This window comes from Pipra filicauda, unplaced genomic scaffold (assembly GCF_003945595.2).
Source record: "Pipra filicauda isolate LSUMZ 115617 unplaced genomic scaffold, ASM394559v2 scaffold202_size1376763_pilon, whole genome shotgun sequence".
Lineage (NCBI taxonomy): Eukaryota > Metazoa > Chordata > Aves > Passeriformes > Pipridae > Pipra > Pipra filicauda.
This window is the reverse complement of record NW_024104313.1, coordinates 1193771-1265859: the sequence shown is the minus strand read 5'-3', so window position 1 is coordinate 1265859 and position 72089 is coordinate 1193771. Positions and strand designations below refer to the sequence as shown.

The 72089-nt window shown below is 40.9% G+C and overlaps 2 protein-coding genes across 4 annotated transcripts; both read right to left on the bottom strand.

The window, feature by feature from the left end:
* Positions 1-28429: 28429 nt before the first annotated feature.
* Positions 28430-36622, bottom strand: SOD2 (superoxide dismutase 2). Its single transcript, XM_027724730.1, has 6 exons — positions 36619-36622; positions 36095-36308; positions 34730-34932; positions 31062-31178; positions 30281-30460; positions 28430-28943 (listed from the first exon to the last, which is right to left on the bottom strand). Exons 1-6 carry the CDS (start codon positions 36620-36622, stop codon positions 28798-28800), a joined length of 864 nt encoding a protein of 287 aa, XP_027580531.1. The 3' UTR covers positions 28430-28797.
* A 2668-nt stretch (positions 36623-39290) lies between these two features.
* On the bottom strand, positions 39291-64792 carry LOC113989839 (WT1 associated protein). Of its 3 annotated transcripts, none has more exons than XM_027724737.2 (8): positions 64572-64791; positions 60439-60476; positions 60299-60354; positions 54958-55016; positions 53134-53261; positions 47270-47448; positions 42390-42544; positions 39291-40515 (listed from the first exon to the last, which is right to left on the bottom strand). In XM_027724737.2, the coding sequence occupies exons 2-8, from the start codon at positions 60466-60468 to the stop codon at positions 39932-39934; spliced, it is 1191 nt and encodes a 396-aa protein (XP_027580538.1). In that variant the 5' UTR covers positions 60469-60476; positions 64572-64791; the 3' UTR covers positions 39291-39931. The 3 variants fall into 3 exon arrangements, 2 of the variants coding, with proteins under 2 accessions (XP_027580538.1, XP_027580537.1); XM_027724736.2 differs by having other exon boundaries at positions 64525-64790; XR_005563365.1 differs by having other exon boundaries at positions 40016-40515; positions 46714-47448; positions 64525-64792.
* Positions 64793-72089: the final 7297 nt, after the last annotated feature.

Here is a 72089-nt window from a genome sequence, read left to right as displayed (position 1 = left end):
GTGGACAAGATGCAGGGCATGATCTGCCCAGTCACCTCAGCCTGCCAGCAGAATAGACTCCACTACCATAAGCAGGAGAAATCACGCCAGCAGCGTCCTCCTGGCAACCCTATTCTGCATTCCCATTAGCTTGTGGTTGGCTCTGCCCAGGCACAGGTGCCCTGGTGTGGGGAGAAGGGAGCGTAACTTCCCCCCAAGGGGAAGTTTCCTCTCTTGTGCTGCACATCTGAAAGCACCACTACAACTACTTCAGCCAGTAGTACAATCTCCTCCAGGCTGCTTAGGAGCAACACAGCCCTGTAGCCTGTGCTTAAGTGCAGGCAGCTCATAAAGGGTAAAATCAATGTCCATGGCAGTAACCAGTCTTCTCTCTCTATAGGAAATCTCTGTGAAAAGCTTGGGTTGGGGTCTGAGTGTTTGAGGGTTTGCTAGAGGATGTGTAATTGATACCAAAGAGCAACGGTCAGTGAATTGAATGCTTGTGGCTAGAGGGGCAAATGGTTTGGCTGAGACAATCCCCAATGATTACAGAGGTCTCTGTAATTAGGAGGTTAATGCTGTCCCAAGAGCCCAGAAAAGGAGCTGGTTTCCTGCAGGGGTCAGCAAGGGATTTCCCCTGCCATCCCTTGCTATGCAGCACTGTGTTGTCCGAGGGATGTCCTGACAGACAGGCATCTACCCCCAGCCTCTAGCCTTGTGATCTGGTGGTTGGCAGGCAAGCACAGCAAATGACCAGCGCTGAGCTCCAGCCCTCAAGGGGAACATCACAAACTCAAGACCCCCATGGACGTGAGCCACTGCAAACCTTTGTCTTACACCAAAAACCATGGCCATGCCACTACAGAGCATTATCTGGGCTGTTCTGGCAGTAATCACCCCAGCACTCTGCTGTGGCTGCCCACACGGGTCAGCATTGCTTGGCTTATGGTACATCAGTGCTCCAGTCCTCTTTGCAAAGTCACTCTGGTTTACCCAAACAGCAATTCCAACAACCTCCTCTCCTCTTCCCCTGGCCCTGCGACAAGGCAGCATTTGGGGAAACTGTAGCTAAGAAAGCAAACGCAGAGGCAAGCGACAGGCTCAGGCAACAGAGCTAGACCTGAAGCCAAAGGTCTTGTTCGTGACTCTCCACCTTATTCTAGTCCTTACCAAGACCTGTTTTTGGGGAGGGAAATGACAGTGAGCAGGATGGTAGGAGTTATCTTTAGGACTTACTAGTCAGGTATAGAGCTATAAGTATGGCAGATACAGTTGATTATATAGAAATCATATATGTATATAGAGATATACATGTATACAAATATATGTGCATAACTATATACTATATACTATGTGTATATAGAAAAGTTCTCTATATATGGCAAACCCATCAGTGAGCAATCCTAATGTTTAAGGATGAGCATGCTAAGACCTTGGCTCAGATCACATTATCTATGAAAAAGCTGAACATTATTTTTCCAACCTGCAAGCTGAGGTGATGGGCTGGGTTTTCCTCTTCAGTGGAAGAATGCTGAAATATTCATAGCTCCCATATGAAGTATAAATATGCCAATTCCATTAACTTCCTTAATCATTACCACAGCATCATCATGAAAACACATTTGTCCAGAGGTGAATTTTTCCTTAATGGGATAAACAGAACTACCTTTAATAAGTGTTGTGCCCCTGCCTCCTCCCACAGAAAAGCTCCTTGAGAGCCCAGCAAGGGCAGGACACATCCAAAAGAACCCACTGACAGAAGCAAAGGGCTCTCTGCAGTGGCCAAGAGCTTGGACCCAGCCAACACCTTCCAGTTCTTTGGTTTACTTTCAGCAAGTGCAAACCCAACAAAGGTAAAAATGGAGAAACACCTTGGGAGTTGTTGCTTCAAGTTCAGGTCTTCCCCTCCCCATGCCCCCTATTCCTTGGGATCACACCAATAGAGCTTTCGCCTTTTCCTGCAAGCTGCCATCAGGCTCCATGGTTAGGAGATGATGGCAGCTCTCTGAATTAAAATGATAGACAGAGGCTTCTAACCATGCTCCTAAATGCCCTGGTTTTAGAGCAATGACTTCAATTTTTCTTATTAAATTATCTGTGCATTGCAGCTAATCAACCAGGAGAATTCATCTCATTTCATGTTTTCTCCATGCATCAGGGAAGGGTTTGGTTTTGGTAACAGTGAAAAATAACAAACCCACATTTTGCTTCAGATAATTCAAGATGGTACAGCCCAGTGTGTAAGTGAAATTTTTAACCTGCTTGACAGCTACAGTCCAAACCTTCAACTGTGACTCTCTTAAAAAGAGGTGGGAGGAAAATTCCCCTCAGAAAACATCATCAATGGAATTGATGATCACCAATCCCATACCATGGAATCACTACAGTATAAATCTCTAGACATGGGCACACTGTGAGATTTTACCAGAAAAGACCTGAGGGGTAAATGCAGAGGGATACAGAGAACCTGCTTCAGCTGTAGCAGACGTACAACAAAGGCACATGTTAAATAAAAATAAATTGCAGAATGAGCAGTGGTTGAAAAGACAACCCATGGTCTCCAAGGGGAGGCAGGTGGAACAGGCTAATAACAGAATTTCAAAGTATCCATATCATGATTTCTTGGTGTTCATGCCGATGTTTCTGAATTCCTATTTCAGCCACTGAGGACAGATGTAAAATATCAGTCAGTAGATGCTCTAAGTCAAAAATATGTCTCATTCCAAGAATTTGGCAGCAAGTTACAAACAAGTTTGTTTCGTCAATGACATGCACATTCATGTTTAAATGTTTTATTTCATGATCTAAAGATCTAAAGATCATTTTTTACCCTTAAACAGGGATTAGAGTGTGAGCCCTTTTAAACTTCTATAATGAAGTCTTTTCCTAGAAACACATTCATAAGTCCATTGCCTGACTTAACTTTCAGCCAACCCAATAAAAGAAGTTTTTGGCCAGTTGTTAATGATGAATAGCAAGCTGTTGATAGCGAATGTTTCAGGCAAAGCAGGTCCTGTTCATGACATGGCAAAGAGAGATCCCTAGAAGTTCCAGTTGTTTGCTGAAGTGTTCACACCCCTAAGCCTCTGTGCCTCTGGAGAGGATGTCATCTGTGCAGAAGTGCCACGTTTTCAGCACTAGAGCTAAGAAACCTCTTATGCTTTTTCAAGACTCTTATGTTTTGAAGCAACAGGAATAATTGTTTTTGGCAAGCATTCTCTCTAAAATGTGCAGATAATTCCTATACAGTAAAAACGAAAGATAAAAATGTACTGTACCAAGAGGAAAACTTATAAAACAGACCTTCCTGAGAGGAGCCAAACGAAACGTGTCTAGCACTCTTCAGGAACTTGCTCTGCTTCAGCTCCTGTTGCCCAAACCACAGGGAGGTGCTGGGCTTGGCAAAACTCTGAATGCTTATGCTGACAACCTGATGATCCCAGGAGGCTGCAGCGCTCCAGATGTACTTGGAAGCCAGCACCATCACCTTTTCTGTGAGAGGGTCAGAGCCTGCCCCATCACACAGCTTTGCTTGTAAAGTACCGCTTCTATACATCTACAGGTTTTTACTATTCGTTTATTTCTAAAATCTCTAGTGTACTCTGAAAAACTTCTTCCCTTGCCTATCATCCTTAGAGGTCTTCATATCCCTTCAGATAAAAAAAAATCTTCGAGCTTATCCTCCTTCCTACTCCTCCAATGAGTCTACACCTTCCCTCTTTCCTTCCTTCACAGGCTTTCTGTCCATTATCCTAGTAAGTGTATGAGCTCAAACACTGTCCAATTCTTAGATGCTCCATCAAAAAACTTTATTATCCATGATCCCTGTGGCAACTTTATGTCTTCCCATTCTTCCTACTCGATGGCAATGTCAAACCTACCAAGGTGCATCTGCTCTCATGAACCAGCTGAAACTGCAAGCTTCTTATCACTCACATGCAGTCAGAACCAATTTCTCTCAGAACCAGGTTTGAGTTTATCCTAAGCATTCAAAGCAGAGTATTTTTTGGACTTTAACGCATAAGGTGAAGAGTGTGAGGTCTGGCTGCATTAAAAGAAGTGTGACCAGCTGGTCCGGGGAGGTGATTCTCCACATCTACTCTGCTCTTATGAGACCCCACCTGGAGTACTGTGTCCAGCTCTGGAGTCCCCAGCACAGGAAGAACATTGACCTGTTGGAGTGAGTCCAGGGGAAGTCCATGAAGATGATGAAAGGACTGGATCACTTGTCCTATGAAGACAGGCTGAAAGAAGAGGGGGGTTGGGATGTCCTTAGGGCAGCCTTTCAGTACCTAAATGGGGCCAGCAAGAGAGCTGGAGAGAGATTTTTTTACAAGGGCACGTACTGACACAGGGGAATGGCTTTAAACCAAAGTGGGCAGGTTACATGAGATATTGGGAAGAAATTCTTTACTTTACTCAGTGACCTCCCATTTCATAGCAAGGCACTTGAGCAGGGACATTAATTTCTTTTCTTCACATCATGCAATACTCTGTGTCATGTTTTGATCCATGGGTTTGTTTGGTGTATAGCAGAGAAATGCCCCTACTATAGCAAATGCCTCTTCTCTTGGCTCTTGGAGGTTCTTCTGCTTGGCATTTGTGCAGTGTCAGAAAGCAGACCTCCATCCTGTGTCCCCTGGAACCAGCCCAACTCCAGGCAGAAAGTCTTTTGGTTCCTGCATTCTAACAAGCCATTTATTCCACTGTCCCAAAACCCATCCGCACCATACACCAGACACAACCACTCTGGAGTCTTCACTAGTTGCTTTTACCCTTTGTCACCTTGTTTCTCCTCTGCTGCATATATACACTCTTCTTCTGCTACCTCTGGCAGCCCACTACATGCTGTCTCCATTTACTTCACCTCTTTTCAGCCACATTTTTCTCAATCAGTCAAAGCCAAAATGCACGACATGCCATGTCCTTTGGACATCACAGAGTGGCTGATTCTTTGTATACCCCTGGGTATTTCAATTCCCCATACTGAAGAGAAAAAAATATGAAAATTGATTGTGAGGGCCCAAAAGCTGTTTCTTCATGTATGTAACTGTTATGTTACAGCCAGTTCCTGGTAAGAACAATTATTACCTGCCTTAAGATGAAGAAAAATTATCCTCATGTCTCCTCCACAGCTCAGCTTTGAGTTGGGATTTTCTCATGTCTCACACAGAAAGCCACTAAGATGGTCACAACTGCTAGGCAAACTGTTAGCGTTTTGGCTCCAGACTACAAGTATAAAGAAACACAACTTCTTTTTCCAAAGATTTGAGAGGTATGGAAATATGTCTTGCTACCATCTGAAGCAGAGAACAAGGAATAAACCTTCCCTTGCATCTGTCAAAACACATACTTTAAAAAGTGCTAAATGATCTGGTTTGCATGCAGATACAGGAAGATCAGAAAAACAGGCTTTGATTTCCTCAAGCAAGTTTATGTACTACAGGCAATTGACTTAGTTACTTTGAAAATATGAAGCAGAGAGAGGGTAAAACAGTTCTACCATATCCTGAGTGAAAAGCAGGGAGGAGGAACTGCTTGAAGAGAAGGATGCATTGACAATAGCAAAAGGGTGACAAACTGGAGTGTAATACCACTAGCTTGCAAACTGGAAGAAATACCTAGACTGGGGTGCCATGAGGATGAGGGAAACCCCTAGACTCTGCTGGACAAGCAGCTGATCACATGCAGGGAAGAGCCTCTTTGGCTCCCCAAAGGGGTACATGCCCCACTGCCCACAGTCCAGAGAGCTGGACTTGCCATGCTAGAGCATCTCCACCAGGTCTGTGCCTACCTCCAGCCCACTGTCAAGTTTTCCATCTTCTGAGGTTCAGCCTGCTCCTTTGGCATCCAGGTAATGGCTGTGGTCCACCTGCTCCACAGACAGATTTCTCGCTCTGCAGGGAAACATTTCAGAAAGGCCTCAGTGTTTGTCTCATGGCCGAAGCACCAAGGAGAGCACCACATTGCTTTGGGCAGGAATCTGCTCTGGTAGCTGTGGGTACACAGACCCTTTGGCATCACTCAGCAGAGGCTGATTTGTGGCAGGTGTTGTCTTTCTGCACCTGAGAGCCCTACCCCAGCAATCCAGCTAGCCCTGGTTAAGGAAAGCATTGCAGAATGCTAGAGACAAATGTTGGCATCTTAGAGATCCAGAGAAAGTTACTACTGTCACTGCACATTATTTTTGTTTGTTTGAATGCAGCACCCTAGAGTACTACCTGTGTTACCGTGAGGATCTGAAACTATATTCTTTGAAATGAAAAGAAGAAATTGGTTGAGTTTTTTTTCTTTCTTTTTTTTTTTTCCCATTTGCTTTTAATTTATTAAAATACTTGTGAATTTTCCTGGAGATTCACCAGGAATAATTCCAGAGGGACTAATACTCATCATTTTTCTGGATCAAATTAAATCTAACATTCACTGCCCTCATCACTAACATATGTTAAACAGAGCTAAATATTACATCTTATTGTAAATTGCATATAGTATGGCTTCATTTGTTTTTCTTTTGTGGGCACTGTTAGCTGTTTTCTGCTCTGAATTTGTCATCAATAAACCAGAACTCACCCAGAGAGAGCAATTAACTGCTTGTGTAAAATAATCCATCAGAAAAGGTTCCCAAAAAATGTCTGTAATGGACATTACAGAATTTACAACCATTTCTGAAATGGAGAAAATGTTGCAGTTCCTGCCACTGTTCACTGGACAATTTGGCTTCTAAAAACACTGGCAAATAGAAATTTGGCACTGATAACTTTTGCAGTTGTATCATGGTTCCTGATACTGAACTTTTTTATGAAGTCCCCACTCCCAAAAGCATCTGGATTTGATGAAATTCTAAGCTTTCATTTGTTATAAAAACACTGTCTTTCTAACCCACACGGTTAGAAAAAGCTTGGCAAAACATGGGCATCATCTCATCTAGCTTTACTGTCTGTAACTGAGACACCACATACAAGCAGGTCATCTAGTCTATTCTACAGATCATAAAAGAGGCTGGTACCTCCACAGATTAACCTGCCCCTCTCTACTCTCTACCAGCTCAGGCGAGTCTGTATAATAGCTGAAGGAGGCAGAAAGAACAGGGCTGCTTCTCCTCCCCTGTGCTTACATTCATCCTGCTTTGACCCCCTCAGCAACTTGATTCAGCCCACAGTAACCTGATTCAAATGCAATCCAGCAGTGGAAAAACAAGAAGCAAATTCATGTGGCTGTGTGACCCACCAGCAGCCCAGCATTCCCTCTCCAAATGGTGGTCTTGGCCTGAACACCCACATGGTGCTGGATGCCACGTGAGCCACAAAAACTATCAGCTGCCCTGGCAGAAAGTTGTAAGAAAATAGAGACTATGGAGCTATGAGCCAAACTAGTCCCATGGGTGCCAGATAATATAAAAGAGGACAACAATCACGGATTGTGACTTGGGAGATCTCACTAAACATTAGGAAAAATCTTTACCCCAGGAGGCACTGCAGTTCTAGAACAAGTCCCAGGTACAGGGTGTGCTTCCCCTCTTTGTGGATTTCTCCAGGATTAACAGGATTTACTGGTGTCAGTAAAGAGCAGGGATGGACTAGGTGACATTCAGAGGTCTTGTCCTGCTTGGATCCAGAGATTTCATGATATCCTCACCACAAAAGAAGTGGATTTCCCATGAGTGATTATGCCAGACCTCCCTAGAGAAGATTTCTGATGCATTCCTAGGGTGCTGCTGGGAGTCAGCAGAGAGTCTCTGCTTTGAGAGACATGAATTGTGACCCATGTGTTGGCACATACCCTCTTTTGGTTTTTAATACTCACCTTTTGTCTTTACTTTCTTACAGTGGCTGTGAAATAAATCATAATGTTTTAAGAGCTCACTTCAAAAACGGTGGTGGCTTTTCTGTTTTCAAGAATCTTTTGAGTAAGTCCAAAAACATCCCCCAGTCCATCAGTTTTTCCTCCCCTCTCCTCCTCTCCCCTCTCCTTCCCTCTCCTCCTCCCCTCCCCTTCTCCTGTGTCCTCTTCCTCTCCCCTTCTCCTCTCTCCTCTCCCTTCCTCTCTCCAAAATGTTCTCTAGCCCCAAAAGGCTTCCTTAAACATGTTACTGAAAGAGCAGGAAATGCTATGGGAGGGAGAACACAGTAATTTCACAGTTTGAAGCTCAAAAGCCTATCAGGATGGGGAATCCCTCCCCATATACCAAAAAATCACTGGATTTCTACTTCATGAAAACTCTAAATGCTCAAAATACTTAATTTAAAGAAGACATATGGAACAAGAAAAATGTCATCACAACCCAGGTAGCAGGCAGCTATCTCAACACCAGAACTGGAAAGCAAGCCAACCTCCTGGTGGGCTAGAAAGTCAGCTGCACTGGTTTTGAGGTACAGCATTTGAACCATGATTAACCACCTGCTGCAGAAAGCATGCAAAGCTAGGAATAAGAGGAAGATTATTTTTATTTTTTAAAGTCGAAAATTTGTACAAAAAAAGGAAACACAACCCTAGCCCAGTGGAGCCACAGCCCATTGTGTGATCTTACCTCTCATTTAGCATCTCCACAGCAGCATTACCTCATCTTGGCTACTTCAGTTGTAGAAGGGCAGAGGGAGAAACATGCTCCTAAGGTCACATGCAAGCTTATGAGATTCATTAAGGTTTACCTGCATTGCAGCCAGCAGTAAATAATCTGTCCATCTAAGTTTGCTTTCAAGTTGCCATGTGTCCAGCACATGCTACTCTGGGGAATCAACATAGTTACGGGCAGAATGTGCAGGAACACACACAAGGGAGAAGCATCAAGCAGCAGTGAAAAAATCAGCCTTAATAATCTATGTTTTTCATAAACTTAAAAGAGAGTTTGTAATTGCAGGGCTCCAACACCCCAGACATAGCAAGATCTTGGCGGGACATTGTCCCTTTGAAGGACAACTGTGCCGCTGAGCGAGTTTCTCCCAGCAGAGTTATTGGACCTTAACTAAAAATGGCTGGCACAATGTTAGCCCATACTGCCCTGCATGACCAGTCTTTTCCTTGTGGGGAAAGGTCATTAATCAAAATGATGACAGGACTCTTACACTCCCAGGTTCTTTACAATATGGCTAACTATATGAACTGAACACAGCAAGAGCAGTGTCGGGAAAGCACACCCGGGGCAGTGGAGGGTTGTGCCCAGGTGGATAGCCAGACAGGAAATGAGTTTAACCTTTCATTCCTGCAGCCACAGCATTCACATTTGCTCAGGAAAAATTGCTGAGGAGATCCAAAAGTTCTGCTCTAGTTCTAGTGGTCAGCCAGGACCTCAGACTAAGAAACAGCAACACTACCCATCTTTGACCACAAAGGAGAGAGCTACTCCGGCTTTGGGGGGCCATTCTCCCCTTCTCAGAGGAATGGGGCAGAGAGACCCTCATGATACCCACATGGGGCTTTTGGTGGGAAGCAAGGAGGAGGTCAAGCCATTGATGGACAACAAGCAAAGTGAAGAACTCTTTGAAGGGCATCTTTGTAAAGTTTTTTACATTACTTTGCTGGCTGGACAGCAGCATGGAGCATCTGTTTCCAGCTACAGAACTGCTCATGGAAAATACTCTAGTGATGGCAAAGACTCCCTTCCCCCTCCCCAGGGCCTCCCCCCAAACCACACAGGGCTGGATTGTAGGCCTCACTGCTTAGGGCATTTTGCTGTAATCACCGGCAATACGTTTAGACGTGGAGACCAATTATGTTCCAAAATTTGTGATTATAACAGAATGATTTATGTTGCAAACAAAAATGCTAAAGGTCATAGGACCTGTCTTCCTGTATTTCTGTTTGTTTCCTTAGTGTATTCTTTTTTTCTTTCACTTTTGGGGAGTTGGAGTTTGCGGTTTTGATGTTTGGGGTTTTTTCTGTCAGAGAAGCTGCTTCCTCATAGTTTGTACCAGGCAAGAGGGAGAAGGTAGGCCGCTGGGAAACAGTGACTTGACTTGTCTTGTGCAGTTAATTGGTTTAAATTTATGAGCTGTAGGTGGCTGCAGCACACTAAAGCTTCTTTAGGAAATAACATATGGGTTTTTCCCTACGGTGCCTGAAAATTTTGCATCCTGAATAAAAAGAGTGAGATTGCATAGTCCAGCAATGGCACTGGCATAACACCTGCGTACAGCTGATGAGCCTTAGGCTCTGTTGTTAATCAGGGCTCTTGCTGCATGAAGGCTCTTGCCGCATGAAAGCAAAACACAAGTACTCCAATGAAATCAGAAAAGCTGATGACAACAGATGCTTGCTCCCTCTCACCCTGTGCAACACAGTCTCCATATCCACTTATCTTCCCTGAACTGGTGAGAAACCTCAAAGGAAAAAGAACAAAGTAAAAGCAAACAGAATCTTGGAAGAGAAGAAGAGCTGCTGCTATGAATAAAGGATGCCAGATGGGAAATCACAGCACAGAAATGCAGTGTGAATCACTAACAGGAAATATAGCCCTTTTGGTGCACCTGGACCTCAGAAGGCAGACATAGCTGCAGACACTGTGTATCAGAAGCCCGGTATATATTATTACTATTACTAAATATTTCATTACAGATCACTTGGAACATCTGGTTATAGAAAATCTTTGCAAGAAGACTGAGCATCTCTCTGGATCTCACTGCTGACAATTGTGGAAAGGCAGATAAATCCTTTAATTCTGTTCATGACACAAGGAATCCACTATCAACATCTTTCCACCCCAAATACTTTAGGCACGGGATACTGCAGGTATGAAAGTCTACTTGGGTTTAAGGGATAACTTAACAGGCTCATGAGCCAGAAATACATCAAGAGCTATTACACACAAAGGCACTCCCTTCTACCTCAGAGACAAGTTGCTGGAACATGGGGAAGCGTCCCTTTGTATTTGCCCCAGTCTTACACTCCCTGGCTTCCAGTGTGAGTAATGGTAGGGCTCAACTAGCTGGGCTGGGTGAATCTCTGTTCTGACCAGTTTGGTTGGTCTTATGTTCATGTAGATGCATTTTCTAGCAAGTCTGGTCGATTACTGGTAGATTATTCCCACACCTCCTCTAAGATCTTCCTTCCATGAAAGAGCATATCAGACCTTACCTACACAGTGGTTTACACTGGTGCAGTAGCTAGTGAGTGTTTTAATGAGTCTGATTGAGCCAATGATAGCTTATACACAGGCACCCAGTGCTGTAATGTTGTATTTTGGCTGAGCTTTGTTGGTTTTTTTTTTGTTTGTTTTTTGTTTTTTTATTTTCAGCATATTAAAATAATCAGAATAAGCCATTTATCCCCAATAGCCTACACCTACACTGTCCTATCTCGACACACCAGCTAAAATATGCTATGTTAATTAATCCCTGGTATTTTGCATGCAGAACAGGTGTTTCTTGCAGTTCCTTGGGGATGCTTTGTTCAGCACCGTGAAACTGCTGCAGCTGTATACAGAAATTTTTGAGAGAATATATAGAGGTGATACAATGCTGGAGTCTGCATGCCACCAGAGTGCCAGCAACCCCCTTTCTGGTTGTTGGGGGGTGAAATACTGCAGCATTGACACTTGGCACTCATGCCTCAAATTTGAGCCTTTGAGGAGGTGGAGAGACATCTTTTCCCTGGAAAGACTGCTTGGAGTAATAGAATGCCTTCGAGGCATCCAGGTCCCATATGGGATGAGCACTTTGTTCCACTGCACTAAGGAGAGCAAACTTAGCTTGGATTTTGGACTGTCTTAGAATATAAATATAAATAGGAATTATACCCAACACATACTTCATGCCTTGCAGTGACAGAATGTGTTCAGAATTGTTCTTTCCACTTGTCTGTCTCTGCATCCAATAAAATGATTCAACCTTGCACATCATTCAGAGTTTGAACCTTGAGGGGGTTATTTTACATGCATGTGCTTGCAGAGGCGAGAAAGTCTTCCGACCATAACACCATACTCAATGTTTAAAACACAGTAATGTGGAAAATACATTGGGAATCTTGAACCTTCAAAAAGACAGTATTTAAAGCAGCTGGTTTCTATTGAAGGACAGTGCAGAAGTTGGTAAAGACTTGTATCCCAAACAAAGAGCCAAACTGAAGACAAGTCCCTTCATAATCCCAGTCTGATGTTAACCAGCCTCCTAACACTACAAGCAATATATACCCCAAGGTCAAGGCAACCAGCTTTCCCAGGTCAATCCATTCGCTCCATCCTTCTCAAGAAAGGAAAGCATTGAAAGCCTCCCGGGCTCATCACAAAGAGCAGGACCGTGCCAATCCACATCATCAAAAAAGCGGAGCAGCTGCACAGTTTTTGTTGGCACCACTTTGTGTAACTCTCTCTTCAGCGCTTGCTGCTCCAGACCATGAGCACAGCCGTTTTGGACAGGCTGTTGGGGAGCTTTCAGACAAGTCTGGTGGTGTTGAGGGCTGGTGCTTTTGCCTATTGGCGACGTACCTACAACCGTGCCTTTGTCACCGACAGGTGGGACAGCTGCCTTGGTCCCCCCCAGGCCCACAGCTCTAGAGCAGCAGGGGCAGAAGCCAGCAGAGGCTGAGCCACATCCCTGCCCCAGGCACAGGGAGAGGGGGCAGAGTCTGGGGGTCCAATCCCCACAGGCTGGGTTTCTGGGAGCAGCGCAGTCCCCATCCGGTGGCTCCTGCCAGCATCGCTGTTTTCTCTCTGGGATCCTCTTGGCTTTGTCCTGTGCAGCTGTGTTCTTCACATAAGAAGGGACTTTTCACAGAAAAGTGAAATTAGCAAAAATAAAGATATTTGAATGTATTCTGTTTTACCAAAGAGACTTTTTGTGGTTAGCAAATAGACATGAAATGTTATAACATAATTTTTAACTGTACCCTATAGACATGACTTGTCTGTTAAACATGAAATAAAACTGGCAGGAAACCACCATATTGACTCAATAAGGCATAACATTAACTGACACCAAAAAGCAACTTATTTAAGAAGTAGAAAACTTTGCAACCTCAGTTATTTGAAAAATACAGAGGTAGCCCAGCTATTAAATTGCAAGTGATCATTAGGGTAATTTGCACTATTCGGTTCACTGCAATTAAACATGATGCCATGAATGCATTGGGTTGGAATTTCTTTGACTCTACTATTCTCCCGACTGGTCCTGATTAAAAAAAATAGTAAAATACTAACTGCCAGTTTAAAACCATACGATATTTTGCAACACTCTTCTAGCTGAGCCAATTAAGGCTTCAGTTTATGGAGCATACATCTTCCCAGTGCACAATGGTACATACATTCTTGACATACTCTGTGGCTCAAACCGGGTAAGTTGAGTGTGGCAGTACCCAGAGGTACTGCCTCGATCTAAGTAAGGCCCTGGAAGCAGGTATTGTTAATTCTTTCTGTCTTTTAAATGGGATTTTGCAAGAATATCTGTGCACAAAAAAAGGTGAAAAAAATAGTAAGGTGTTAAGCTAGAAGATAGTTTATGATTCATACCTATATTTTTGTACTGTGTTCACCCCAGTTCTGGCTTGGATCCCCCTTGTGCCATGAGAAGAAGAGAAGAACATCACAGTCTCTGCTGTTCTGCTTGTTATGAGCAGCTTTCTAGAAAATCACAGGGTATTTTAATGGCAGCTGAGGTGGGATCAATGTGAAATCGCAGAGAAGTGAACATCACTGCTCATTCTTGCAAGAAAGCCTTCATCATACTGCAGCTATTATTATTTTAATTGCAATACCACAGTTCCAATTCCTGACTGTTTGCATTGGGAACCTAAAGTACCAGATCATCTTGTTATGACTGCTAGCAAAGGCCTTGGTATAACTTTACCTTGAGGTGGTGTGTGATCCCAGAGTATGCTATAAGGGCCTATCTCATAACTGGATGGGCCCATGCCCTGTTCCTCTCTATACCCCTCACTGTCTGGAATGTCTCCATTTTATCATATCTCCTCTAATAGCACAGTTAGTAATTTGTTCACTTTTAGATGTACAACTCCACTGGGAGAGTCAGCAATTTCTTCATCTCTTTCTAAAGACAAGGCCAGCCCATAATGGAACATCAGGGATGTTTCCATCTTCACTGGGCTGACACAATACTTCAAAGATACCCTTGTGTGCAACAAGAAATACAGCTACTGTAAACTTTTTCCCAGTACCTAGCCAGCCACAGAAAGAGAGAAAGGTGGGGGTTTGTTGGTGGTGTGTGTTTTAACAGTGTCTAGTACCATGGATTAGAGCAAGTAACTAAGTCTTCTGAGTGGTAAAAGAATATAAAGAAATTAATTAGGAGAACACAGTAATTATATGGAGAAAATGTATAAGAACAATTGATTCAGCCATCCACCTTAAATTCTAGAGTAGTGTGCCATTGTTCTAAAAAAGAAAAGACTACGAATGCCAACATGCAAAGATTTAATACGCTTTTTCCCTAAGGCTAAACTAAAGAAAAATTGGCTGCACTTTCCTGGAGTTAACAGCAGCCCGGTCACATTTATCATCCTGCCGCTTATGTTCAAGAACTAGTAATTTAACTGTTCCTAACTGGTTTTGTTTGGCCCTCCTGAAACTGGAGATGGGTTGTGGTTTATATATCTGTTGGAAGTGACTAATGTTAGAATAACACAGCACTGCAGTCTTGGCATTCTGAAAAGCTGGTGAGATCCTATCCCCAAGTTCTCCTGCTTAAATGCTGCTGGTAATTTCAGCAGTGTTTGTGTTATTACTATGATTTATGTATATAGGTTATAGATAAGTTAACCATGAAGGGAAAGATAATTGACAAATTCTCCACTAGCCTTCTGAATTATTTTTTCCCTTCTTTGGATCAAAATTTCTTTAGAAAAAAGATGATTATGCTCTCCCCGCAGCTATAAATTCCTCAGCCAGCTCCTCTGTTACCATGCAGTCTGCTGGGCATATTCCAGAATTGTTTCTGAAGTTTTCTCAGACTTCCATATAAGTCCAAAAATTCCATAATCCTGCTTCATGCCAGCATGACAGTCGACCCTTACTACTTGATATAAATTTTTGAAACATTCAGTTCCGCTGATGCTGAGCAGCCAGTTACACTGATCGGTAAATTAAGGACAAAAAATCCACATATGACTTTGGGCCAGAACTGCCACAGTAATCACACCTGTCTCTTCAGCAACTTCAGGGCTTTGTAGCAAACTAGCCTGCCCCAGCAACCATGGGGACAAGGAAGCATCCAGCCATCCCCACATGGTCTAGCATTGATCACCACCACGAAAGAGTGTTGTGGGGCAGGTATAAAAAAGAGGATGGGAAAACCCCAGATATCTGTGCAAAAATACATAAACGGTACAAAGCAGAACAAGACTCCTCCATTGGAGACAAATACATCACTCCCAGGTTTCATGTCAAGCATGACTTGAAGCACCTTATGAAAATAGATGCAGTGTCCTCAGCATGGTGGTGTGAGAGAGGGCTTCCTGTCAGGACCTGTTGTCCCAGGCATGGTGTCTCTCCCATGCCTGCCATGGGCTGCAAATGGAACGCAAGTGTCTGCTTATGGCTTATGCATCCCTGTTCACTGCTGAAAAAGCAAGTTAGCCAACAATAACAGTGTTTGTTTTGTTGCCATCTCAGTAGACGCTCTAATAGAGCTAATAGGAAAAAGAAACCTCACCAGAGAAGGGAAAGGTCAGAAGGCTAATAAAATAAATGCAGCTATTGTGCGATCATTTGGCAATTTGTAAGGGAGTGTGATTTTCTCTTCTTTTCTTTTTTTTTTTTTCCAGCAGTATAAGAGACTTCTAGTGAATCCAAAATGAAATTTCAACTTTCACACAAGTTTTTTTACTGACAGCCATGCCATGGCAGAGTCAGGAATAGTAGAAATTTAGGTTTACAGTTGTTAGATTCCTTCCCTCATTTCATTTCTTTGGATATTTCTGAGTTTTCCTTTCAATCAGGTCTGGCTTTCAAAAAGAAGCAGTGTCATATGTGAGAAAATGTTGGCCAAAAAGGTAATTTTGAACCAAGAGCCTTGTATTGTTCTTGAAGGGCATAGCTGGCCAGCTGCTGCTCTTTTATAGCATTGCCCAGCTAGGTAATTCATGGTTGTTTGCCCTTTAAGCTTTGAGTGTTCCTCTGCTTATAATCAAATACCTGCTGAAGTGTTTGGCTGGACTATGGCTCTGAGTCAACAAAACAGTTGGATAAATGGTTTACTTCTGAGCACACTCCACTCCAGCACTGTGTTGACACCACAGTGCTGCTGGAATCAAGGAACCCCTTTCCTGTGTGTCTAAGCATACATACACACATGTATCCTGTGTATCTGAGACTCACAAGGTACATGCACAGCTGGAATTTGATCCTTATAACAGTAGCAAAATCACTAAAGTGCTGGAAAAGATGTCCCTGCGGACAGGGAATTTAAATACAGCTGCTGCCCCCTCTCTGGGAAGGATGCCCCTGTGCTTCCCTGCCTTCCAACAAGTTAGGACTCTGAAGCAGCAATAGCAGACCAGGGCTATGAATGAATGGGCACCCCAGGAGGATCTAACTGGTACCGCAGTGGCTGCCCTGCACCAAGGCAGGACACACGACCAAGGCGATAAGTCCTCCTGCTCTGCCAGACCTTGGCTCTCCTCATAGTCAGTGGAAAGAGACAGCCATGACTCCGAAGCGAGGCAGCTGTTGCAAGGGATCAGAACATAGGCCATGGTACTAGAAATAGCTGATCACCAGAAGAGCAGAAACTCAGGGAGAAAGTAGCCTCAAAGGCCACAAGATAAGTTGTGTGGCCTCACTTAAGAACGATGGTTTGTTCCCGGGAACAAAAGCAGTAGGTCACCTGCTGCAATGAAATTCTCAGGTCTGCAGAAGAATGCACTCAGGATGGATCCTGCCTTTCATGTTGGTCGGCATCACTCACAGGCACTTTTACCCTCTGCACATGGTACTGGGGAAGGCAGGACAAGGAGAGCTGTAACTACCAGGCTGACAACCACGTACATAAAGGGATGCTGAAAAATGAAGCAGGTCCATAGATCAGCTACAAGAAAAATCACATCTTTGTTTGAAGTCCATGTTCCTGTGACAGACCAGGGAGGAGAGGCCTTTTGGCAGCTTAGTTAAATAAAGCAAAGCACGGAAACACAAAACAGGCTTGTGAACATCTTGTTTTTACTCCACAGAAAAACCTATTTCTTGCCACGTATAACCTATTTTTTGGCAACCCGAGTCTTCTGGCTACATTAGTATTACAGTGCCTTAGTTTTCCCATGGAAGTTTCCTGTCCAAACTCCTTATTCTAGCATAAGAAATGAATTATATTACATCAGTGTGATCCAGAGGGAGATTAGTTACTGCTGTCTCTAAAACAAGAGATCATAATTTCTTTTAGAGGCTCTCTTGTATCATATAGATTGGTTGGCCTTGGAAAATCTGATTATTCTATACATCTAGGTGCAGAGGCTCAGACTAGCCACAGACGACTCACCCTACTACTCTGCAGAGTTACACACATTAGAAAGAGGGAGGCAAGGATTTGGAGAGCTTCTGGAGAGAGAGAGAGAGAACTCAACATCTCATCAAAGAGAAAGACAAAAAGAGTAAAGTGAATTATGTGGGAAATGAGAAAGGAAAGAAACTGAGATTAAATTTATTGTTTTTAAAACACAAAGAGACATTGTATTCATCCATTTCTTATAAATTCCTGCATAAGCTATGACATGATTGATTAGTTCCAAATAAACAGATGGTTAGTTCCTCTACAGCTGTAATTACAGGTACCTTCAGAAAAGCAACACTTACTTGTATGCAAATATAGCAGTGTTTTACCAGCATCACCCATTCACCTTTCGAGAATACATTTCTATACCCTGCTCCAGACACTGGACGTGAATTCTTGTGCAAAAATACGTCAGATACAGTCAATATGTTCACTATCTCAGAAGAATATGGGATTTCCCAGACCTCTTTGTTAGAGAACATATATTGCTATTCAAACTATTTCTAAATTAGCATCCCTCAGAGGAAGAACTGTCCCAGATTTTTCTGCAAGCTCTCATTACCACAACAATATTTATGGCTGTGCCTTAGGGGACCAAGCAGATAGCCTCATCTGTCCCACACAAAGCCTGAGGTTCCTGGGCCCTACTTATACACGGCGTTCTTTTAATACTAACTTTATCTCAGACCAAGGGTTCTGGCAATGACCTTCTAGACACCACCACAGCCCCAGCAGTAATTGCTTGGACAGAATGTTATGCCACATTAAATGTCATAACCTTAATCTGTTAAATGGTACTGAGAGAAGAGCGAGCAGCCAATTTGGTCATAGCTGTTCTAATCCAGCATTATTAATCAGACATTCACAGACAATTGTGATGCTGATGGGGCTGCCAGGGATTCTTTCAGTTCCCAATGAAAAAATACAAAACACTTCTCCAGATATTCCAGCTTTCTCCAAATACATACAGGTCTGATGTGTTTTCACAGAATCACAGAATAACAGAATAGGCTGAGTTGGAGGGGACTGACAAGGATCACTGAGCCCAACCCTACACCCTGCACATAACTATTCCCAAGAGTCACACCATGTGCCTCAAGGTATCATCCAAATGCTTCTTGAACTCTGTCAGACTTGGTGCTGTGACCACTGCCCTGGGGAGTCTGTTCCAGTGCCCAATCACCCTCCAGTTGAAGAACGTTTTTCTAATATCCAACCTAAACCTCCCCTGACACAACTTCAGGCCATTCCCTCGAGTCCTGTCCCTGGTTACCACAGAGAAGAGATCAGTGCCTGTCCTTCCTCTTCCCCTCATGAGGAAGCTGTAGACTGCAATGAGGTCTCCCCTCAGTCTCCTCTTCTCCAGGCTCAACAGACCAAGTGACATCAGCTGCTCCTCATATGGCTTCCCCTCAAGGCCCTTCACCATCTTCAATGCCCATCTTCTTTTTTATATTGTGGTGCCCTAAACTGCCACAGTATTCAAGGTGAGGCCACACCAGTGCAGAGCAGAGCAGGACAATCCCCTCCCTCGACCAGCTGGTGATGCTTTGCCTGATGCCCCCCAGGACACAGTTGGCCCTCCTGGCTGCCAGGGCACTGCTGACTCATATTCAACTTGCCATTGACCAGGACCCCCTGGTCCCTTTCTGTGGCACTGCTTTCCAGCATCTCATTCCCCCGTCCACATGTACATCCTTTTCAGAAAGCAGCAGCACTTTTTCTGGTTTCTCTTGCTTATGTTCCTCCAGAAATGTATCAATATGTTGTCTCTTAAGGAGGTTGAAATTGAAATTTCCTGGAGGATTTGTGAAGAATTAAAGTTTTACATGCTGAGGATGCAGGACCAGACCAGCAGTCAAGACCTTGTGGACTTCTGCAGCTTTAGAGAAGTGTTGAGACTTGCCTGATAGAGACATCACTGGAATGCAGCAGGTTTTTTACTCCATGACACTTGACTATAAATACTACATGTGAACAATTTAACATAAATCAGAGATAAATGCATTTGTTCAGAATTTAGGCCTTTACACACTGACATACCAAATTCACCTGTTTCCTGAACTCATGTTTCGCTAGTATCAGGAACTTTTCACCTCAATCTGGGCCAGTTTAGATTTTTAATTGCAATGCCTTTAATGGTTTACTTACAATCCAAATTAAGTTTATTAATCATTCAATGTAAATGGGATCAATGGGATCAAACCCAGAACCAAGTTCATAGAAGAAAGGCTGCATGCCAAATTTGAAGAAAAAAATTCACTTGGCTCTCAGCAAACAAAAACATTTTTTAAAGGAAAAATAACATACAAATCAATCCTTTTAAATGCAGAATATATATTTCAGGGAAATTTTCTCATTGTTTTCTATATAATGCCATTTTCTAATAAGTACCACACGGTTGTTTGCCAGCTGTATCAAGCACCGCTTCCATTCTGTATTATGTTGGGATACTTCATCCTACTAGGAAGAACACAAGAAACTGTTACAGTCAATTTTGTTTGCATTTTTGGCCACTTTGAATGATAGATGAAGCACAGTACTGTGAGATGCCTACATGCCCCAATATGTCAGAGCATTGGCTAATGGAAAAGTTGAATTTTAGTTTTATTTGGTCTCATTAAAAAGCACAATCCCAGTTAAAGACATATGACAAAGAGCAGAAAATAGTCCACCAAAAGGTTATAGGAAAGCAGTGTGGTCTGCCTAAGTTCCTACCAGAGCAATGGAAGTCTGGACTTCAAGAAGGATGAAATGAAAACAGGTAATTTCAGCATACCACTTACTCCTTTTTCTTCTATTTGAATTGATAGCATAACATGAATAAAAACAGGCATTTCCTAGGGGAAAAAATGAAAAAGACTTCTTGTTCATAAACTGATTTTTTTTTAATTTGCATGGTATCTGCACAGTTTTAGAGATCACAAGAAGCAGTTAGGGGCTACCATTGTTTGTTCTCTTCTATTTTGCCACATGGCAAAGAAAGCGACATTAAATGGATTATTATGTTCCTGTGGAAAAATACCATCTCCTGATGGAAGTGTTCTTCCCTGCCTATGTAGATTATGGCTTAATAAACAGCTGTCTGGTGGATTCATCCAGCTGTCTGTTCTGCATGAGCCATGATGATCTGTGCTGTCATTCAGGAAAGGTGGATGTTTGAACCTGGACTGTCGGGACATCAGAAAACAAATCCTAAAAGCAGTTATAGGGTCTTCTGGGAGTATTTCCTTTGATGACAAGGAGCAGTTACCTTTAGGAGAGCAGAGGGTCCATACGTACATTAATGCTGCCTAGTTTAATGTTAGTTCAATTTGGGAGTGAAGTTTAATGTGGCAATAGGGTATTTTCTGGTCTAGGTGGGGTCTGTCTTTTATCTGACACATTTTTCTTGAAGATTACTGTTAACAAGGCTGGGGCATGCTTGATAATCCTTGGCTGCAAGCTGAGAACCTGAGATGATGGCAATGGAGGTGATGGGTTGTTCTGAGTGGATGGTGGTGATACTACTAACTCCTGTGGGCAGCTTTTAATCTTCACCAAAAATATACTGTAACAGATAACCAAGTAACTGGCTTTCTACAAGCACAGCTTTTTGGTTTAGTTGTTTTCCACTTACATCCTTTCTCTGATTCCTTAGTTTAGGCTTTTTTTTTTTTTAAGAAAAATGTTACAAATTTCTCACCATTGTCAAGAACAGCATACAAATTAGTATGAAAGACAAAACCAGAGACTCTCTCCTCTCTCTGTCTTTTCCACTGCATTTATTTTTCTGGTCAAGGTGAAAGATAAAACCTGACTATTTCTCCAACAGAAGGTGAGGTTGTGTTGCCTTAAAAAAGAATGTGATTATCCCAACTTTCAGCCTATGGTCTTCTTTTATTTTCCCTTGGAAAAACCCAAAGCTATAAAAAACTCCAATAATTTCCAGTAATTCTCTCTCTTTGATCTGCAATCTTATGAGTAGTTCTTTTTTCTTTTTCATGTTGCTGATTCCTACTCAGTGCTAAATTTAATTTTGCACTATATTTAATTTTGCTCTCATTAATATAACCCAAATGTTGCTGCCAACTGACACCAAGACCGTCATTCTGACTTAAGATGAACAAATTCATTGTGAATTCCTTTGGAAAAAAAAACATTCCGCAGCCTAAATATCTGTAGAAGATGGAGTCTAAATTTGATCATGACGAAAATCAGTAAATCAGAGTTCTTGTTTAGCTGCTGTTACATGTTCTCTGACTCAGTCAACAGATTGATTTCATTCCTGTTCCCCTTTCAAGCCAATAGAAAATAGTTTCATGGAGCTGAAAAATGCTTTGGGCAAGACTGGGAGAAGCAAATAACTTATTTACTGAATACAGGGTGTTGACTGATTCAAAACGTCTTGCCAATTTATCCAAAGACACCAAACACTTGGAGCTGGAAAGAGGATGTGGGGCTCATTTAGTGGAATGAGATCATGCTGAGGGCAGATGGCTCCCCTTGAGTGGTCAGGCTACTGCCCACAGTATTTTTTAAAATATCCTGAGTCTCCTCGTTGGGAGAACATCTTGGGCACTGGTCTGGAGGAGGTCACCTCTGCCTGACTACTCCAGCCAATTCGCATTTCTCATTTTGGTTGCAGGAATTCAAAATGCTCCTGGCATGACAGACTGGGCACGCTGGTGGGAGATACACATTCAGGTCCATGTCAGTAAAGGAACAATTCAGTGCTGTCTCCTGCATTTTGGAGGAGTGTCCAAACCATCCCCCAGACAACAGAGGCAACACTGCAGCACCTGTGTCCTCCCTCTTCACATGACCTGTGCTGTCATCCCACTCTTTTTCATTCATCCAGAAATAAATCAGAGAGGGAAGACACAAGCTCTCATTTTCTTGCAGAGGTAGGGGGGGGACGTAGTGTATAAGGAAAGCAAAACATATTTTCCCAGAATTTCAGTTCAGAGGCTAATAGAAAGCATTCATTTTTAATGACATTTCTAGTGCAGAACTGACATTTCACCTCTACAATACATCTGGGTAACTGTAAGTGCAGTTCCAGCGCAAGGAATAGCTTTTTAAGGCTAAGGCTTTAGTGATGAAGCAATATGAGAACCATACACATATACTGTCATTTGGATTAACCTGGCAATGCTTCCATGTAAACAAGGTCTAATGGTGGACACCATCTGTCCTTCCAACACGTTTTCAGTTCACACTCTGCCACGAGAGGCGAGTTCCTCTCCACTGCTCAGTTGTAGCAGGGAATCAAAGCATGGAAACCACATGAGCAGAGATTACACAGATTCTCAAGTCTGGTAGCCAGATGTTTGTTTGCAAGAGTGAGTGTAACCAGATGATTTCTCTGCCTTTTTTTCTCCAAACATTCAGAAGAGGTTAACAGAATGACACACGCAGAGATAAGTTCATGATCATATTTGAATATTTAGACACATATTAGCCCCTTCAAAACTGTAATCCATAAGGATCCATAATCAAACAGCACGGCTAGGGTTTTCAGATGTCGGGTCCAGTTCAGACTCTGCAAGAAGCTCCAAGTGAGTAAGAGCCAGACTAGGACTTCTCCATATTGCTGCCCTGATGCCAGGACCAACCCAATGGTGCAGTCCACAGAATCCCTTTGCAGCCGACCCTAAGCAGTACATGGAGACAGCTTCTCAGTTGGCCATGGACAGTTTTGCCCTTTTCTAACCATGCAAAACTGCCCTACAGTGAACTCTTTGGGACTTGAAATAAAAAATACAGCAGGAAGATCATTGCACTGTTGTGACATACTGGCTGCTGATGCGAAGTGCTCAGCAGAGGAAAGAGGGCTTTGATGGGATTGTGCTATATCCTAACATGAACTAGCTGCTTGGATACTTCTCTGAGGCCACAGAAATGTGCTACTTTCTAAATGAAGCTGACATTGAAGCTTGCTGAGCAGGCCAGCTCAGAATCAGTAGATGCAGATGTTACTTTCAAGGACCAGTTTAAAGGGTGAAAACTCATCACCAGCCCACACCTCCATCTGTTCCACAGTGTCTATGCCAGACAAGTCACATCTGGAACAAAACCATTTAGTTCCATTTAATATCCTCAGCTTTCTCCTATACAAGACATAGGTTTGAGCCTCACACACACCATGTGCATTGCACAGGCTCACACCAGTTAGAGAGAAAGCATTTAGGACAGCAATGAGTATCAGCAGGTGGACAACAACCACCACTTAACTGCTATGACTTACATTTTAGATAAAACAAAATCCAGGAATAATTCTTAATTCTCAGCTAGATAATAGAGAAAAGCAGCAATTCTGGCTCTGAACTGCTTTTAACTGACCTGGATCTCATGAAGGCAAGTGAAAAACTCCCACTGGAGCTTTTGACCCTCAGACAAGCTAATTCCAGTTGATTGTTCCCATTTTATTTAGTTATGCAGTCAAGCACCACACCCTACACTTAAGCTTTCATAAATATCCCTTTATCCCCAAAAAACCCAGGTGACAGTTTTAGTTTTGTGATCCTTATTCTTTCATAAGAAAAACAAATAAGCAGAAATTAATGAGCATTTCTTCCTTGTAAATACCAGTATAGCTTATTGCAATTAAACCCAAGGAGAAGTAGGGGAGTCCAGATGGAAGAAAAGGGTTAAGTCACCCTGACACAAGTTCCTCTCAGTCACTTGGGAAATGAACTCAAATACTCAAAGAATCCAAGAGTCAAGCTCTTCTCCTGGCAGGCTGGCCAGGTTCACATGCATCTTTTATGGGAGGGAGAAATCAATGGCAGTTTAATGATGTATCCTTTGAAAGCCTGCATTTCCCCTCACCACTACAGCCTCTTAACACAATTCTGCTGCAGGGATAAGAGTGGCTGGAAACAGCCCAGTGAAGCATTTAGTCAGAAGACACATACATAGAGAGACAGAGAATTTCTTAAACACTACCTTTGTGAGCCCAAAATGCTTTTTTTGAAACAGTTCTGAATCACTTTTGGGAGAAGCCTGAGGCTTGAAGCCCACAACAGCTGCCCCGACAGACAAGAACATCAGACTTCCCCAGCAGCTGTAGGGCCTGGGGAGCTTCTGGATTCCTGGAAATACTGACAAGTTTTCGATTCTGTCCCGTTTTGATCACAGCCAAATTTCAAAATTCCTGAAAACTGGAAGGCCTTGCTTTTAGCTACCTCAGGTCTGAATTTCTAGAAGCATAACAAGGGTTGCAACATAACCATTTCCTGTCAAGTTCAAATATTGAAACAGTACAAATTAGTCCTTCTGAGAACTGTGAGATTACCTTAAAATCATGACACTTAAATTAACAGATGTTCTTTCTCCTTACCTTCTGGCTTGCAGATCTCTGATATGTCAGTGACATTTCTTGCAGTAGCAATGTAAAAACTTTTAACCTTCTCTTATAAAAACACAGTAAAACTGAAATTCCTGTCCAGTAATCTGCTACTGCTGTTACAAAGCTTATGGACAAAAATAGATGAATTACCGTGCTATTTGCTTCTAAATCTGACTTTTTAAAGCTACAGCTCTATTGCCAGTAGCATAAAGGATAAACCTTAAGATGCAGGCACTATGGAGCAGCTGGTGAGAAGGAACACAGCTGCAAGGAACAGAACTGCAGAAGGAAGTGGAGCTCAATAAGGATTCTCGGCAGAGGTAGGGAGAAGCCAGGGAAGTATAGACTTGGTTCCTTCCCAGAAAGAAGGTGGTGAAAACAAGAAAGGACTAAGGAATTGTAGACAGACCTGGACTTTTCAAAGTTTTTACCTTCCTCAATGGGAGAAAACTCCACCAGAGGAAGACAGATTCTGAAAGCCTATCCGCAAATAGGTAGTGCAACAACCAGCACCCTTTGTATGTTTCCCCAGAGTTCTGCAGAAATTACTGCTTCCAGAAAACTGTTGTTTCTTCTGCAAATTTATGTGTAACAGGAGCCCACAACTATGGGGACTGACAGTCATTTCGTGTTGTCAAGACTTCCCAAGTGCTGTACTGTAAGGGAGTTCTTGGTCTTCCAGGGATTTGCCATTGACCCAGACAAGCTCTAAAACATTTCTGTGGGACATGCGTGTCAAAGCTGCTGCAGTGGTGTCACAAGGCTACCTGGTTCCACCACCAGCTCTGGCAGGTCCAGGCAGTAGGTTTGCTGACTCATCTCTGTGCTAATTTGTCTGTCCATATCTTTAGGTGAGAAGATCCAGTGAAAAGCTAGTGCAGCAACAGCCCTATAAAGCAGCAAGGTTGTAACTGCAAATGTCCATGCTCTCTGCAGACTTGGCTTAATTACAGCAATGGAACAGACTTCCTCCCCTGTGGATAAATCTGTGGTCTCTGCACTTGAAAGACCATTCAGGATGTCGTGTTCCATGTGACACACAGACACAGTCAAAGACTGATAAAGCATCATTTTCATTAAGAGTACCTCCCTCTAGCCTTTTCCTGCCTGACTCTAAATTCTGTATTTGACCATATGTATTACCATAAACTGTCTTCTCCACAGCAGCATTGTCTCCTCCTCACATAGGAGGTGACAAGGGTCACCTTGATTATTTATAAAGTGGAAACCCAAACACTTTCCCGCCTGTGCACTGAGAACGCTGAGCCAGGCTTCCTAACCTGACTCTTGGAAATGCAAGTCAGAAGCCCTAAGACAACTGAGTAAGGTAGACGTACACTCCCACCTAGTGGGGAATGCACAGCTCTGGGTCTCTGGGACAGGAGCTGCTTCAGTTCTGCAGTCACACACACACTCCTAACACCGACCCCCAGAGAAGCTTGTCTTTTTGAGTCAATGGGGTGATAGCAGCTATGATGAAATCTGAGAGCATTACTTCTAATCATTAAGCAGAAGGAAAAGGCACGTTAAGACTACTAAGTTACCAGTATTCTATCTGCTAGTATTAGACATGACTGCAAACACAACTGTTTTGCTTTATACTAGTGTAATGATTAACTTCTGCAAGGTCAATGCCACAGGCACGTAAAATACTAGTAGAATGGCACAGCAGCATTTTAAACCTACTTTGCCACACCAGAGAGAACTAAATTGTTGAATGCAAAACAAAGACAAGTAAGTCTTCAGTAAAGAGACCTAGAAGAGTGGACCAGCTCACAAGTTGAGTCACTGTCAGTATTTTCTGGAGATAATTTGGGGGTTTACTACTTTGGGGGGTTTTAATATATGCTGTAGATAAAGGTGAAATAAAAAATTGTGAAGTGGAAAGTAGAAGCTGGAGGGAAAAAGCATCTTCCATGTATTTCCATTTCTGCATGCTCACTAAAGACACCCAGAGGCCCCTCCTGTTTCACAGCAGGATGAAGTCGTCATCCCCTCCAGCTTGCTGGGGCTGGGATGGCATCATCCCCATGGCCTGCTGTGGAGGGGCAGCGAAAAGGCTGCAAGAGCTTGGTTTGGTTGGCCTTGAATTACTTTAATCTGTTCAAGTACACACGCTTTGTGATTCACATTAGCCTTCAAATGTCTTTTTGCATGTTGGCAAAAAAAATCACAAACGTGCACTTGCATTTTGCAGCAGTGTGCTGCCCTTTCAGACCTGACTGCACCTGTTTCTGAAAAGAACTTCAGCCACCAAAATCTGTAATCTGCAAACCAAAGTCTCTGTGTGCAGCAGCTCTGCCATCCCCAAGTATTGCTTATGGGATCATCCTGATGCACCGTTCTTCCAACTCAACACACAATCACTTCCCAGAATTTGGGTTAGGTAGTGCCTTTGTTGCCCTCCTGAAAATTATTCCAAGTTCTTATTTTAACATCCTGTGGCTTACACACAAATTAACTGTGTCTACAAACGTGGCATCTTCAGCAGCAACGTGGGTAAGCACTGACAAAAGCTAGGCCCAGGGGACTGCCAGGATGCAATTCTGCAACTCTTCTGTTTGGCCCAGGTCAAAGACCAATCTAGCAGTCACGCCAGTTTGTATACAGCTTTGGACTTCCTACGTTCAGACTTGGGTAGAACATAAGGCAGCAGAACAGGGTCAGCAGCTGACTGAAAGGAAGAGATGAGCAGAGCTTCTTCTTAACGTAGTGCACAGCAGAAACTGAGCTTTACCAGCATGTGTTGGGTCTCACACTACTGGCTTTAAAGCCTCAGCAAGTGCTGGTTGTGCTCAAGGAGCACTGTGCAGTTTAAAGCCTCACCGTCTGGAGCTAACTCAGGCTTCCTCCATATCTTAAGCAGTCCTTTCCAGAGCACCAGCCTATAAGCAAATTTACCTCTCTGTTCTTCTGGAGCATGCAGTACCAAGAAGATACCTGGCATACACTTCATGGCACTCAACAAAACCCTGCCTCAGCATTCACTCATTATGAGGAGGAGCCCCCCACTAGTTTGGTTTTTTATCTCTACTACGTGGTATTTCACCATTTTGTAGACTTGAATAAGGAACAGAAAAAGACCTCTGCTGTTTCCTTCACCTTCAAGAAGACACCATGGTAAATACAATGTGCCAACCATTTCTTACATTTTTCAAGACCACCTGAGCATGCTCCAACACCAGATGCTACTTCATTCCTGCTTCAAGCATTAAGTTTAATTGGTTATTAGTTCTTCAGGAGCATAGCTATGTGGAGACAACTCATACTTGATATATGTAATTGGTCTCAGCTAAAGGATGTTCTATGATATACTTTAACAGTTAGTATGAACTGAGTATCCCATGCTGTCATTCAGGTCCTATGTGAACCATTTTGCCTGACCCAGGACTGTGATCCCTTGCCCAAGGCAACACTTCAAAAGCTCGTGCATCAGTGTAGTACATGAAGAGCTCACATAAGAGATGCAGGAAAGGGTAGGGATGACCGAAGACAGTCAATTCAGGCAGGCACAGCAACACCTCCTTCTCCTTTCTTCTACCTGTTCACCCTGTAAAAAAGCTCCACAGCCTGTAATACAACCATGTACGAAAGGTATTTTTTCTCTTCCCATTATTTTTACACCAAGTAACTGGACCAGCTATTACTAAAAAAAAAAAAAAAAAAAAAAGTCTCTTCCAGACAGTTATAGAAGATTCTTCTTTTGAGTTTTATTTGTTTATAGCAACATCAGCACATATTTCCACTTAGGTATTTTACTGCAACAAGGAAATCCATTACCTCATTAAGCTTTAGCAAGGTGACCTATGTTTTATACGCAATGGAAAAGATTAAAGTGTCTCCCTTTGTTGCACAACAGTTTAAAGCTTCAAACTCTAAGTAAATACCTCACTGAATTAAACAAGCAGACACTTTGCTTGATTATGAAATGCTTTCGTTGGATGAGTGAAGTGTTTTCTGAGTAGAGCAATTAATTTGTAAGCCACAGGCACTACTACAAGAGTGGTATTAGAGTAGAAGTGGTGACATTTTAGTAGTCTGTGCAAGAATTCCACTCTACTTTTTGCAAGCTGCATATCTTGAAGATACATTCTCCCAGTTGATCACATTCCAGATGGCTTTCAAATAATCAGGTCGAACATTTTTATACTGAAGATAATAAGCATGTTCCCATACATCGATTCCTAGCAAAGGAACGAGACCTGTGAAAAAAGAGGATAAATTATGCATATCTATGAAAACACGCTTTACATTTGAATTTTTACGTGGCATCCCCAAGCTGTGCCCTATTACTGAGTCTTAATCTGCAGGAAGACAAAGAGCTCTGCAGCACGTGGGTGCTTACTGCAACATTTTACAGAACTGTGTGTCACATGCACATACCGCATAAAATGAAACAGCTGATTCAGGTAAACACATCTATAAATACTCTAGAACTGCCCTGAAGACATAACTGAAACCAGGTGAAGTAATTTTTGAAAGGTTTACATCTTTTGCGCAGTTATGCAAGCACTTTCATAAAAAATTACACTATGATGATCTCTTGGCATGCCAGTTTGCTTCCAATATTTTAATTACAAGTTATTCCTTAAATGCCTAATTACCTCCTCGCTTTTGTGCTAAAATATCCTTCTCACTGAATTTTTAATGGGAAGTTTTCATGAGAGGAGGATAAAATTTACCCCCATTATGCTCTAAGTCCCTATACTAAAATCTCTGTTTTTTCCCCCTACTGATAACACAGACTACTGAAAAAACATGAAATTTCTATGAATTCTCTATGAATTCTACAGAACATGTTTTAAAGATATCTGCAAAAGGATCTGGACAAGCAGTCACTGCAGGCAGGATTCTCACTAGTCATGATCTCTTCTCTCAGGGAAGGGTGTCCAGCCTGTCTTTACCACTTCCATGTCTCTCTAAGCAAGTAAAAATATCTTCAAAAGTGATCACTGCCAGTACCGTAATGCTTGCATAGCTGCAAGATTTATCCACATCCTAGGATTATTTAACTGACACTCATTACTCTTTGCCAATATTGAGGAAGCAAATCATAAGGTTCCATTTTAAATCCAGCCTACATGGTAACAACTTACTATGTGCACCTTCCCCTCTCCTGTTGTTTGGCCTACACTGACAATTTTGTGAATAGTTCCTCTGTCAGAGAAAAAAAAATCCAAAGGCAAGAGGCTTAATCTTGTTTGATACAGGCAAGTTACTCCAGTTACTCAAAAATAATCCAAAGAAGCCTAAATTAAAATTATTGTCTAAGTGGAAAACACTTCCACAATATGGCCCATCTATTTTGCCTTGGACTAGAGACTTTTAACCCTACTGCTCTTCACAGTTTTTAAGTCCTGCTTTACAAATGCTGTTTTAAAAACTGCAAGTTTTCACTTCTTCTGGTACAGATATTCTGTTTTCCAGATTTATCCAGCAATTTCTTCTCAGCATTGTCCACAAACCGCTTTTCAGATCTCATACCCTTGCCTATGAAATCTACAAAGACAGAAGCAGAGGGAAAGGACAGACACCTGACCTGTTGTTCCTTGCAAAGGGTCTTGATTTGCACAAGCTGCTATTTGTAGGCGTCCCTGCTCTTTGTTATAGCCAAGCCACCCCCAGCCTGATCCTTGAACACCAACTGATAGGGCTGTCAGCTTCTCCTTGAAGTTTGCAAAGGAACCAAAGTCACGCTTAATGGCTTCCATCAATTCTCCTTTAAAAAAAAAGCACAGAAAGATGAGAGGCATATAAACTTCATTCAAACCCCCTCAAGTTTATGTAACAGCTTTTTTGAGATCTGTATTATAGGGCCCTCACCTTTAATTGCATGTCACTTGTAGGTAATCAGCACTCTGTCCTCCCCAAGGGGATTTCTTCCTTTGGGCTTTATCTGCTAACCTATCCCTATTTGAACTGGAGCACAACTCCAGTCACTAGGCTGGGTGGGTCTGCAGGACATTTCTTCCCTTTCTATGAACCCGAGTACCTATGGCAACTTACTTAGCATAGCTTTATACAAGTATTTTCTCTTATAAAGATGGAAAGGACAATATAGAGCAATAGTCAAGTATTTTGCAGTGTATACATAATCAGTTTTAGAAATTAAAAATACTTCGCACAAGACTAGCTGTTTATACTCTTGGCTTCCATCCAAAAAAACACCCAAACTCCTCAGAAGTGTGTAACTGTCACACAGAAAGGCGAATTAACTCTGAAAAATAAAGATTGTTTAGACTCTTTCAAAGAAAAAAGAGATCATCATTTCTACTTGTTAATTAAAACTGATGCAACAAATCACTGTAACAAGCACTAACCTTTAGGCTCCCCTCCTCCATTTGGAGAAAGGTTTGTCCAGAAGATGGTGTGATTGATATGACCCCCACCGTTGAACTTCAGTGCAGGCTGAAGTGACACCTGAGTTGTAACATCACCTAAAGATGCAGAATATAAAAATACATAGATAAATAAAACCATTATCATCACCACAGTAGGCTGTAAGTTGCCACAAGGCCTCCACTGATCTCCAAAATCCTTCTACGAGTCTATAATGTATCTACGGAAAACATACGGTTTGTGACTGTTATCCCTACCTTAGACAGTCACAGACAAACTGTAATAAAGATTTCTTTATCTTTTACCTTTTCTTATGCTGTAATGATAAGTGATCTGCCAATACTGCAACTATCAGGCAGTCCATAGTACACACATAAGATCTACTGCCATTCTACAGCAGAATAAAGCAACTAGTACAGCCAGAGAACTCTTTAAGCACCCAGCACTTGGAAATTGTTGAGTATCACCACAAGACATGAACGCTACTCCCCCATCAGCTCACTGATTTGCAAACTAAGAAATACAGGGCAGTTTGTGCTTGAGAGAAAGTCAAGGAGTACAAAAACAAAATGTTCTTCTCCCTCCTATCTTTTGTTTCATTTTGAGGTTTTTTTGGAGGGGGATACTTGCAGGAAGAGTGATCCAGATCATTTTAGTCCACACATAACAGAACACTGCATCTGAAATCAAGATCAGACAACTCTGTACTTCCTCCATGCTATAAAAATGCTATATTCCTTAAGGAATTCACTGATGCCTCGTTGCACCACTTCAACACAAGTGTTTTGAATAGTATTTTTGCTTTTAAAAGCAGTGAAGCATTTCAAAGATTTTTAAAGTTTTTTCCATCAGTCCAATACATTCTTTCAAAACGAATCAGGGGGCAGCTGTTTCCTTCACACTCTCTCAGGAATGAGTGGTAGAAATTTTCCTATAGCAAAAAAAGAGTGACCTCGACACAGACATGAAGGCAAGCTCCAATGCAGTAGCACACCTGTTACTAAGGTTTTAATTCAGGATTCCATGTTCTCAGCATCTCCTTGTACCCTTCACAAACTACAGACAGGTACAGGACTGAAACAAAGCATCCAATGTAGTTTGTAAAAACACTATCTGGATATCAAGGATAAGATATCTCTCATGCCCAGTCAAATGGCATCTTCAGGACATTTTCCTTGAATTTTGCATGCCTTAATAACACTTTCAAGTTCATTCAGAGCACACAACATATCGCAAGCCAGAAATAAAAAAAATAACTTAGAATGTCTTTAATACGTTCATCACTCTTTATTCTACCATTCCTTAGAAGAATTCACTCCACAAGACCACTAGAAACCATAGCTGGCATTTGACCATTGCCCTTAAAACAAAAATATCTGTGCTGCTGAACACTGCACGGGGGAAAAAAAATAAAAGAAAAAAAGGTAACTTGCCCTTAAATTACAAAGTTACAGCGAAAGTATATTGGAATTTATTGGTATACAGAGTCCATGGACAATTCAGTAAATCGAGACAGACAGCTCAGAGGTGCTTAGGACACTAGTCAGCTCAGCTTCTCAGTCAAAGTCATTTGTTTCCTTGAAATGGTGCAGCACAGGTCACTTGATGGTCAGGGAGCAGCAGGGAAAACTGTGGTACTCAAAAGCTTTCACTAAGTTTCAGGTGAATAGCCTTCAATTAGCAAATCTCATACATTTTGATGGACCAGTAATCAGAACCAGTTTATGCTGAAACAAAGTCCTGTGCTGCACCCTATCACAGAAGCGCATACTCATTTTCAAGTAAGTCGACAACATAAGCCAAGAGGACAGCTTTTACTTTTTTCTACGCAGATACAGATAGGTGAAGAACATGTTAAAGATAATCTGAAGAGAATACTTCACTTCTGTTGCTGAACAAGAGCCATTGACAAAGTTCTGTTGTCCAGAAGAGATATTAAGATAGTGATCAGATTTGTTATGACACTGATAAACAGCGCAGCAAGATTTTTGACCATCTCAGTTTCAAAAAACTGACAATATTGACAGAATGAAGTGACAGTTCAGACTTTGTCCTTTCCTAAAGTCTGGTCTTAGAAATTTTTCTAATAATGGTCAAAACACTACACAAAGGATACCAATTAGGGGGGGAAAAAAAAACCAAACCAAACCAAACCAAACCAAACAATACACTCTCAAGTACCTCAGTTAAGTGTTTGTCTGCTTTGATGTGCATGACCATCACCAGTTAATAATCCATTTGCAAAATAATCTGCACAAAATCCTTAGGGAAAATTGATCTCTACCTTTAGGTACAACATTTCAACAGTAAGCCATGAGATGCTACCAAAAGCCACGATTTTTAAAAAATACTTCAAAGGATCCACAGCACTGCCAGTGTTTCTGATAACCAAAAATTCTGCCTCCGCTAATGGCTGAAGCCTTGGTCATTAAACAGTACCAGTAACCTCAGCAGCAGACACACTATCTTCTTAGAGTTCAGTTCCCTCCCCAGTTGTGTCTGCACTAATTACATCTCTGGAATACACCTTTCCTGGATCCACCACTGGCAGGGCAAGACAGCAATCAATCTTGATCTCCTGATTCTTAACTGAATCACATTACTTCATTAATTTAGACTGCATAAGTTATTTTTAGGCTTACTTCGGCACTTGAAAATCTCCATTCTCTATTCAGACGCTGTGGTAATTATTTAGCAAGGGATGCGTGGTTCAACTTACACAGATGTCGGCACCTCTCACTTTCTGAACTGAGCTCAGCTAAAATTACACTGTGAAGCCACCTGGCAAATAGCCAGAGGTGAGCCTATACAGTAATCACTTCTTTGAGGTAAACTGACACCCTTTATGAAGATCAACACAAGAAGAAAAAAAAAAAAACAAACCAGGAAAATATTCCACCTTTTTAAAAAGATAGACATGTAATTTCAGACATGTTCCTCGGTCCCACCAAAAGTAGTTTTGGAAAAAAAAAACATTTTGTGTTGCAGTGTAGCTCTGCTACAACTGCAAAGTTTTCACAGAAGTCAGTGCCTCTCAAGATTTCAGATTCCAACAAAAAAATTCTGTGATGGCTTGCTGCTTATTTTAGTGTCTCACACAGACTTGCAGCCTACACAGCCCCTTAAGCCAGCCCAGTGATGTAACTGATACCCAAATTCAGGTCTCTTCACTGTGTGTTAGATATGTTAACTGCATATTCATCTTACCTCCACTTGTAGGCAACTGAGATTATTTACCAAGACTAAGCAGAGCATCTGATGTGAAAACCATCAAGACGTACAAATTCCATTTTATATACCTTTGCTACTAACCTTTTATTACAAAGTACTCATTCAGTAAAATGACTGAAATTTCCTATTGTCTCAGATTTTGTTTGGTTCTAGTTACTAAAGTAAATATGGACTAAACCCACAATCAATAAATTTTTTCTAGTTATACAGTACTACAGAGAACAGAATCCATGCTTTTCAGTTTCATTAAATTTCCAATTATCAGCACCACTGAAGCTTACAATGAGAGATTTTACCTAACAATACTACAAGCACATAATCCAAAACTTTTAAGACAAACTATTTCCCTTTTTTTCCTCTCCTGTATCATCTTTGCCGATAAGCTTCCATCTCACCTGTTGACTGTGGATATACAAACCTTTTGCCAGTGCCTCTTTGTATTTCTCCTCTGCAACGTTCAGGTTATTCACGTAGGCAGCATGATGTTTGCTGTGGTGCAGCTGCATGATCTCTGCATTAATATGAGGTTCCAGAGCAGCATAATCATATGGCAAGTCAGGAAGAGTGTGCTTTTGCCTAGGAACCAAGCATCCCAATGGTGCTACCAGCTTAGCACTGCTTCTAGAAGAGAAAAAAAAACCCAGAAGGAAACAGTCTTAGTAATACTGGGGCTCTACCAGTGAAACAGACTGAAACCATCACTGTTATAATCAGCTGCTTTAAGTACTGGGGTATCCTAAGTGAAGAACTCAAATTTCCATTTTTCAAGAGCTCAAAGCAAGCACACTCTGTAGCTTAACTGCAAAGATGAATTCATAGAAAGGCCACATATACGGGGCTTTGCAGTGTAAAGCTACTGCTTCTCAAACCAAGACCCCAGACCATTGCGAAGAGTCACACACTCTCCCAAACATGCAGGCCAGTGAAAAGCAGGGACAGGAATGGAAAGACAGTAACAACACGCTGACATTCAAAGCTTCGCCTAATCTTTATTGATTAAAAATAGAAGTAAAGCTGCTGCTGAGGTGCCCTTCCCTCACTATTCACAAGGTCCCCGTACTGCGAAATAAAGAGGCTAAAACACCTGTACGGTCACCGAGTTTCCAGGACCGAACCTCTACAGCATTAACACTGACAACATGTGCTTCCCTCTCTGCGCAGTGGGTACCGGGAAAGCACACTCAACGTGATGCCGGGGCAGCCGCGATGACGGCACAGAAAACCGCGCAGGTGGTGTTACCCTTCCCCATTTTAACACCTCGCCCTTGTCAGGCGACATGATAAGGGCCACGACGACAGGAGAACCGCCGGGCCGGCAGGACGGTGAGCTCCTGAGGCCCTTCGCCGTATCGCTGGTGACCTTGACATAACCCTGGGACACAACACAAGCAAAACCCTCGGGGCCCTGAAGAGTGACCGTGGGGGGCGACTCCAGACAGCAAAGACGACAGGGTCTGCAGCACTATGTCGGGCCACCACTGCCCCTGGATGGAGGGCGCCGACAGAACGTGGGAGGGCGCAAGGACGATCGCCAGCAGCCCCCTGCCGCGGGCCGGCGCTGCCGGGGAGGAGCAGCCGGCAGCAGCGCGACTTCCCTCCGCGCGAAATGGCGGGGGGGCCGAGGGGCGAGAAGAAGACCCTCCCGCCCCCTCCTCCCCCGCTTCCCTCTTTTCCCCCCACGGCTCGGCGGCGGAGGGGGAGGGCGAGGGCGGCGCGGCCGCCGCCTCACGCCGCGGGGCTCTGACCGACCCCGCGCTGCCCCCGTGCGCAGCCCCGTTCTCACCTGCCCGCGGAGGCAAAGCGGCACAACATGGCGGCGCCTGGAGCCGGGCGCGACACGGACGGCGCAGCCGCGTCCCCGCCCGCCCCCGCGGCTGAGGGGGCCGAGCTCCGCCGGGCCGCAGGTGACCTGGCCCCGCAGTCACAATGTTTCTTCAGATGGAGGAAAACAGCACTTTTTAAACAACGGGCGTAGCGCGTCGCTATTAGCAGAACCGCTGTTTAGAGTCGTTATCTTAAAACTCGGGCCCTCCGTAGCTCCAAGCGAGGCGAGGCTGCCCGGGAGCCCCTACGAAGCATAAGGAAGCGCGCCGGGTACCTGTGCCCGTTGTAGGGCTGCTGGGCACCCGGCTCCTGTCTCCTCTCCGAGAGGCGACAGCACCACAGCACAGCTGTCTGTGATAAGCTTTTGAAAACCTGCCTGGCTAAGACACGTTTTGTCAGTTTAGTGCCAGGACTAACAGCACTAACAAATACCTTTTCAGTTATTCTGTCTACGACTTACTTTTGTTGGTTCATTTCTTTTACCCATTTTCGAGTGCATCTTGCTTCCCAAAGTCTGCTTTCCTCGTGGTAGCAAATCAGTGGCCTTTGGTGCTCATGAAAATCCTTCATTCAGCTAAATTCAGCTCCCGTCAGCTAAAATAATCAGTATGGTTAGTGCAAACGAGTTCAGAGACCCATTAAAAACTGGTTCTCCATAAAGGTCAGTGAGGAGAGCTCATCCCTCAGTTAGGAGGCACTCTGCAGACAACACAAACATTAGGTAAAATTTAAATTTTGTGGAAGTCATCTCTCTTCCCACAAAACCTTCAATCTTTACATTTTGTCCTTTTAAATAAAAACATCTATATTCTAAGATCTTACAGCACCCACATTTACCAGACTACAAAAAACTCAAGTTACAAAATTTCAGTAGGGGTTAGGCCTGACCAATATTGTTGAAAATAAATAACCTCATCTTGCCAATTACCAGGAAATGCACCTGGACAGACCCACACAGGGAATCTCAGCCCACTGTGAGGCACAGGGCAGTAGTGTATCCATCCCCCCACCTCTTGAGGCACTCCAGAAAACCACACTTAGTTTCTCTGATCAGCCAGTGGTACTCTTGCAGAAATCTGAGACATGAAAATATCTCTCAGTAGCTAAGATAAAAGGTGAATTCACCAAAATCAACAAGTTCCCCCCAAATGCTGAAAATACATGCAGCAAGATATAGGCACTACCTAATTTATTTATTAGTGATCAATAAAATGTAATCTTTTGTTAAAATTAACCAACTACATTCAGGATTATTAAGTGTCATAATATAAGCACTGACAGCCAGACAAGAACATGAATATTACAAGCTTTAGCATTTGTATATATACTATGCTGTAGTTAACTACTGCTTGTAGAAAGCGTTCCATGAAAGTAAATCAGTATGATGTATTTTGTTATTATCTAGTGCAATTGCTGGGTTGCTTTTGTTTGGGGGGATGGGGGGGGGGGAAATCAAACAAATAAAGCACCCTCCATGCCTGCTTATTTAGAAGATACCCTCTAAGCAGGGGATAATAAGGGGAATGGCTTACCTTGCTTTAGTATTTTTCTCCGACAAGTTAAGCTGAGTTCTAGTCTGAGGGTATACTTTGGGGTTTTTTAACTCTTTAGCTAAGTGTTCTTTTTTTTTTACTATTTACTATGTACCACACACTGCAAGATCATCTTTACATGAGATTTTAAAACACAAGTGTCCTATAGTAACTGATAGATTTAAGTAGCAAGCTATCATCACCCGAAAGCTATGTATTTTTTTAAATGACCACAGATTTTCTCACAGGGCTTTTTACCATCTGATCAGATAAAGCCATTATTATAATCTATTATGAGCCTTTAAAGCTTCTTACAAATATTATATTCTACATGTACAGGATCCAGGAGGTACATATATACATGCTACAGATAAGAAAAGAATATGATACTAAGATCAAATACAAATCACCACCAGATTTCTGTGAACTAGAAATTACTTTGGGTGCCAGATGCCAGTACCATTTTGTGTAGATACCCATCATTTCCCTTTCATGCATTCAACTATTAACTGCTGTTTTTCAGGCAACAAGGGCTGAAGTAACATTCAAAAAGCAGCCAGGTATCACCAATGGATTTACACTTCCAGTGACAACTACTATGTGGTTTTAAAACACTGACATGAACGCTGTGAAATTAAAATAGAAGTGGTACATGGACTAGCATGTCTCTAACACAGACAACAGTAGCTGGTAGCATTTTAATTACATCCACTTGTCATGGAGAATATTACAGCAGATACTAATTGTCACATGCCACTTAAAAATGCTACCACAGAATCCCTTCTATAACCTAGGAATTTATTGTAACTGTAAATTTAAACGATTTCAAGTATGCTCTAGAACTCTGGAGAAATACTGTTTTCAAACAAGTGTTTCCACATTGAATTGCAAAGCAATAAGCTACTTCCTATTATTTTAGTGGCTACATATGTGATAATTTTATTAGTTATCTGACAACTACAAGATTCCCAAGTAGAAAAATGCTGAAACTGGACTTAAGTCTACCCTAAGACATACAGCTAACTTCTGTCTTACCTTTGAACAGTGCTTTAAAAGCCAGTGCTTTTTCATCTCCTTGCTTATGTGCTACCATCAGTAAACTAGTAGATAGAAAATAACCACTAGAAATCCAGGTTCTGACAAATTCATAGCTCATTGCTACTGAACAATAAAGATATGCTTAATTAAAGATAATTCTTACATTCTCTGCATGCTAAGAAATCAGTTTCCTTAGACAGGCATTTCAAAACAAGAGAAGTTATATCTGGTTTAAAAGGCTGAATAACTAACATGTTATTTTTTTGTACTTTAATTTGTATATTTATCTACCTGTTAGATACTTCTAGATTTTGTTGGGTTTTTTTAATCCTTAATAAACACAGGTTCCAACTCATAACGTTTACTTTTATTAGCTTTCTCCTTTCCCCCACTCCCTTTTTCTGCCAGTAAGGACAAGCACTATCAGGCTGTCCTGAAATTAGTATTAGTACACACCTGTAACTTCGTGTATTTGGCATATGCTGTATGAGACCAGATTGACACAGAAACAAATTTTTAAAAAAAGTACTATAAATACACTGCATACAAATAAGACATGTAAGCCAATGCAGAACAATGCAGAAATTACATTATTAAAAGTTTTTATTTAGGTTTGGTCAGTACAGGTAAGATAATATTGGAGTCACAGAGCAATATGCATCAACAGGATACAACAGTTCTTAAAAACTGAGTAACTATGCACACAATTAATAAACATTCGGTCACCTAAGGAGAAAATGCACAGATGTATGGTGGGAAAAACTGTAATTAACACTGAAACTACTACAGGACTCCTTCAGTAAGTCCTTCTTTTTAGTGATAAAACTACTGTACTGGGCAAACTTGGCAGTCATAAACCCACAGCTATTATGACAAATCTTGAAGGTGGTGTAAGTATAACAGTATGAGTAAGAATGCCCTTACACAGCACAGGTTCTAGATATACACAGATTTGTACAGACATCATTTATGTTATACTTTATGGAAATAATTTCCATTTCAACTTCACATTAACTCATATAAAAATAACTTGAGCTACACAAACGTCCTTTTAGCAACATTCAACGTAATTAACTGTTAAAATTTCCAAAGTGGCAGAGGTATTGAAGCAAAAAGAAACCCACAAAAAGGCAAAATTGTGACAAGTATGCACTAATTTAAACGGCTTCTGGACAGTATCCTCTCCCAGTTTCAATGACACTGTATAAAAATTCTGCAGAAAAATGTTACAAAACTGAACCCTGCACATTTACACTGGAGTCCAAACCATTCTGGACATGACGAGAACCCACAGTTCTGTTACCTTTCATGCTCACTGTTTTCTCCTCTTGAGGATCATGATTGGAGTCTGTGTCATTTGAGTGGTGAGTGAGAGAGTTTTCACTGCCAGTGGGAGAGTCTACACTTTCATACCCAGTACTGAGTTGGTTTATGTAGCTACCACTTCCTCTACCAGTTCTATCTTCAGAGTGGTTGGACAGCTTATTACCATTCCCTGGAGAAGCTGTGAAGTCATCTTCTGTGCCGCTACCCTCCCTATAAAATCCAGGCCCAGACGTCCGCTGATGGGAGGAGCTACCATTGCTTGGTCCGTTTGCCAGGCGGCTGCAGTCTTTACCCACAGCCTCTCCCTGGTCTGTAGGCTCAGAAGATGGAGTCCTGCTGGTACCTGGGTTGGCGACCTGGGACTGCTGCTGCTGATACTGTGACAACTGCTGGCGAGTCTCCTTCAACTGCTGCTGAAGAACTAGAATGGTACTCTGCATACCCTCTACCTCCTCATCAAGTTGGATGATGAAGTCATTCAATTCTATGTAAAGAAAACACATTTGTTGCAAACACTTAATAGCCCATATATAGACAAGAAATTAAAATCCCATAACTCAACATTTTATGCTGAAATTTTTCAATAAACTATTTTTCAGCCATCAAGTATGCACTGGTTTTGATACTCTGCCTCTGAAGGAGAAAATGCTTACTTGTCCTATCTACTTACTTTCTATACTGCTATTCAAAATACATGAGAAAATATTAATTTCTGGGTAAGAAGATATATGGAAAAAAAGGTCAATTCCAATAATTAATATTTCACAAATAGATCTTAGTGTGTCTACTCTTACTCAAGTATAAAACCTTAGTGGAAATACTGTAAAAGAAGGACCATGAACCATATCCAGATACAACAGATCTGAATAACTGCATACTATTTGCAAATAATTGCAAAAGCTTATTCGGTAACAAAAAAAAAAGTTTCCGTCATATTTAAAGGAAGTTTCAGCTCTTACTCTGTTTAATCCTTTAAATCCTTCAAGACAAGGCACAAAAAGGCTTTCTTACCAACTAGGCTGTTAATTAATTCCACTGGGTGTTTTAATATTTATGTATCAGAAAACAGTTTTTATAATTAGGACTCCATTCTGGAGCAAAATGAATCTGACCTCAAAACAGTACAAGAAACACTAACTTCCTCAGTCTTCCATTCAACTGCACCATCAATTTGACAGAGCAAATAAAGTGCAAACTGCTTAATATTGTAAAAATTCGTAAAATTAAGGTGATCTTGCTGCTATGGAAAACAATCATTAGGAAAACTGTTATTGCAGGATTACTGTCATCTTGCCTCATACAGGGAAGAGGCAATAGGGGTTAAAGAACACTTCTCAGTTCTAGAGACTACTGCATTCAAGAGAAGAAGTCTTTAAAAGAATGGCTATACTTGCTTCAATTACATACTTGATAAATTCTGTTAAAGTACATTATCAAAATAGTAGTTACAAAGCAAAAGGGTAACTATTCAAACAAAATGACATTATAGAATCATTTACCTTATTGATTCTTGTTATTTTATAGTACTACTTTGTCAAAAATATGAAAATATGATCGGGGGAAGAAATATCCTTTTACAGGATATCTCAGACTTACATCTGATGTCAAACCAAGTCTATGCTATTTTACAGATTTCAGATGTAAAACAAGCAAAGATATTCAGGTTTATGCAATGTCTAAATAGGTCGTATCTTAAAACTTCACGTAACCTACTTTAACATTCTGTTAAGAACCACCAATCCTATGCAGAACTCAAGACTGAGGACTTTTCAAACTTGCATTTTCCCCTCCATTTAATTTATACAAGAGGTCAGAGTTGAAAGGCAATTTCAATTTAGATTTACAGTGTTGTAAAATTTGGACTGTGAACACAATGAGTTATTTTCATTCATCTAAGTTACCTAAGGAAAAAAGATAATCTATTTTTCATATTCTTTGGCATTGTTAGAAAGTTGTTAATTTTTTAAAATAAATTCAAAATGAATCAGAGTTAACAAGAAGCTTTCTGTTCTCAGTGCATGCTTACGCTTCGTGTATTGTTAACAGCTTTCATCCTGCCAATTCACCAATAATGCGTGCAGTCTAAACACTTTCTATTAAATAGCAAGACCTAAAGTACAAAAATCTCAATTTCAAAGGTTGCATACTGGACTGCAAATCCCACCAGTTCCCCCAAAGTTAAGTGTTTTGTTTGTTTGTTTTTAATTAAGGCTACCAGTGAAGACTTACAGTTGTCCTATTTTACTTGATATTGTCCTTTCATTCTGGCAAAGATGGTTTTACATTATGTGTATAATCAGGAAATTAAACTAGCAGAAGTGCAAGGCAACTTCCGTTTTCTTTAAAAAAATCCCTTACCATCCTGACTGCTTTTAAGTTCCTCACTATATTTCTTCTGTAAAGCCAACTCTGCCTCAAGCTGTGCAATACGTCCTTGGGACAGCTGCCTTCCAAGCTCTTGATTCTCCTGGATAAGCATTCGACACTTCGCCATTAACTTTTTCCCTGTTTGGCTGCAAAGGAAAGAGCCATCTATCACAAAATGAATACAAAACCTTCAGTAATCTTCCTCAATCACAATTACAGACAAAAAGGAGATGCAATTTCTGCATGTCACAATTCAAGGAACATTATGCCTCAACATAATTGTCATAGCAGAAAGTCTCCCTATAGTTACCACACGCTGTTCCAACGCCAGTAGATCTTCTGCCGCTGTCCCATAAAGTGGAAGGCAAGTTTTATTACTGAAAATATGAATAAGCATATTGTTCTTTGATACCAACATCTGGATTATCAGTATGCACAATCTTGCATGTGCCAATTCTCAACAGACCTAAATATTTGATTAAAGATGTGCTTTGCAATTCAAAAGATCGAGTACTGCATAACAACTACATAAGCAAAAAAACTTTCCCCATTTATTGTACTAGTAAAATTGAATAATTAAATTTGGATGAAGAAAAAGTTGCTTGGGGGAAATAATAAATCCCATGTTAATTTTTCATAGTGACATCCAATTTTCTTTAAGAAGCTTAAGCATTCTTTAAAATGCTGTCCAGGTACTCTTATTTAAAAAATGAGATGTCCATTTTTCAACTCAACTTATATGTTTGACAGCCACATGCACAGTTTGTTTCATGACTTCTACAGTCAGTATTTCTTAAGTACATCTTGTATGGTGAGGAGTGAAAATGTAGATAAACACTGGCAGGACATTTAAGGAAGGAGTATATTACTTATCTACTTCCTTTAGACTGACAGATTTCACTAATAATTAACGATCATTAGGATGTTCAGTTTCTGAAAGAAGTGAGAAAAGCAGGAAAATTATTTTCAACTGACGAGATTTTGTTTTACTAAATTGGTAACATTACACATCTTTAATCTTCATGATAAAAATCACATTGTAAAGCATTATAGGAAGTAGTATGCAAATTAATATATAGGCAATACAGCTGACTCCATAAAAGAAAAAAATTTAAGTCCTTTAGGACTCTTGGTCTGCCAAGTCAGGATAGCATCCTCAAACAGTTTTCCTTTTAATAGGCTCAGCACCATAATTAAGTTGTCCTCTTTTCTATAGAAATGTAACCTCTGCCAAAAAACCACCCAAACTTGAACAGGTTTATTGTGAATTCAATGGCAAGACTTGCATTACTTTTCAAGACCAAGAAGGTCATTTAGCTTTTTGTTTTTTGTTTGTTTGCTTTTAAACAAGTGACAAGTATTGAAAAAAAAATTAGGATTAAAAAAGTAGAACAGGAAACTTCTGCTACAATCACAGCCACAGTTCTCTCCTGCAACCAAAATATCCAACCAAAAAACCTTAAAACAATTTCCTTATCAACTACCTTTTGAGCATTCAAGCCTTAGACAAATTTTAAGCTCTGCCAACTATGCCCCATTTAACATTTTCCGACTGACTTTCCCAAATCTTTCACAGATGGGCTGCTCCAGAAGGAATCTGGCTGTGTAAAGTCCTGGAGGCCTGAAACTGCTAAAGGCAGCAGCCTGTTTTCTTTCTTGATGTGATGTCCAATGCCAGGTCCTTGAAGTTTAAATTGTGCTGACCTAATACAGTCCAAGTCGCACACTTAAGATGCAAGTTTCCTTAGAGATGTTCATTCTGTGTAAAGCAGGACCACTTTGGAGATAACCAATGTGACAGATCCCAAAAGTTATTAGGCAGACGTGATTTTTAGCCATTTGCAAATTCCTGTTACTGTATTCATCATCACTAGAAGTAGAAAAAGTTTACAATGCTTAAATCATTTAATGCTTTTCACAAACCAACGCCAACTGTAGAATTAGCAAGTACCGGTTTCCTTGGAATTGGGACAATTTTAGAATCCCATTAATTTCTTCATGTTAACTCCTGCCAAAATGTAAAATATTTATTACCTGTATAGAAATTTGCATAGTTACCTATAATGCTATTTCTCCCCATCAAAATTTTTCCAGATGTTCTGAACTAGCAGGGCAGCAAATAACCTCCCCTTGCAATTTACAAAAACGACAACACATTCAAGAACACAAAATCCAGCAACTATTAAAATAAATCCTATTAGCCGTAAAACTAAGTTCAGCATTGTTTTCACAAATCCTCTTGAACATACATGCAACAAAACCTGTAAGAATGTAAGAGGTTAAATATCAGAAGACTAGAGTTTGTTGTTTACTGCAAATGACTTTTCTACTACTTTTTATTCCAAGTGTATACTGTTTAATGATGGTTGAAATGGCTTAGCATAGCCATTCCTCTGATTACATGCCCTTTTATTTTCCCCTCCAGACACCAGCAATGATTATGCTGCACGGCCTTATCTACAGTTAAGGTCCAGAACTAACTCCACTTAGGGATGTAGTTATAACATGTTACTCACACCAAGAGCTTCAGTTAGGAGCTGAATAGGACCAAAAACTAGATTAGATGCCATGATTTAAGAGAAGCTGTATTTAAGGGTGGACAATTAAAGCAATTAAGGAGGGAGGCAAGATGCAAAGAGAATGAAAAAACCTCAAAGTATTTTACATGAGTCATCATTTCTTTACCTTTCCAGAAAAAAAAAAAAAACAAACAGTAAAATCTTAACCCAGTTAACAAAGACAGCCTCAATTATTTACCAGGAAATAACTAATTTTCTATATTCCAGCTACTGCGTGTATGAATTACGAACATTCACACCACTGACTTAAAATTATATTATGGAAATTAGGGTATGTTGCAGCTACAGAAATAACATTTTCTTTTGATACTTGTCTCTCCTCAGTTGTAAACACACATTTAGAGCCTGAGGACTTAAGAAAACACCCAATCTGTACCTAAATGTATTAAATAATTTTCTGAACTCCAAGTTAAACAAGCAATCTGCACGGCATGCCTCTTTCAACACACAGTGAGCTTTACAAATGGCTTGGTAACAGGTCAACAATTTCTTAATGTAAGTCTTACCTCTGTTTTGATGCTAGATCATTAAAATCTTAGATACTGCTAGAGCAAAATCATTCCAGATGTATCACTTTTAAAAAGGTAAAATTTCTGTGTAAATTTTTCTTTTGCTGTTAAGTCATTACTCATGCAAAAAAACCAAACCTGCATAAGTATACTTCACTTTGATCTCATATTAGTCAATGAAGCACAAACAGTTAAAGATACTTCCGAGTGAAAATTATGTAATGGCATCTTAATAAAAATCAAAACAGTTAGAATACATCACCTTCTGTGACAACTGGATGTCTTTTTTTTAACTTTAAAACTGAATTTTCTACGATCAGACTGAGTCATAAAATATTGCCAAACTGTTTTAAAAAAATCAAAACCTCAGATTCCTAAATAGAACTCTATTTTCTAAGGGAAAAAAACAAACACACAAATGCTACACCAAATCTACATTTTGCTTGACACACCTCAGACATGCACTCCCAACTGTCCCAGATTGCTACTTACAAGTAACTTGGGACAACAGAACAGAGGCATCAATAGAGTAGCAAAGACTCCTTCACTGATTCCACCAAGGAAAATGCATGCATTGAAGTTTTTTTTTTTGTTTGTTAAAATACTGACTTTGTTTTCAGAGAACGAGACAATGCAGAAATAACAACCTGTTCAATTCTCGTTCATCCCAGAAGTTTCACAATACAACAGTATAACCAGTAGTGTTCCTTGAACTATAAATTACAACTATTTCAAGGCACAATTTATATAGAAGCGCAATACAAAAAAAACCCCAGATGTACAACGGAATAAAAGCATCCCACCAACACTGAAGACAGTTGCCATCATGTGCCTTCTGTATTGAGCATTTGAGATCAGTTCTTAGTATGGAAGAGTGAAAAAAAATCTCATTTCTGCATGAAAACATGCAGTGAAATACTTATCACAACCAGGTTTTTTTATACATGCTAGTTGTGACCAAATATATATTACTTCCAACAATTTAAAACCTGCAATTAGATGGAACGTACATTTTCGTACAATCCTAATTTTGAGGCATCCACAGTATTACCAACCATCCAGAAAACAGTTCATTATTTAGCAACAGTGACTTAAAGCTGCATCAGGTGCTAGAGAGCCCAAAGGCTAAACAGTCAAATGTGTACATATCACTGTTGTGATATCAAATAGCACTCTCGTGGCTATTCAAAATTGGTTAGCAAGTAAACTCTTTAATGCAAAATTCACCTCATCGAGTTTTGACCCAGCAGTTCAGTGAACAAGCAGGAAGTCCACAGTCTTATTGGCAAAACTGACTTACAGTGTCTCTAAGTCACTAGGCTCAAGGTTAAGAGTGAAGCATATTCCACTTCTACATTTTATGGGAATTTTACATGTTCAATTCATGATTTATGATCTCTAGGTTCTCTCTCCTCCAAACTGTCTGAAGACACAGTGTGCCACAGACTTTAGACTTCTGTTTCTCCCTCTATTTTCTTCAAATAGAACAATTTTGCAAATGTCTACATGTTCTAGAAAAGATTTTTTTCGAAGATGGCCATTTCTTCAGAACAGTCCGACGCTGTCAGGCCTCTGAAGCAAAGGGGGAGAAAAAAGCTGAAACACAAGGTTCATCTGGTAAGTTTTACATTAAGCATTACAAGCTGGACAGTATAAGAATGTGGCCTTTGCCTCAAAACGTCTGAGTCTTGGTGTGGAAACGAGTACTTGGCTGTCCCACCATAGCATTCTCGTAGTGGGACTGTCAGGGAAGTCTTGACTGGGGAGTATTTGTTTTGTTTACCTATCAGGCGTAAATTTCCAGGCACTCAGTTCATTTTGGGCTTGTTCCAGTTTGTCTTTAGTCTGTTCCAGTTCACCTTTCATTTTTAGGAAAAACAAGTTGATGGCTGGGTCCACCATTGTTGATCGCAGTTGGGCAACGCTAGGCTGCTGGACTTGCTTGAGGTACTGAATCTGATTCTGCATAAAACAAGAAAAAAAGACTGTTACTCATACAATAATAAATAAAAACTGAAAGTCACTTAGATGCAAATAAAAGTAGTTACTCCAAAGATAATGTCAAGGTAGCTTGCCTTCTCTCAACCCTGTAACCTGAAAACTGCAAGATAAAAATTACTTTTGTGCACTTGTACCCTATCAGTGTATATATTCACCCAATACCCCATCCCACCACCTGCCAAGCTTAACCTTCAAGGCAGATTCCCCTCTACAGCACAGATTATTTTCTGTATGTCAATTCACATTTGTTAAAGTAATAGCTGAAGCATTAGAATGCTTCCCTTCTTTTCTATCTGCCTGAACTCTTTTGAGGGGACAAAAAGCATATGGAAAGAATTACCCGCTTAAAAGACAGAGCTAATTTCCATTTCCGTTCAGCGAAAATTATTAAGGAACATTACAGCTAAAATTGACAAGAAATATTTTAAGCAAATAATAAAAAGGATTTTAGAAACTTCTAAGGTTTTTTGCAAATGCAATAGTCGCTTATGATGCAAGACTGTGTATTTTTAAACAAAGTGACTTAGAAATATTAACAACAACTAAAACAGATTTTGGTTAGGTTTTATTCTCTTGCAACAACCATAACCCAAAAGATCCACAATTTTATATATTTAGAACCCAGAAAACTTAAAATACTCAAAATTTCAGAAGCGGTAACTACAAGGTTTTCTTTTAAATATAAAATTTATTAGTCAAAACTTGTATGTATTAAAATAGGATTAACTTGTTTTGAAACTTTCTTAAATTTTATTCCCATCACAACAGACTTCTCCTAAATTGTACTAAATAGTAAATGTTTAGAACCCAGCTAATCACCAGTAACACAGCAGTCTACACAGTGTTAATCCTTAAAGTTAATTTATTATGCTCCCTAAATCACACATTTTTTCATCAGTAAGAGGTGAACAAAGTTGCATGATGTTAAATAACATTAATTGAAAGTCACATGGTTTGCCTCCTGCTTCATGCAGTCTTGCAACCAGACTTGAGAGCAACAGAATTTTGCTGACAAACAGTAAAGGGCAAGAGTGTCCCTCCACCCTTGGCTTTACTTGCGACACACAGCACAGCCAAAAGCACTGTCAGTTTAATCATTTCCTTGTATATACAGTTACTCTGTTACAGGGTCTTTACTCAGCAACAGTGAAGCACAAAAAATCCTATTTACATTCAATGTGCAGTAGCAACCTCAGTCACTTCTAGATTGAGGATAACATGTTTTAATTTATATATTGTTAAGTAGCAACAATTCTTCAATTTTACTTCAAGTAAGTGATTTCAAAGGTACTGAAATAACTGAAGTATTTCCATTGACACATTAATTTGATATCACAAAAATAAAAACATTTAGCTACTTACAAAAACTGAAATCATACTTTAAATAGACAAACTTTTATCTGCCTAAAAAGAAATATAAGGGGAATGAAGCACTGCATATAAATATTTCCAAGAAATAAAGCACTCAAGAACCCACCTGCAAACATTGCATAGAAATAGGTAGTCCCAATTAAGGCTATTCTAACATTTCCTGGATGGCATTTTATCCCCACTGGTCCTTTGCCTCACTGAATGCACAGTATGTTGCTCACTCAATAAAGATCTATTTTAGTTATTGTTACTAATGTATCTTTTCTATCCACTCAATTTTCTGATTCTTCCACTACTGAAGTATTTCAACAACCTGTCAATTCTTTGCATGGCTAGAGCTAGTAGAGGGTGAAACAGCTACACACAGAGACAACTTCACTGGCAATACATTTCAGAAATATAATTATGGTACAGCAACATCATTCTCAACCTGGTTTTAGACAGGAATCACTGAGGGGGGAAAAAGGCCATGTTCCTTGTCTTATGTAGGCCCAGATCCCTCCCTCTTCCACTGCCAGCCTAAGAACTATAAAAGATTCCTTGCATTGATAGCACACAGAATTGCTGCCACTGCTCTCATGCCAGAAATGCACTAAACCACTCAAGGACCCAGCTGATGCTGTGCCATGTCCAGCTATTTGACAGTCTCATTGGGGTCTCCCCAGCTCACACTCCTGTACCCAGCAGATGGCACTTGCCCATTTGCGTTCCACCTCAACTGTCATTCCTAAAACAGTCATGTAGAAAGAACTTACTTAAGCTGAACAACCCTTGCTCATTCCCTCCCCAGACTTAAAGACCATTTATTACTCCAGCTTTTCCAACTCAAATTTTCTCCATGTATCCACAGCTCTAACTCCAGAGTTCTCACCTGTCAAACTTTTTACCCCTGGAGACCTAGCAACCTCCTCCCAATATGATCTGCTCCCAAAGCAAGCCCAAATCTCTTCCTCTTCTGCCTGTTTCCTAATTCCATTCATCTTCCTGCTTAGCCAGTCCAAACCTCACATTCTTGCTCCCTCTAACCACTTCCTGGTACAAGTCACCTCCCATTGAAATTCCAGGTGGTAAGGGTTAGGGAACAGGACAGTTTGCCTGCAGTCAGGACCAACTTCAGGTTACAGCTGAATATACAGGAATAGTCATGTCCAATGCCAGACCCCAGGGGATGCCCACTCTAAACTTGAAATGCCTACTGACTGTTCATATTCCCAAACATGAAAGTACACACTAGTTGGTATTTTTCAAAAGCCTATCAGGTGGACAAGTAGAGATAATTTTCACAAACAGAAAAAACCCCTTGGTATCAGTTTTCTCTCTGTTCTAACCCAAGGCAGGAGAAGACTGAAAGTAGTCTATTTAGAGGACATCAGGCTGTGTGGGGTTTTGTTTGGGTGGATTTTTATCTGTTTTTGTTAAGACAGACAATAACATTTTCAATCCCTCTTGTTCTCACACATTCTTGAAAACAGTTGCATCCTCTCAGCTGAAATCATCCAAAAATAGCCTTGAAGTACAGACTCTCTGACATGAAGAAGTTAACAAAACAGAACACAGGTGCCTAACAGAAATTGTAAGCAATCTAAGCAAGTACAACTATATATCCTTATAAGGAAGGAACAGGAGGATGGAAAGCACAGAAGAATAAAAGCACAGAGTTGTAATCTAAACTACAAGAGTAATGACTATCTAGGTGCTACAGTCCAATTGTACCCACAGTAAGTTCCACTCATTGTTACCTGTTCCATGGAAAACCTATTTGAGTAGCAAGTATTTCCAAACGTCTATCTGTTTATTGACCTACAATAACCCTGCAGTAAAGCCTGGAAGGGGGCTAAGGCCTTTCCCTGAAGTAACAATAAATTTGTAAAAAATAAAGTTATTCTATGGATTAAAAATTAGACATGTCAAATGTCACATGGTGAATAGCTTTTGATTATTAAATGATTTAGCAACATAGTTTAGCTTTGCATCTCATCCAACATTATTTATTTTTCTACTGTCACTTTCATGAAAAAATACTCTCTAGTAATACAAAGTCAAGCAGTCCTTCTGACCATCTTGAAACTATGTGCATTTAAACTTGAAAACACCTACAAGTGCCAATGTCTCGATTACAGCTTTTATGCCTCTTCTTCAAGGATGCATTTTCCTACCTCCATAACTATGGAGATTACATTTTTGATGTTATTCATGAGTCAATAGCTGGAAAAGTATAAGCCACATGAGTGTGTGGGCATGTGTCTATCTTCTGCTTCTTTTTGGTAGGTTGCTCCCCATCCTCTTGTTCTTTGTTAAAGTACACTGAAAATAAAAGCTCTTCAGAAGTTCTTCTAAACAGATGTTCTGGAAAGACTACGCAGCCACAAACATCTAACCATCTAAGTGCAGTCAAAAACCCTATAGTGTTCATAATCTTGTCAAAATTCACAGCATTAAATACTTGAAGTTTTTAACTCATTAAAGACAGGAATAAAGAAAGGTAAATACAGTACATACAAGTATGGTTTTGGTGAAAAACTTTTAAGTATTTATTGTTCCAGTTATACGCTCAGGAATTCAAAAGAATAAAAAAAACCCCTGTTATTACTGCTGTTCTGCATAGCAGAATTTATCAGTAAGACTAACAAGGGAAGCAGGTTCAATATAGTACTCTTACTACTAGGTAAGTGTTGCAGTATAGTACCAAAACAGATCTTCATTAGCATCCTGGGCTGCATTAGGAGGAGTGTTGCCAACAGGTCCAGGGAGATGATCCTTCCTCTCCACTCAGCACTGGTGAGATGTGGTGTATGGCGTATAGATCTGGGCTCCCCAGTACAAGAGAGACACAGACATATTAGGGTGAGGCCAGTAGAGCCTTGAGGATGATTAAGGGGTTGGAGCATGTGACATACAAGCAGAGGCTGAGAGTGTTAGGACTGCTCAGCCTGGAGAAGAGAAGGCTCCGAGAGGTCTTATCAATGTGCATAAATACCTGATGGGGAAGTAAAGAAGGCAGAGCCAGCAGTGACCACCAAAAGCAATGGCCACAAACTGATACACAGGAAATTCCACTTAAACATAAGATAACACATTTTGCTGTGTCAGTCAATCAACACTGGCACAGTTCACCATGTGAGTGTGATCAAGAGTTTTAGGAGATGCTCAAAACCCAATTATGCATGCTTCTTAGTAACCTGGTCCAAGTGATCCTGTTCTGAGCAGGCAGGCTGGACTAGACACCTCAGTGATTCTGGGATTAATTTTTTGCCACTGCAAAGTAAGCCTTAGCCCCTCTTTTTTTTGTTTTTTCTGTTTTTAACACTACTTACTATGAACTAAAATGATCTTATGGTCTTAAGAGCAGTGAAAATATTGTGTACAGAGTTAAGTGTCACACTACTACACCTGACAGCTCTGAAAATCTTCAGTGGAAAAAACAAAGGAAGGCTTGAAAAACCAGAGGAGAACTACAATACTAGTTTTTGGTTTTGCACAGAGCTTGTATTTTTCATAAGAGAACTTCTGAAGAGTATGTTACAAGAACTAGCGACAAGAAGCTTTTTACAATCTTCTTTCAGGAACTGCCCAGTTCAGCAGATGAAAATGTTAAGAAGGCAATCCAAACCCCAGATCAAAAGAAGATATTTTCAAGAAAGCAAAACTAAATATAGAAGAAAAAGTCATAGAAAATACCCAGAAACAAGGGAGAGAGAAACAAAGATCGTCAAAAAAATTTATTTAGAACAAACATTAGAAACCATGTAGCAGATCTGCCAAATTTCAAAAGAACTTCCTCTGAAAAGTCAGTAACTCTTTCACCTACCTAGCCGAACAGATACAAAGGCTTACAAATACCTTGTTATCCAAATCCAAGGTAAGTATCAGTCTAAAATCCCCCAAATGAAACCCAGTAAACTCAATCTTATCCTTATGCTTTAATTTGTTCCTGACTCTAATGACAGTCAGAAGTAACATTTTTGGTACACGTGCACAGTTGATAAATGCTAGAAAAAAATCAGCACGGCACATGTAAGAACTAGCTTGGTTTTAAAATAAAAGTCGTTCCGATCACAACTGCTGCTGAAAATCAACTGAAATAACTAATATTAAAAAAAACAAACTTTAAGAAGCGATCTATACTAATTCAATGAAAGCTTAAGTGCCCTGTCATTTCTTTAAACACAGAAAGTGTGATGCTACAGATACACAAAAAACACAGCACATGGATACTGCTCAAAAGCTGATATTGCTCCAACTGTCTAAACACACTTATCCTTTATAAATACTTACAGTACACTCTTGCATCTCCTGTTCCTTAGTTGCCAGCCTCATCACCAGAATATTTTCTCTTCGGGCAGACTCTTGCTGTTGCTGTTTCAACTTCTCTTCTGATTCTCTCAACCCCGTCACATCATTAGCTAATACAAGCAACAACACAAAAAGCATGTTTTATAGTATCCTCTCATGAAATTTTTTTTAAAAGACAGCTAAAAGAATCTAAAAACCAAATTCATAAGCAGTAGTTACAAACAAGCATGACTGAAAAAGGCATAACTATAACAAGCATAAATAAAAATCAAAATATTACTAAATATTAGAAAAGCTTTACAACAGGAGGCTTTAAATCCATATTCTGGTCCTTCCTTAAGACTTACTCAAATTTTGAAGATGCTTCCATGTTTCTATAGGAAGTAACTTTTAAACTGCTTGCTTAACCAACTATTACTACAACTTGCAATTTGAAACTTGGGAAGTTGAAACTGCCCTGGCATGTAAAAGAAAAGGTGAGGCCAGGATAGGGAAGGAGGGAAGTATATACTCTGGCAAAAAGCAATCTGCAGTCTGTAAAACAGTGCTGTTTGTGGGCAATCCTCAAACTCCACACTCCATGAGCAAACAGTAAGACATTCAAGAACTTCAGGAATGGCAGTTCGGTCACAACTGAAATTCTTCTGGATCCATGAACACTTATGAAAATTTATATATTAAATACGAGAGAACGCAGCACATTTCTAAACTACTCAAACAAGAACACATGCAAGCAACCCAATACCAACTGCATACATTCACTGCTACTTGTCATGCATAAAACAATGAAAAATTTGAATAATTTAGAAAAAAATCTAATTTATCAGCTATAAATGGAAACTAAGAACATTTGCTTCATGACAATTATTTCTAAATAATTCTTTGCAGATAATTCAGTAATACTGATTACTATGGCCTGTATTGTTCCCCAAAAATCAAGAAACTGGGAACGTTGAAACAACTTATCTAAGGCAGTCTGAGATGTGAATGAAATCAACTGCTTCCATTTGCTATATCTTAGTCTCTCCAAAACTCAAACATTATGGGACCACAGTAAAAGAGGGATGTAACAACAGCAAAAATAGAGGACATGCCCTTGGACTGACGGTAAAATACCCTTTGGACTTAGTGGTACTATGTCTTTAAGTATTTAGACTGAAAAGGTGAGTGGAAAACAGCAAATACACCATCTCCAGCTGCCAACATAATTTTAAAAAGTGCCTTAGGATTGGCTATTCAGTCACTCCCAGAATGTATTCACATCTTCTCATTTCAGAACAGGACGTTTTTCCTACTCTTTCAAAAGACCAAGTTTTAGCGACCATGTAAGAACAATCAACTTTGTCTAATCAGATCAAACATTACTTGGGGGACTCACTTTAGACATTTACCTCTTAAAACTATTCCCCCTGCCAGTCTTACAATCCTGTAAGACTACTAAAGGCACAGACATTCATGGAGTATTTCAGTAGATAAAATTTCCTTTCTAATGGTAAAGTTCTGAAAAGACGTGTATTTATGGGGTTATGCTTTGAAGCTTATCCCTGTCCCAGCAGTCTGGATCCTAGAAAACCAGACTTTTTAGATGCTGTGATAAATCTGCAACAGAGAAGTTGATGAGAAAGTTGGGAGAAGCTAAAAACTTACAGTAGAAAAAACAGGGGCTTTTATTCTGACAAGTAATTCACATCATAGATTATTACCTCTTATTTCTAGCAATTTTAGAAAACACAGATATTACTTGACTGCTCTGCTTTATACAAACATTCAGATAACTTGTACCATTTTGAAACTTGGCCAACTTACAGTTAAGGTCTGTGTACTTGCCCTCCAGAGCTTGCACGTATGCTTCATACTGTTTCCACCTATTGCAGATATAAGCAGAAAAAAAAAAGTGTTTTCTGAAGCTCAGTTTATTAAATCAAGGCATCTCATTCCTAAGCTTCCAGAACATACATTGATACCATAATCAGAAAACGTCAAGAGGGAATGACACAATTGCATAAGAGGCAATTCCAGTTTTAAAAAAGGGGCTTTATATTGCGAAAATAGTTAAATCCACTTTGCATCTCAAAAGAATTAAAAGGTAGCTGTGCATTGCAACACTTAAAATTGACATCTTAAAAATTACTATAATATTTTAGACAAACATTGGGATCAAACACTAATTGTTATCTTTGTAATGTATCCAATAGGCATCTCATTCTCACAGCAGAACAATTCAAACAAAATTCTGTAACAGAAATTGTGATACAAATACAAAATCTAAGTCTGTTACCAAGTGAACAAGACAAGCAGAAGTGTATTACAATACACTAGAAATGGCAGTCTAGGTTAAGCAGTTATATTAGCTTGTTCAAATCAAGACCATTCTCTGATTATATTCATCAACCAGACCAACAGTTTAATAACTCTTTGACGGTATGTTATTTAGGTAATTCATCCACAGTCAGGAAACACCACACTTAAAAGCACTGGTTTTGATACAAACCATTAAATCAGTAGCAAATAAAGTCTTCAGTGAAGTTTAGCATGAAATGCCATATGAACAAAGTTCACAGGGTAGTGGTTTGGGATTTTGTTTTGTTTTTAAAGCAGTACTCTGCACCTAACTATGTGTGTTCTTCATGATGATACAATTCCACATTATGAAGAAAATTCATCTAACAGCTCTCAGCACTAAAGATTTCTGTTCCCTCCTCCCACCTACCCTTTCTCCCTAACACCTATTTTCTGCCAAACTCATCACAGCTGCTCTATTTTAACTCCGTAATCTACACCACTATCTGAATTGAAACTGCAAAATCTAACTCTAGGTAATTTTTGACCATTTAGTGAATTCAAACAGCTCATTAAAGGCTCTAAAAAGCATCAGATATGTAACAGCAACTGAGATCACATCACTGGAAAAAGCAGAAGGAAGCACAAGATCTTTTCCTTCAAGCAACAACAAAATTTTGCATCTCTTCAGCTGAACACAAAACCAGCATTAATTAACTCTCTTAAGCTCCGTAAAAGAGAGCAGCTGTATTTTTACTTAACCCTCTAACTTATCTCTATGCTCTAAGACTTTTCACCATTTGACCACTAAAAGTTCTGTGTTAGTTCAGAAGATTTCAATCCCCCAAAAGTAAAACTGAAAAGGTCTACTAAACACCAAAGCCAGAAAGAAATAACAGAATTGTGCATGAAAAAAGTGTAGGCAGTAAAACAGCTGGTCCTCAAATACACAGGATTACTTGACTTCTAAGTTATACTTCACAGCTCAAAACCAGTAATTCTGTTAAAATTGTGACATACCCACACTCTCATAACAGGAGCGGTAAAAAGAGCAAGTGAAACCTGAAACACAAGTCAAGTAGATGTGACAGACCCCTACCTGAAGAAAAAAAAAAAAAAAAAAAAGGAGAACCCCCCCAAATAACCACCCACAAACAAGTCACGTAGCCTATGGTTACCAAGAATGCTGGAAATAATACCTCTAAGTCACTTCTCAACAACTGCTAGTATTTAGGCAAGAACCAAACGCCTGGAAAAGAAAACCCAAATGGCACCAGGTCACATAGGGATTTTAAGTCACATGCCAGCCAATTCTTCTAGAAAATGTAACTCTTCAGACATGGCTTTTTGTCAAAAACCTGGTGAAGACTTGCAGTTCAAGAAACTTCTATTGGGTCTGGCTGAGGTGGAGTTAATTTTCCCTACAGCAGCCCTCATAGCACTGTGCTTTCCATTGGTAGCTATAAAGGTGCTGGTAACACACCTGTGTTTTGGCCACTGCTGACAAGTGCTCACACATCATCAGGGTTGTTTCTCCAACACTCCCCCCCCACCAGTAGGCTGGGGATGGGCAAGATCCTCAGAGGCAACACAGCCAGACCCAAACAGACCAAAGCGATATTCCCCACTGCTATGGGGCAGTGTCTGTAAAGCCCTACTTCCCAGGAAGTGGCCAGACACTGCCTGCCAAACAGAGTTTGGGTTTTTCCCTTGGCTTCCATGTGCAGCCTTTGCTTTTGCTTCACTAAACTGCTGTTATGGTGACCAACAATTTCTTTCCATCTTTTCTTGTGCCTTTCAGTGCCTTTAATAACATTTTTTTTCTAAACGTGGTCTTTCCAGCTTATTTCACTGACTGTTTTCCCTTGTTTACAGCAGTAGGAGAGTAAAACTCTGACCTTTGGAAAGGTGAAGTTACAAAGCTTCTGAAATTGAAGTTGTAGCTTCTGAAATTAACACCAATGAAAACCAAAAGGAAAATAAGGAACTACAATAGAACAAGTAGTTTAAAAAAAAAAAAAAAAGATACTGAGGATCATTGACAGTATTCTCAGTGCTCCAACCCTGTTAACTCCTAACGTTTAACTCTTACCTCCTTATTCCTTCTTCTCTGTTTAGGCTAAAAGCCAGCTTTTTTCTCCAGTCAGTTTGATTTCCAGTCCATACTGGCTTCTTGATCTATTTAGTAGTTTATGTCAGTAATCTGATGGTTCAATATTGCCAATCAGAAGAGCTTCAAAACTGCTACTTGGAAAGGCACTGAAGACAGCTGTACACGGAACTGGGAGGACAGTCTTGAATCTGACTTACATTTAATGTGTCACAGTCTCACAAAAACTGGAAGGTAACTGAGCAGCATTATGTCAGTTACCTAATTCCATTCCTTCTCTAAAAATATTAAACAGACTTTATAGAGGTAATTTGAAGCCATGGAGTCTTTTTCTTGAAGCACACATTTTTAATGCTTTTTGGGGTTCACAATAAGAAAAGCACTTGGGGGTAAGGCACACGCAGTAGTGCACCTAGACCGTTCCAAGAGTGACTGGCTCTAAGTCCGTGTTGACTGAAGCTCAGTAAAAGCACTGCATTTCCTCAGAACTGCTTGTATAAATCAGGGTGCTTCAGTGTCTTTCCAACTAACCACTAGGTTAAATGATCAGGGCAATACTGATCAGATTTTTAGCCAAGCCATAGTATTTTGTTACAGCGTTCCTGGCTCTTCTTTCTCTCAGAAGCTCCTACACCGTCAAGCGAAGTAACTACTGCCTTAAAGAGGGGAAAGATGAAGATGAGCCCACAGCAACAAGTCACGAGACAAGCAGAAATTTAAGAGACCAGATCTAAAGGCTTTGTGTCGATCCTGCTCATGTTTACTCAACGAAAGTTAAAATGAGCAAATCTAAACTATGTACTTCACAGAAAAGAACAGTGAAATTGGGATTCATAGCACAGCAACTGACAAAAAAAATTAATCTTTTCCACATATGTGTTTTATCGCTGCAATTGTACAACGATACTGCTGCAACCTGAAAGACCAAAAGGCGATGACACGTATCCATCTTAGAAAGCATCTGCCTCACCAAAGCATAGACCAAAAAACATATTCCAAATCTTAAGACAGTCTAGCAGTTAATACATGCTTTTCCATATCTCAAAGTAGTTGAGACACCATTGATTAAAATATATGTGTAATAGTAATAATATTTTATTCCAACCTACAAATGAAGCCAGCAGTTAGTGTAATCATTGCTATTTTATGTGAAATCACAATTAGAGGTGAACTTGCTATAAATCCATAATATGCACCCCATACAAACATGAACAGTGTTCGTAGAACTGCTCAAAACAGGCACAGTAATAAAGCAGATACAGCCAAAACAGCATTTAAATTTCCTCTTCTGGGTATATTCTGGGTATATTCTCTTTACATCCATCGACTGCCCTTTTTGAGAGTATAAGTTACTTTTTCTACACACTAAGAATATGACTCAATAGCGACATAGCTGTTATTGGCAAATTCCCTCCAGTCTCTTTGTTAACACAGGTTAGCTGCTAATATACTTTACCTCCTTAAGTGTATCCCATCACATTCTCACTTGAATATATGCTGGAAATTCATCTCTTCTACAGTTGCAACTAATCATTGCAAGTTACAGAAACTGATTACAATGGGAAGCCTTTTTTTGTTTTCACACTAATCAGTCAGAAAACAGGTGGCACAGAATCTATGCTTTGGTACTTTTGCATGAATTTTATAGCTGGAAGTAAGGGCACAGCTTTAGAGGCTTGGGAGTTCGCTATTTCCAGAGATAATCTTGAGCACAGAAACTTCTATGCAAAGGATCACAAGGCCAGAACCACTTAATATCAAAGCAGCATTTTTCCTTACTGCTTAAATATATTATTCTTTATTGTTCAGAAGACTACATACTCAGAGGAGGCCAGAAACCAGTTTTAAACATAAGGAGCCAGATTATGTTTACTCCCTAGAAAGAACTGTCACCCCAAAAGTATCTGGCAGGATAGTTTACTCAGACAGGAGGAAGAGTAGCTGATCATCATATACATTAAGTGTTGCACATGTATCCCCAGGTTGCTAAACAATTAGTCTTTGTTCTATGAAACAGCAAAATTTACCTTGAGACCCTAATAATGCTAACAACTTACCATGTACAAAAAGCCAAGAACTAAAATTTACCAAAATGCACAAACTACTCCAGTAGACAAACAGATGACCCACAGATGTCTAGTTTAGTTAGCTCCTTGTTTACAAATTAGGAAATTCAGGCATACAGACAGGAGTGGCTTGGGTCAGTTTCTTTAAGCAAGTGGTCTGTGCAACAGGATTGCCTATTACTGCTTCCATGGTGACCCTTCGCTTTCTAAAAGGCGAAAAAGACGGCCAGGTTCTTCCTTATGCAAGTTCTAGGCAATGAAAACTTAATTTTAACATTTTACTACTAATATCTGAACATGCTGAGAAGATGACTGCATGGACTAATAAAACGTAAAACATATTGTAGGAACAAGAAGTTGACATTTTTCTGATGTTGAAAATAACTTCCTATCTAGCAAGGAACGTAAGCAATCGTATCTTCTACTGTTATGAGCAAAGAAAAAAACCCACTCCTATTCATGTATTACAAAATATCATTCAGGAATTCTGCCTCTTTGGAAAAAGCGTTCCCTCCCAAATTACAAATAAAAATATTTGAGACGAGAACTTTACAGAAGAGATGTATCATGAAATTGATAAAATAGTTTTTCAGAACAAGGATGCTAAAAAAAAAACCTGAAAGTAAATTCACATATCTTCCACTAGAAGTTCACTACAATGTTAAGATGAAAACCACACTTTTTACTTTACCTTAGAATAAGCTCATCTCTAGGTAAAACCTTAAAATCTGCTTCACTAAGGCGAACCTGCGAAGCAAAAAGAAAAGCACAACTTATCAAGCTGTCATGATTACCTGGGAGGGTGAACTCACAAGTAATTTTAAAACATACCTTCTTTGGGAGAGGTTCTTCATTCGTCATTGTGAACTCTGAAGGGAGAGGAAAAAAAAAAAGGAGTTTTATTTAGTGTAGTTCCTAGCGTACAAGAAACACCGAGCAAGTCAGAAGCTTGTACTTCCAGCCTTATTTTTTTTATTTGCACTATCAGACTACTGAAATATTTGTTCCACACAGAGCGTTCCACAGAGCCAGAGTACAAACAATGTAAGTTTGCCGCTGTAATCTAGATATAAACAAGTCAAATCCATTTTCTCTAAAAGTTGACCAAAAATTTCTATTAATGCCTAAATTGCCAATCAGTAATCAATTCTTCCTATTTAACTAAGCAAAACCATGCAACTTTGTATCAAACAGACATTTCATATGTGTCTACACCTATTTAATGTAATTTACAAAGTAAAGGATAATCAGGGTCTGAGGAAAGCAATTTATACTACTACTTCAGAAGCTCTTTGGGGAAAAAAAGAATTATTTGTGAACATTACTACTACTGTTTATGTCAAAGCAACATGTTCTTTCAAGAACTTATTCTCTTACTTTTAAGATTCTAATAAACAGGAAGTATTGTTATTTTAAAACCCATGTGAATATTTTCAGGAAAAGTAAGACATAAAGTAAATGGTTTAGATACAACATCAAATTCAATTCCCCTCGTGCATATGTAGCACAATAGGACTGCATTGTGCTAGGTTAATTATTCACACTGCCCTGAGTTACAGGACATGCTTCCTTATCTCAAAAGGATAATACTATACATAGTATTTTCTACAACTATGATATATAAAAAATACTGAGTTTGCAAATCTTATAAGCATAAATGTAACAACAAATGCAAGGTTTGCTAGAGGCATGTATCTTTGTATATAATATTAAGAGTCAACATGCTTGTAAAGCTGCTACAATGCACGTATACCAGAGAAAGGACATGTCAACTCCTTGGTTGTGAACACTTAAGTTCAAAGAAACAATGCTCTTAAGTAGTAAACATATTTTCTCAAGGATTTGTACAGACTACCACGGTATTTTCACAATGATGCCCAATGAACTAATTTAACTTCTCCAAATCCTAGGACAAATCCTAAAATTGTTGGTAAGATATGCAAATACATGCCAGGGAAGTAAAGCCTCTTGAACCTACATTAACCATAGACAGCTACACAGAACCCTACCAAACAAGGCCCTGGTTAACAACAAACAAAACAACCAACACACACTCCCTTCCTGTAATAAATACTGACATTAGAACTCACGTAAAGAAAACATTTAGTAGAAGCATCTCACTTACGAATGGCAGCTTCCTGTTGCTGGGCTTAGTAACACACAGGCACTTAAGTGCTTCCCTACACTAAGAAGTTTCCCCTGCTCCAGCCCCCTTCCCTCCCACACCTGAGAAGTTACTCAAGCATTTTGCTTGAAGTTCTGGATGCAGCTCCTTATTTGAGACTGTTTTACCAAAAACATAACCTTAAGTATCAAATAAAAGCATAAGAGGCTATTGATAGAAATTGCCAGTGCCCAGCTCATGCAGAGTAACTTGAGATCACAGAGGGAACATTTGTGACCCCTGTATTTAGACTGCCTACCTCTAGGCAATTCCTAAAGTTATTTACAATCTTTAACTCCTTCATAGGTCGGAAGTAGCCTTGAAGATCTTGGCAAGTGTTAAGTTCTTGACAGAGAGAAACATGTTTTTCAGCTGTTCCACACAACTACAGCTAACACTGCTTAAACTGTGCACAGATTATGTCAGGTCATTATGCGTGTGTTCCTCAAAAAAGTACCAGAAGCACACAAATACCAAAAAAGGTGAGTTTCCCCAAAGACTTGGCTTGTGAATCCTTCTGCAGCATACAACAATTATAAAGACTTGATTACTGTCAGGACTGCAAGAAATCAGAGACTGACGCTCTGACAGGTAGTCTACCTCATATCTCCAGACCTCACACAAAATTCCAGCACCCCTTTCTCCACAGCAGCACCAGACCAGGCTACTCTAACCTCTATGCCCAGCAAATCATCATTTACAAAGCCACTGCTTGCTTTCAGACAAGAGCACGAAAGTGAAGACTGAAGTTACTGTCCACCACGTTACAGAAGTTACTACCTTCCTGTTACCTATCATTATTCACAGTGATAGAAGTACCCGCTAAAAAATAACACACCAGCAAGAAATATTCTATAGGTTATTTTTGAAAACTTAGGTTGAAAATACCTACAAATAAACACTTAGTGCTCTTTCTGTACAATTTTACCTCACTACTCTCCAGCTTTTTGGGCACCTACAGTAACTTCCCACAGGCTTACGCATTTATTACTGCTATATACTGCTATCACTGTGCTCAATGTTTTTCAGAAACATTAGGAGTATCAGGCTGACTACAATTTTCACAGTGATTTGCCTTAGCTTTCTGTTAATAAACAGATGAACTTATATGCTACAGACAACAACACTCCAACTGAAATGTTCACTCTTTGAATTTAATACAGTAACTTTTCAAGCACTGTGCATCAAGAGGTGCTTCTCATCACTCAGCTCTCTGCTAAATGAGATAATCTCTCACCTACCAAGATCAGAAATCTTGCAAGAGCATGAAGTGCTACTTTCTACAGTAAAAAGAACCAACGTAAACAACATTCCTACATAACTGACTGGAATTAACACGATTATATTTTGTGATTTATATTATGAACAGCTTAACTGTACTTTCCTAACTAAGCACTTTCATGATTTTGCAGAAATGGTGGCTGCCACACACTACTCCTGCATATCTGCTCCTGGCAACCAGCAACATAAAACCATATTCCATGCTTAAAACAGTAACACAGTAACATTGTCATGGGCACTAACAGAATTTTTAGGAAATCTCATAATGTTTTAGGCTTTTATGGCAGTTTCAATACAAAGACGTGAAATGAAGAAAGGGCATTTTAATTTTAGGAACTCTGGTAGGAGCCTGCACACCTTTTCCTACAACATTTAAAAAACATGGGATTTAAAGATTTTAAAAAAACCTAGTGAACAAAAGCAATTGAATAATATCAGGTATGATGCTTTACTAGTTATACCTAAAGTAACTGTAAGTTATTTAAACAGCATGAAAAAAGACTTCCGTGGGGAAATCCCCAGGATGGGCTCCCAGCTCCCAATGTGTGTATATATATATATACATACCACACAGAATTCCCAGAATTATTAGGGTTGGAAGAGACCTCTAGATCATCTAGTCCAATCCTCCTGCCAAGGCAGGATCACCTAGAGCAGGTGACACAGGAACACGCCCAAGGGAGCTTTGAAAGTCTCTAGAGAGGGAGACTCCATGACCACCGTGAGCAGCCTGTTCCGGTGCTCTGCCACACGCAACGTAAAGTTCTTCCTCTTGTTGAGGCGGAACTTCTTGGTTTTTTTTTTGTTTATGGTCATTGCTTCTTGTCCTGTCTCTGACCACCACTGAGGAGTCTGGCACCGTTCTCTTGATACCCGCCTAATAGATACTTATGTATTAATAAGATTCCTACTCAGTCTTCTCTACATTAAACAGGCCCAGCTCCCGCAGTCCCTCCTCATAAGACAGACGCTCTAGACCCCCTAATTATCTTCGTGGCCCTTCACAAGACCTTCTCCCTGTCTTTCCCTTTTTATGTTTAAAAAGGAAAGTTTCACAGTAATACTGACTGGCCAGCTCTCACACTCGCCTCGGCAGCCGTAGGGGCCCCCCCTGCCCCCTCCCGCGGGGCGCAGCCGCAGGTGTCTGACAGACCCAGCTGCCACCGCCCCCCAGCGCACGCAGGGCCCGCCCCGCCGCCCTCGCTCGCCTCCGACGACGGACGCGACAAGCATGTCTCCCGCGGCCGGGGGGCGCGGCGGCTGCCGAGGGCAGGGGCGGGAGGAGGATGCCGGCCGCGCAGCCAGGCTGGGCTCCGGGCCTCGCACAAAATGGCTCTAAATGCTCCCGCTCCTCCCCCCCGCGCTCGGGGTGAGGGACGGAAGCGCCGCCGGGAGTTCGGCGCTCCAGGACCGCGGGGTGCTCGGTCTGTCCGTCCGTCCCGCCGGGGCGGAGCGCTCGCGCGGCCACTCACCTCCCGCCCGCGGCGCGGAGGCCCCGCGCCCCCCGCACGCCGCTTGCCTGGGCCGCGCTCCTCCTCACATCAAGGGGGGGGGGGCGAAACGCCGCCGCCTCCGCGCCTGCCGCCACCAGCTGCGCAGGCACTGCCGCTCCACAGCCGGTACCACCGGGCCCCTCCGCCCGGGCTTCCCCGTGCGCCGCTCCCGCCCGCTCTTTATTTGCGGGTTCTCTGCGCTACAAAATGGCGCCCAGGGAGGAAATGAGCGCCCGCCCCGCCCCGCGGGCGGCGGCTGCGCGCGCACCCAGCGTGGGGCGGCGGAGTCGAGAGACGCCGCAGCAGTGCCGGGTCCTGGCGCGGAGACCCCGTCCCGTCCCTCCCGTGGGGAATCGTCGCCCGCCCCGCCGGGAAGCGCCGCCGCTGTGGCGGGCCCCATGGGGTGTTTGATTGCCGATGTAAAGCCCGTAAGCCGAGCAGGAGGCGCAGCGCCCGTGTCCCTACGCCTGCCTGAGGGTGCCGCGCGGCCTCCTGCCGGCGGGGGGCGCTGCTCCCCGGCGGGACGGAGCGAGCGGCGCCCCCCGCCCGCCAAACCGGCTGAGGGGAGCGGGACCCCGGTGCCTCTTGGGAAAGTCGGTTGGCGCCTTCCCGGAAGGCTGGCAGAGAAAATGGGATCTCTGGGAGGGAAAACTGCGCATAGCAGTTAATAATCTGCAAGATGGGCGCCGGGCTGCTCGGCGTGACTGCCGGGGTTTCCTGCTCGCCGGCAGTGCCGGTGCAGGCCAGTGTCGTCAGTCCTTAATGGTAGCTGCTCCCAAAGAAATTAAACATCAGTCTCCGCCTTTGGGAATAATAAACAGTACAGCGCACTGTTCGCCCTTCACCGCAGTCTAGCACTGAGCTGCTACTTTAAAATCGATTTTAAAGTTTACCCTCTTTTCTTACTATCCAGGATTTCTCAAGCAATGCTATTAGGACAGGTAAATACTCTTCCCTCTTGCCGGCAAAGTTGTAAAGCTGCTGCAGGCTAAATTAGTTTGTCACCTGGGTTGCGCAGGTGAAATCGATTGTCACTTGCTACATCACTGCTGAAGATGCTCCAGGAATCTCTGACTGTTACTGGTAGCAGAGAGAATATATTCACTACAGTATAGAATCCAATGCACGATTCCTGGCAACCAGATATGTGTGTGTGTGTTGTGTGTATGAATACACAGATATTTCAGTGAGAATTTGAAACATTCAGAAACCCAAGTCATGCTACATGTGATTTGACATGGCTACCCCAGGTAAGGTGATCATAAGGAAAAAGGACCTGAATAAACTTCTTTGAAGTCTTACCTCATTTTTAAAGTCAAAAAAGATATCCTGTGATTACTGTACAGTGTTTTCTGTCAACTGAGATTAGCTCAGTTAGTTAGAGCGCAGCACTAATTACACCAAGGTTGTGGTGTTGTTCCCTGCATGGGCCATTCACTTAAGAGTGTGACTCAATGATCCCTGTGAGTCCCTTTCAACTCAGATGCTCCTGCATCTGCTTTCCTTGCAGATACTCATTTCAAGCATTCAAGATACCAGTTGACAGATGGAACCATCACAGGATATGGTGGCATGGAAGAGGCGCTGAAATATTAGAATAGGCTTCAATACGAACAGTAATATAGCAAACTGGCTTGATTTTCCTGAGTGCAGATGTAAGCATAACAATGCTAAAAATGCATATAAGCCATGCAGGACAAAAAAATTAAAACTTTTTCCACATAAAGTAGATGGAGATATACACTTGGGGGCTGCTTCTATTCTGTATATTTCTATTTTGTATATAAATTACCCAACATTTTCTCTGTATTAGTGGTGATTTAAACAGAAGATTTCCTAATATTTTGTCTGGAGATTAGCTACTTTTTGTTAAATTCAGAACCTGGGCCTCCTTTGTGTCTTTTTAGTAGTACAGACAAAGGCCTAGCTCAGATACACTGTAAGGTGTAGGATGGTAGACCTTCCACCATTGTTTGTCTTCACGAGCATGTAGAAAATATTCCTGCATTTTTTACCCCTTGTCAGCACGTAGTTATTTTAAATTTATCTTTACAAGTGTAGATTACATTTGTGGGAAATATACTAGCTGAGAAAGAGGCAGGCAGCGAGGGACATCTAGAAATAAGTGGAATCAGCCTGCAGAGCTTCATAGTCTGGACTGCCTTCCTTCTGTGCCTTCAAATTAATACGTGTATTATCAGGCTACACCTATAATTTTTGTTTAGGAAAATAAGGGCAGCAATTTGGTAACCAGTCCTCTGATACCTTTGAGAAGAGAACATTTAACTGAAATACTCTTTTGTTCTGTTTGCACATCCCATAACACAGTGAGAACTAATCTGGGACTTTTTAGTGCTACTGGAACAAACATGTTGACACCCACATTGGGTTGTGTTTACAGCATGGTAACTGGAGTAACTTTGCTTTTTTACAGAATCACAGAATATGCTGAGTTGGAAAGGACCCATAAGGATCATAGAGTCCTTAGCCCTGCACAGGACCATCCCCGACAGTCACATCATGTGCTGTTCAAACTCTTCTTTAACGCTGTCAGGCTGGGTGCTGTGACCACTTCCTTGGATAGCCTCTTCCAGCACCCAACCACCCTCTGGGTGAGGAACCTTTTTCTAATATCCAACCTAAACCTCCCTTGATACAACTTCAGACCATTCCCTCAGGTTCTGTCACTGGTCACCACAGATACAGCACTGGATCAGTGCCTGCCCCTCCTCTTCCCCTTACAAGGAAGTTGTAGACTGCAATGAATTCTCCCCTCAGTCTCCTCCAGGCTCAACAGACCAAGTGATCTCAGCTGCTCCTCATATAGCTTACCCTCAAGGCCTCAAGGCCCTTCACCAACTTTGTTGCCCTCCTTTGGACACTCTCTAGTAGCTTAATATCTTTCTTATATTGTGGTGCCCAAAACTGCACATGATATTCAAGGTAAGGCTAATGCTTTGTGTGATGTCCCCCCAGGACACAGTTGGCCCTCCTGGCTGCCAGGGCACTGCTGACTCATATTCAACTTGCCACAGACCAGGACCCCCAGGTCCCTTTCCATAGTACTGCTTTCCAGCATCTCATTCCCTAGTCTGTACAAGCATCCAGGGTTGCCCCATCCCAGAATTCGGCACTTACCCTTGTTGAATTTCCTATGGTTGGTGATCGCCCAGTCCTCTAAATAGTCAAGCTTTCAAGTAATAGGTGGTAGCATAACCCCCAGCAGTATTGTCAGTCCCCACATGAGAAGACATATCATGATCTATCCAAGCACCAACACAAAAGCAAACTTCATATATTCATTCACCTATAATGATAAGATAGAATAAGAACCAGATTACGAATGAGTGGGCAGGACAGCTAGCCCAGTTTTAAGTTCCTCTAATGACAGTATGTTGCTTGTTAACTTAATTAAATTAATTGGATGGCTCCTCCTTGCTTTCACCTGCCTGGTTCTGCGTTTCTTTTTTACGCTTTGGTTTCAGACGGAAGCCAGTTGTAACAACACAAACACCACAACACTTCTCAGTTCAGAGGGATGCTGTTTGTCCCTTCTTTTTTTTGGCTCATTTTTCTGTCTGCATTCCACCATGTCTCTGCGAGGGCTACTCCTGAGGCCCCAGTGGTGACTGCAGGGGGGGCAATGTGGGGCCCCAATAGCGCAGTGGCCCCAAACCCCCTGTGGGAACACGTGGGCCATTCCCACACCATGGGCAAGGGCGGGTGACATGCCATGGCAAGGAAAAGGTAGGCTCCAAGGGAAATGCTTCCTAGTGTAAAACACTTATGAAAAATTTGTCTGCAGGTCAGGAAAGCTAAGAATTAGGGTAAAAGGAAGATAAAGCATTTTTCAAAATTAAAAAAACAGTTTGGAGTGCTGTACATAAATTTCTCAGCATTTTAAAATACTTTGAAATATCAGGAAGTAAAAAAAGGCCAGTCGGCTCTTGCAGAGGCTGTCCTTAACTTGGAAGGATAGGAGATGGAGCAAGGCAAAACCACAGTGCATCTGCTGGAGCAGAGAATGAGCTCTCAGGCACACTGGAAAAGGTTGCTATAGCCAACAGGTGTGGGGGAAAGATAAAATGTACAATTGCTGCACTGAGAAGAAAGTGATAAAGACAGGTTCTTTGGGTAGGTAAAGATCTGGGCAGCATAAAGCCCAAATTTGACAGTGGTGAACTCTCCCTCTCTTAGACAAGCTTCCTGAATACTAGGCTGCAGGCTTAATGCTGTCTTTATATCCCCTGATAATACGCTTTTAAGGGTCTCAGTGGAATTATCACATATTTTTCTTACATATTTATATCAAGAAGTAATTAAACTTCTTCAGAAACCTCTTACAAGGATTTCTTTTTTAATTACTAGTATGTTTTACCAATTTATATGTATGTGTGTGTTTGTGCATAAATATATATAAAAGACCCCAGGAAAACAGCACTAAAATCAGCACTATGATAATGTACAGCTACTTAGACTCAATTTGACTTGCAACTTTTGTTTCCCAGATTGCAGCACTTGTGATGCTCCCATACACCTGTGAATTGGTGCGTGCGACGTAGTGGTCAGAAATGTTAGTCATGTTAAAGTCTGATCACACCAGTGAGTGAACTCCAGAGCCTCTCCTGAAGACATCCCCTGACTGATAATCAATCCAAATTCAATTACAAACAAATTATGACTCATTTTTGAGGATGCTTGATAAATACTGCAGCTTATATTTGGAGTACAGGTGTGCAAATAGGTGCTAAGGATATAAACCCAGGGGTTTACTATACTTTTTTTTAAAACCATAGAAAGGCCCAGATATTTTTAATAGTGTAAATGTTTTCCTGTCTGAGGGAAAACCAGCATTTTTTAATTAAACACAGATTAGATTATGAACATTCCCTAACAAAAATAGATTCCAGGAAAACATAGATTGCTCTTAACACAGCCAAGAACATTTTTCTGCCTATCAGGAACTTGATTTCCAAGGACACAGTCAATGAAGTTGGAGAGTTTAGGAAATGTAGATCTCGTCCTCAATGGGAAAACAGTGTGTTCTTTGAGACATGCCTTATGTGCTGAACCTACCCATAGAAAACTGAATTTCAGTCCACTGCTAAGAAAACGCAGACAAAGAATGAATTGTCTTTCTAGACATGAGGAAGAGCCTTAAGGTACTAAAGGTGTCCAGCAGGCCTGAGTGCCCTAAGCAGATATTAGTATCACTATTTGTGTATAAGATTTTAAAGACTAGAGAATTGACTATTACAGGAAAGTGGTAAATTTAATTTTTAAAAAAATTAAAGAATTACCTCATATCAAGATTTATTAATTTCAAGTAATTGTTCTTATGTTTTTGCCTATAAAAGGCGCATCCCCAACAAAACTGTTTTTGTAAATATTCACCAACAGAGTGTCAGATTTATGGTAAAAAGCAAGGGTTTCACATTTTGGTAACAACATTGCTCTTTGTAAAGGTCAAATTTAGAAAAAAATTATTTAGCAGAAGAGTAAATCTGTGAACACTAAAATCCTCCAAATTTTAGCCTATTTCTATTAAAACTGAGCCATCATTACCAAATAAAAATGCCAAAATATTTGCACTCTGATATTTCCAAGAAGGAATAAGTCCATTTCATTGTGTTCACAGCAAGGTAATAAATAAACCTAATGCAATGTAGCCTTATTCTTTTACTGATAGCAGGTACGCATTCTGTTCTGAATTGATGTCCTAATTATACTGACTTAGTTAATTTCACAGAACTATTTTCCAAGAAATGTCAAAATGTACCAGCATAGGGCAGTAGTTTGCTGTTGTGTATTATGCTGTTCATTAACTACACTGAATTTAAAACCACACCTGCCTAGTCACATTTACTAGGGTTTTTTTCTGCATTTAAATAACTTAACTTTGATCTGTACCATACATGTTTCATAACTATTTGCCCTTGTGCAATTGCTACGTTATTTTGTTCTGTTACACACCCCTTTTATCCATTTGGATCTCAATCCTGGACACCATCCAAGCAGAGGTAAATAGGATACTGCAGATCTGATAAACATACCAAGATAAAATTCATCTCTGTCCTTTCAGGGTGGCCCAACATCGCAGGCTGGTTCATCATTAGTCTTGATTTACAAAACAGTTCTAGTTAGGGCTGAGAGCAAAGGTGCAGCAGGTCAGCTCACTGGGGTGAGCTCGCCTGAAGTCCCTAGGGCTGCTTCACATTCAAATTTTTTCTGTCTGTTAGTGAAGTGTGGGGAGGGAATTCTTCAATTTAGTATTTATGGTGATATTTGTAAAGTTTCAAATACAAGACAATCCTGTCCGTCAGGCTTACTTCAGGTGTACTGTCGGTTGTGGACTTTGAACACCTGCTAACATTTAGTGTTAATCTGAGCTCATCTCATGTTATTGATTTTGTATTTGCATTGAAAACTTTAAGTTGTAATCAGTCAATATTGCATTAAGAATGACATATTGGTATGTGTCCTGCCCTCATACATCTATATTACTCACTCTCTACTGAATTTTGAAACTGTGCAGGGACTACATTCAGTCATAAAGGGTTGTTCCAGAACCATACGATACTTTCCTAAAATAATCACTCTGGATTGCTTAAAATCATATATTCCTGAGGTTTGCTTCTATGTTAGATCTACAAATTGCTTACCAATGAGCCTTTTGAAAAGACTTAAACCTAATCTGAGGTTTTAGTGTTATCAGCCTCTCTGAGTGCACAGCATCATTAAAGAAAAGCAGTGTTGCACGCCTGTTGCCAATGAATCCTTAAGAGCCTGGCAGATCAGTCCACCTAAATATTTGGCTGCCCACAGGATTTTCCTGATATTTCCTTTCTAAAGATATCTAAGAGAATTCTTCTCTTGCTAAAAGTTGGAAATGCCAAAGTAACGGAAGAAATCTTATGACACACGGTTCTCTCCTTTGACCTTATTCTTCAGTAAGACCGAAATATCTAAAAGGATCTCTAGGCTTCCCACACACATTTCCCGGCAGAGAGACAATCCTGCCTGCCCGTCCTGCTGAGGGTTGCGACCACTGCTGCAGGCGCCTCCTCTCCTTCCAGCTCCCTGGATGCCAGGACCTCCTGCGGCCAGCGCCGCGTCCTCCTCGGCTAACTCGGCTTTGCCCCTGCAGCGCTCACCTCCCATGCAGGCAGCCCGGGAGCAGCTCCCTGCTTGCCTCTTTGGGCAGGGCAGACAGCAACAGCTTTTAGGCCAGCGGCGAAGCACTATTTATGCTAATATATATATCATATATATGTTAGGCTTCTGTTAAATTTAGGAAACAAAAAAAGAAAAGGCCGAGAAGGCCGAGTTGGGTGTTGGTAATCTCTGGGCATCGGGTGCCGAGCAGATCAAACCAGCGACAGGCAGTTTTGCACAGTTTAATTCAAATTATTATTCCTTCTTCCTGTTCGTACAGATCCCGTGAAATGCCGTCATGAAATAAACAAACGGTCCTTAAAGCCTCAATGTGACAGCAGAGCATTTGATCCGCATGCTTTATTTTATAGAGAAGTAGACGACGCTGT

Coding starts and splice junctions, on each gene's coding strand:
- SOD2 (XM_027724730.1), bottom strand. Junction 34,933..36,094: donor CGCTTTGCCTCCGCGGGCAG/GTGAGAACGGGG, acceptor TTTCTCTTCTAG/AAGCAGTGCTAAGCTGGTAG. Junction 30,461..31,061: donor TGGAGGAGGGGAGCCTAAAG/GTTAGTGCTTGT, acceptor TTTTTTTTAAAG/GAGAATTGATGGAAGCCATT.
- LOC113989839 (XM_027724737.2), bottom strand. CDS start 60,468: ATGACGAATGAAGAACCTCTCCCAAAGAAG. Junction 53,262..54,957: donor CAAGTACACAGACCTTAACT/GTAAGTTGGCCA, acceptor TGCTTGTATTAG/CTAATGATGTGACGGGGTTG. Junction 42,545..47,269: donor TGGAAATTTACGCCTGATAG/GTAAACAAAACA, acceptor TTTCCTTTGCAG/CCAAACAGGGAAAAAGTTAA.